This window comes from Falco cherrug, chromosome 12 (assembly GCF_023634085.1).
Source record: "Falco cherrug isolate bFalChe1 chromosome 12, bFalChe1.pri, whole genome shotgun sequence".
Classification (NCBI taxonomy): domain Eukaryota; kingdom Metazoa; phylum Chordata; class Aves; order Falconiformes; family Falconidae; genus Falco; species Falco cherrug.
The window spans coordinates 6,030,159-6,100,489 of NC_073708.1; the positions used below are offsets into that span (position 1 = coordinate 6,030,159).

The 70,331-nt window shown below is 51.7% G+C and overlaps 1 protein-coding gene and 3 long non-coding RNA genes across 7 annotated transcripts in view; 1 reads left to right on the forward strand and 3 right to left on the reverse strand.

Moving 5' to 3' along the window:
- BRINP2 (BMP/retinoic acid inducible neural specific 2) overlaps positions 1–5,737 on the forward strand; it is a 14,891-nt gene extending 9,154 nt beyond the window's left edge. Inside the window, exons 3-8 of one of the 2 annotated variants that reach the window (XM_055725259.1) lie at positions 225–415; positions 563–753; positions 1,139–1,244; positions 1,589–1,825; positions 2,020–2,242; positions 2,575–5,737. In XM_055725259.1, the coding sequence (XP_055581234.1) occupies positions 225–415; positions 563–753; positions 1,139–1,244; positions 1,589–1,825; positions 2,020–2,242; positions 2,575–3,691 (2,065 nt within the window). In that variant the 3' untranslated portion in view covers positions 3,692–5,737. The remainder of the gene's footprint in view (positions 1–224; positions 416–562; positions 754–1,138; positions 1,245–1,588; positions 1,826–2,019; positions 2,243–2,574) is intronic. The other variant, XM_055725258.1, reaches the window with a different exon arrangement.
- Positions 5,738–19,017: 13,280 nt separating this feature from the next.
- On the reverse strand, positions 19,018–21,509 carry LOC114015005 (uncharacterized). The gene is made up of 3 exons (XR_003558727.2): positions 21,409–21,509; positions 21,144–21,264; positions 19,018–19,576 (listed from the first exon to the last, which is right to left on the reverse strand). It is a non-coding gene; the product is annotated as an uncharacterized LOC114015005 (long non-coding RNA).
- A 7,174-nt stretch (positions 21,510–28,683) lies between these two features.
- Positions 28,684–35,264, reverse strand: LOC114015006 (uncharacterized). Of its 2 annotated transcripts, none has more exons than XR_008734828.1 (3): positions 35,088–35,264; positions 32,280–34,232; positions 28,684–29,910 (listed from the first exon to the last, which is right to left on the reverse strand). It is a non-coding gene; the product is annotated as an uncharacterized LOC114015006 (long non-coding RNA). The 2 variants fall into 2 exon arrangements; XR_003558729.2 differs by having other exon boundaries at positions 32,280–34,485.
- A 5,461-nt stretch (positions 35,265–40,725) lies between these two features.
- On the reverse strand, positions 40,726–48,546 carry LOC114015000 (uncharacterized). 2 transcript variants are annotated; one of them, XR_003558722.2, is made up of 4 exons: positions 48,084–48,546; positions 47,781–47,871; positions 47,198–47,361; positions 40,726–42,319 (listed from the first exon to the last, which is right to left on the reverse strand). It is a non-coding gene; the product is annotated as an uncharacterized LOC114015000 (long non-coding RNA). The 2 variants fall into 2 exon arrangements; XR_003558721.2 differs by lacking the exon at positions 40,726–42,319 and adding an exon at positions 45,559–46,370.
- Positions 48,547–70,331: the final 21,785 nt, after the last annotated feature.

The window sequence follows — 70,331 nt, forward strand, 5'->3', positions numbered from 1 at the left end:
GCCGGAGGTGCCTGGTTAATCAATATCAGGCATCTCCGCCGCTTGTAGCTCATTATTGCCATCGATGGCTTAGGGAGGGACGACACTTTCATCCTGGCTGGATCTATAGCTGGCAAGTGCATGCAGTGGGTCCTTCACCTCTGCTGCGGCGATGGGCAGGTCGGGATGGTCCCAACAGGAGTTTTTCCGCCTACCAATCCTGTCCTGCTGCGCTCCTCCTGCAGAGAGTTTGCTCGCTGGAAGGTGAATAATTTGGCTTTGGAGAGGAAAGACTTCTTCAGCCTGCCGCTTCCCCTGGCCCCTGAATTCATCCGCAACATCCGTCTGCTGGGACGCCGACCCAGCCCCCAGCAGATCACCGACAGCCTCATCAAGAAGTATGGGACCCACTTCTTGCTCGCTGCCACGCTGGGAGGTGAGTGCTGGTGGGCGCTCGCTTCCCTTGCACAAGGCAGCGTGCAAAGGAGGGAGGTGGGAAAATAAGCACTACAGGAGAAATATGGCCAAGAAGGGGGAGGGGGGGAGCCCGGCAGCCCCCCCAAAGCATTGCATGTCCCCCCAGGAGAAGAGTCCCTGACCATTTTTGTGGACAAGCGCAAGCTGAGCCGGAGAGCAGAGCCTGCCGGGGGGGCTGGGAACAGCTCGGGGGTCTCGCTGGAGACCCTGCACCAGCTGGCAGCCTCCTACTTCATCGACCGAGAGAGCACGCTGCGCCGGCTCCACCACATCCAGATTGCCACGGCTGCCATCAAGGTAGGTGAGGGTGGGAGGGAGAGGGCAGCACGGGGAGACGGTGGCCCCAGGCCTCGCCAGCAGCCCCCCCCAAACCTGGCCGAGACCCTAAAGCATCCCCCGGGGAGGGGAGACGAAGGGGAACAGCAGGCAAAGGTAACACATCCGCATTATTTATGGGAAATTGGGCACGCTAATGAAGGCACATTTTTCAGCGGGCTGCAGGCTGGGCTGCTGCCTGTCAACAAGCCAATTAGCAGGCAATTAGTTCTCCTCTCCAAGCATCGCCTTGCCACGAGGAGTGGAGCATGGCAAGCCTGGCCAGGAGTTACCTGCAGCACTTCTGGTGGGGTGGCACGCGCCCTGGGTCCCCTCCTATGTGACCACCTGTGGGTCCCCCACTTAGGTGACCGAAACACGGACAGGACCACTCGGCTGCAGCAACTACGACAACCTGGACTCGGTGAGCTCCGTCCTGGTGCAGAGCCCTGAGAACAAAGTGCAGCTCCAAGGTAGGACCAGGCTGGTGGGGACGGCCAGGAGCCACGGTGGGATGCTCGCGGGTGCGCAGTGAGCCGCAGGGGAGGATGCTGGCTTGAGATGCTGCTTTTAATTTAAGGGCTGGGGAGGAGAGGGGATGAAAATAATCAAAGCTGGGCAGGATGAGGTTGTTGCTCGTCTGCCAAGAGGAGCCAAGATCGATGCAGAACCCAGACAAGCGGCTCCACAGCAAATTGATATGATAATCATGTGAGGGTGGGAGCCGGGGGAAGGCTCACTCCCTCCTCACCCAGGCGGTGTTTTCAAGGGGCTCTGCCGGTGCCCTGATGCTCCCAGGTCTGTCTCCCGCTCGCAGGGCTGCAGACGGTGCTTCCCTCCTACCTGCGGGAGAGGTTCGTGGCGGCTGCCCTCAGCTACATCGCCTGCAGCTCGGCCGGGGAGCTGGTGTGCCACCGGAGCGACTGCCACTGCCAGTGCCAGCCCGCCTTCCCTCGCTGCAACTGCCCCGAGGCCGACGTCCAGGCGCTGGAGAGCAGCCTGGTCCAGCTCCAGCGAGCCTGGGAGAGCCACCACGGCCAGTTCGAGGAGTCAGGTGAGGCTGGGAAGACCCCACCAAGCATCTCCTTCCCTGCAAACCCTCCTTGGGGAGCAGCCCAGGCTGGGTGGTGAGGCTCCAGGGTGGTGGTCTCCCTGTGAAGAGAGCTTATGTGGAGGGAGGTTGCTGCCAGCCCTACCTCCGCTGCTTGCTCTCCTGGGTCTGCTGATGCCATCTCTCTCCCCACACAGAGGAGTTTCAGGCCCTGGTGAAAAGGCTCCCTGGGGACCGTTTCCTGAACAGGACAGCCATCTCCCACTTCTGGGCCATGGACCTGGATGTCCAGCACCGCTATCAGCAGCTGGGCACCAGCCTGAAGCTGCTCTCCAGGAAAACCCACCGACTTATCCGGCGGCTCTTCAACCTCAGTAAACGCTGCCACCGGCAACCTCGCTTCAAACTGCCGAAGGAAAGGTATGGTGCCATGGCATCCCCATCCCACGCCGAGGACACTGCTTGGAGCCCCGAGGAGGGCTCAGACCCATGGCTGGGACTGGAGGAGCTCCCACCTGGCTGGAGGGATGCTGGGGGGCGAGCAGGCAGCAGGGGCAGCTCTGCCACCCTGGGATGTGGCCTTGAGAGATTGGGTCCAAGGCTGGAGGTGGAAAATGGGGGTTCACAGGGTCCACCAGCAGTGCAGAAAAATGAACAATGAGGTGGGCAGCTCTTCCATCCCTAGGGAAAGCCCATCACACCCCAAAAGATGCCATGTAAGCATCTCTCCTCCCGTGTCTCTTCTCCACCAGGTCCCTCCCTTACTGGTGGAGCCGTGCACAGTCGCTACTGTACTGCAGTGAGACCACCATGCCTGGGACCTTCCTGGAAGAAAGCCACAGCTGCACATGTCCCTCTGACCAGCCCTCCTGCCAGGGGTCCATACCGTGTGCCTTGGGAGAGGGGCCGGCCTGCGCCAGCTGTGCCGAGGACAACAGCACCCGCTGCGGGACCTGCAACCACGGCTACGTGCTCGCCCAAGGCTTCTGCCGCCCCGAGGTGGCCGACTCGCTGGAGCACTACCTGGGGCTGGAGACGGACCTGCAAGACTTGGAGCTCAAGTACCTCCTGCAGAAACGGGACAGCCGCATCGAGGTGCACTCCATCTTCATCAGCAACGACATGCGCCTGGGGAGCTGGTTCGACCCCTCCTGGAGGAAACGCATGCTCTTGACCCTGAAGAGCAACAAGTACAAGCCCGGGCTTGTTCACGTGATGTTGGCCCTCTCCCTGCAGATCTGCCTCACCAAGAACAGCACGCTGGAGCCCGTCATGGCCATCTACGTCAACCCCTTTGGGGGAAGCCACTCGGAGAGCTGGTTCATGCCCATCAATGAGGGCAGCTTCCCAGACTGGGAAAGGACTAACGTAGATGCCTCTGCCCAGTGCCAAAATTGGACGCTCACCTTGGGCAACAAGTGGAAGACCTTCTTTGAAACAGTCCATGTCTACTTGCGGAGCCGCATCAAGTCTCTGGATGACAGCTCCAACGAGACAATCTACTATGAACCCTTGGAGATGGCAGATCCCTCCAAGAACCTGGGGTACATGAAAATCAACAGTCTGCAAGTCTTCGGCTACAGCCTGCCCTTTGAACCAGACGCTATTCGTGACCTGATCCTTCAGCTGGACTACCCCTACACCCAGGGCTCCCAGGACTCGGCCATGCTCCAGCTGTTGGAGATCAGGGACCGGGTGAACAGGTTGTCACCCCCTGGCAAAACCCGCCTCGACCTCTTCACTTGCTTGCTCCGCCACAGGCTCAAGCTAGCCAACAACGAGGTGACGAGGATCCAGTCCTCCTTGAGGGCCTTCAACGCCAAGCTGCCCAACGCACTAGAGCAGGAGATGGGCAAGCTGTGCAGCTAACGGCCGGGGCTGTTGGCATCTCAGAGCAAGGGGGGCGGGAGAAAGGACTCCCTGGGAGGGGTTGAAAATAACCACCCGAAAAAAATTAAATCAAGGCCTTACCTTAGTGCCAACCACGTGCTTCCATGGTACCCCCAGCGACTGGCCAAAGAGATGCAGGGCTCGAGCGGATGGAGGACACCAGCGGGACTATGGAGGAGGGATGGCTCAGGCACCGCAGACTGGCTCCGAGTGTGGCGACAATGCCAGCACGGCCACCCCGTCAGTGGTTGAAGGGATGTGCTGATGGGCGGGGGTGATGTGGCTCAGCCAGAGGCAACTGGTGGTCCTACAGGAGCAGATGCCCAACCTGCCACAAGGATCCTCCAGTGGCTGCCTGCTCAGCGCCCCAACTTTTGTAGTCTTTTTAAGAGAGGTTTCTACCGGCGCCTTCACTTTCACACCCCCCACGATCCTTCCTGCAGCTGTGCCGTCACACACGGCGCCAGGGGGACCACCCTGCAGGCCCCCGAGATCTGGCAGATTTTCCCTTGGAGCCTCTCCATGAGCATCTCGCACCTGCTGCGGTACCGAGGCATTGTCAACCCTTGTGTGGGAAGGACCTGCCCTGTGGACGCTGCCATCACGGACACCGGCGGAGACCTCTGGGCCGCAATTCCTTGCAAAAAAAACCCCACAAACCTAAAATGAAAGAAAGAAAAAGGAAAAAAAAAGTTTTATTTATGTATTTATTTGTTTTGTTTGGGAGGGGTTTTTTTAAGCCTATTTATTTGGGGAAGTGTCATTTCTTGTCAGTGGCTCCAGCCAAGAGACATCTTAGTAAAATGTATCTGTTTAATATATTTTTTAAAAAAATGCCTTTTTTGAGCAAAAGAGCAACCAAAACCAACTGAGATTAAAAAACAAACAAAAAAACCCAAAAAAAAAGCCCAAAGAGAACAGTTACTGTCATCCCTGGCCCTGGCTTTTCCCTCGCTGTGTGGCTCCCCTCCCTCCTTCCCTGCTGCTGCTGCTGTGCTCGGTGGGTGCCTGACCAGCATATCAAGCAGCGGCACTGCCCAGCTGTCGGATGGGAACACTGGGCATCCAGACAAGCAGAGCTCACTGCTTCGGCAGCTGCCCTCGTTTCTTGGCAGAGAACAGGGTAAAGAGAGGAAGGAGCCGACCCTCCGACCCACAGCATCCCCAAAGCAGGAGGTGCAGGCAGAGGGGATGGGCAGGGAAAAGGGGAGAGCGGAAAAAGCATATCTGTGTGTAGATCTGAGTCCGCCTCCTAATTCTCCCCGGCTGGCAAAACTTGCCTGCTTGGGTGCTGCAAAAGCAGTGGTAACCCAAACTCATCCATCCCGCTTATGCCACCCGCCTGTCCCCCCCTCTCTTCCATTCTCGGGCTGGACAGATAAAGAGATAAGCGGGAGGAAAATAACACCGGGAGAGATAAAGAGATAGGTGAGAGAAAAATAAAACAGGAGTAGATAAACCATGATTGCTATTTATATTCCCTGTCTAATCTATCAATCCATCAGGCTAGCTATTGTGGTTATAGCATGCCTCAACCTGTCACCCGGACTTCTCTTTTTCCATACATCTGTCTTCCTCTGCCCACATCTCCTCCCTTGTCCTAAAGGAAAAAAAATAATCGGGCGATTAAACACACCCGGAGGAAACGAGAAGTCAAAGCCATCTTCTCTGCTCCCTGGGGGACGCCGGCAGACATCTGCCTGGGGTTGAGGAGGATACAGGCGGGATGGCCAGCCGCAGGCTTCACAGCTAGAAAGACCATTTCAGCTTCTGCTATGCATCTCTCTGGGTCACCACATCACTTCTCGTCCTCACTGTCACGTGGGCCATGCATCGGGGTAATGTTCCTCAGCTCCATCCTCTGCCTCCTCTGGACCAAGCATTTCCTACCATGCTTTTCAGCACCCTGAACCAGTCACACATCCTAAAGCCACCTGAACGGGAATGCAAGAGCTGTTGGGACATCTGGCAGCATCTCGAGGAGCCACCAAGATATGGTGGAGCAGCTTCCACTGGCGGGGGACTGACCCCAGGCCCAGGTTTCTGTGCCTCAGTGCTGGCTCCAGGGGCAGGCAGGTGATGCTCTGAGCATAACAGTCCCATATGTGGGGGACATAGGCAGATGGAGGTTGTCCACTTTAAATTTAATGCAAAAAAAAAAAAAAAGGTAAAAAGGGGCAGGTAGGCAGCTGGAGGGATGCATCATCAACTTTGCATCCTCAGTGGTTGCCCCTCAGGCTGGCAGACTCCCTGCCCTGCAACACTCCCCACCCCCACACACAGATCCAGATTTCGTTGTGTATTGCCCAAAAGCACTGAGTTTGGCCCCAGTCGCTGATTCCCGTCAGGAATGAGGCCGTGTGTGACATTCCCAGCCCAGCAGCTGGCACGGCATCTTCCCAGCAAAGCACACTATCCACCGTCGGGCAACACGGGTGCCAGCAGACAAGGAGCAAAAGTGATGCTGAACCCTCCCCGCCCTGGGGGGCTGCATCACCTTTTTAACCGAGTGGAGGAAAAGGTGGGAGCAGTTCCCTGAATTTCGCTGATAAATTGCTTATCTGGGGAGAGAACCATTTCCACCCTTTTTGGGGGTAAGTGGGCGAGTTACAGGACAGGTGGCAGCAGCAGTGTGCTCCCCCCAAGGGAGGGGACTGCCAGGCTGCATGTTAATCCCAGGTAGAAGCAGCCAGGTCCTCCTGTCCCTCTTCAGCAATTAAGGCACTCGATGGAGGTGATTAAGAAGACGAGGTTAATAACGGAGGTCAGCATTTGATTACCTTGCAGCACTTTCCCCTGCAAAGACCAGCACCAGCGGGGCTGGCTGGAGATGCGCTGCCACCCGGCACTGGCAGCATCTGGCCTCTGGATGCCAAAAGCCAGCGTGCCACCCTGACCTGGGAGCTCCCGGTCAAACCCATGAGGTTTTAAAAGTACGTTTGGGGTTATCCTTACCTGGGCGTTGGCTTGCAAGCCCCTGCATTTATACAATATTCTCCGCAGCATGAAAGCCAGAAAGCTGCCTCTTAAATAACGAGCTGAGCTCCTCACTCGCTTCATCGCAGACACTCCGGCTCCCTCCGGACACGTTTGTTTAGCAGCTCTGCCAGGGAAAAGGAGGCTGGGGAAAGGCTGGGCTGTTTTGCCCCAAGCCCTGGCAGCAGGACAGGATTATCCACAGTGCTCTCTGCCTACCAGCATCCTGGCTCATGGCTTCCAGGTGTGGGTTGGTCCCACCTCCCTCTCCCAGCCCCAAGACAGCTGGTGACGGGCTGTGATCGGCTACACCTGAACTGAACAGCTCACAGCTCCAGCTATCTCACCTGCACTCTTCTTCTCCTCCTGTCTTTTCACCCATTTTCCATAGCACCTGCTGACTCGCCAGCCCTGCATGCCATGAGGTGGTGCCTTTGGCCTCATGGCCGAGAGCATCTCCACCTCAGGCTGCGCCAAAATAGCAAGGACAGTTTTGACACAAAAAGCCAAGACGGACAGAGGCCATGGGGCTAAGTCTGCATCCTTGCCTGCAGCCCTGCTCCAGCGTGCCTCAGTTTCCCCCCTTTTACCTGCCAAGAGAATGGGATGCACAGGGGATAAAACATCCCCGGGGGAGGAGGGGGTGCAGGGGAGGCTCCAGGTAACACGCCATGCTGGCAGGTTCTCCTTTTCTTTCCACATGAACGGCACACTGGTGCAGATTTTGCTTGAAATTCATCCCCGTGGTCTCTGCCTTCTTGGTTTGGGCTGCAGGGTGGGCAAGAAGTAGAAAGCAGACATGTTGCTTGGCAGGAGGCTTCACGCTGAGCGTGTTGCTCAGGGCTCCTCCAGCTTCGTTAGCCGCACATAACCACCAGGCAGCTGCCAACAGAGCTGTTTTGCTGTTTGACAGCATTTCTGGGGGAGGCAGGCGATGGCAAGCTGCCTGCGGACCTCTCCGCCCCAGCACGGGGCTGCTCCAGCTTCTCCCTTAGAACGGAGTTTTGCCACAGGTACCGGAGATGCTCCTGCAAACAAGCAGGCTGTGACAGGCGATCCCTGGAAAGCCAGGATCCCCAGGTCAGCTAGTGCCGTGGCCTGGAGCTGCTCTGCTAGCACAAGCCCACAGAGACCCGTCATTGTTCTCTTCCCACCCCAGGCTTGGGAGGGGGGCTCACCACGCGTGTCCCTTGCTTCCCCCACCTCTCCAAAGCCCAGTGACATCTGCACAGCCTAGAGGCGACCAAAACCTCGCTGTCTCTTTTTTAGCTTTGTCTTTTTTTTTTTTTTTTTCCCTCCTTCTCCTGACAAGCTCAGAAGTGCAGTCAAGGTGGCAAATTAGCACCAGAGCCTCGTTAATTGGCAGGCAGGAGCCTTCTCCTGCTGTTTGGGTTGTCATCAGCTGCTTCAGCACATTTTCAGTTTCTCTCTGTTTTGGTCTATTTTCTCCCTTCGCTGACGGTGAGCTGGGTTTTTCCTCTCTGCTCCATCTCTTTGCACTTTCAAAGCTATCGAGGGCTCTCATCCTCCCATGCCGTGCTCCGTGGCATTCCCTCTCCGGAGAGGATTTACAAGGCCTGCAGTAAATGGCCACTTCTTAGGGAGCATGGGGGAACAATTAACAGGCTCTTGAAATGATGATGACCTCAGCTTCTTCCTCCCTCCTCCTTTTCCTCCTCAGCCTCCTGCTGCAGCCTCTGAAGAAGGGGGACAGATTGCTGCCAGCCCAGGCATGCGGGAGAGGTCCCAGCCACCCTCCTGTGGCCCCCCCAGGAGCTTGGTGAGGACCTGGGATGACTCAAGCTGGTGGGGACCTTGGGAGGCTCCAGTCTAAGTTCCTCATCTCCCTTCTTCCCTCCCCACTGACTCCTCCTTAAGCAAAGATGGAGAAGCATAACCTCACCCACCCATTAGCACCCAGCCCCACCACCTGCACCAGCCCTTGACCTCCTCAAGTGCCCTCCAGCTGCTCCCGGCTCTGAAGGAGAACCTGAAGACCTCTTTAGACACCATCAAATAAAATATCTTCACAGCATCCCGTTCTGCAGGTGGAGAAACATGCAGGGGAGCAGGGATGCCGACGGCAAATTGCTTTCTCCGCCCTGAGCTCAGGGCTGGGAGCTGCTGCTGCCAGCAGCGGTACCCCCGTCCATTAAATACACGTGCCCTGCCCCGGGGTGCCACCACAGCCAGCGTAAATCAGCAGTGCTGGGGCCAGGGCCACCGCTGATTAATGGCCAGGAGCCTGGCTGCAGGACTTACCTCATTGAGCTGGACCCTGAAGCCCCCCCAGCCCCGCTGCCCCCGGGACAGGGTTCCCAGGGGACATCGTGGCTCTGCTCCTGGACTGAGGTTGAGATGGTTGGTGAATTTTGGAGGGATCTCCCTGGAGGACAAAGCTCTGTGGGGAAAAAAAAAAAAAAAAAGAAGAAAAAAAAAACAACCCAAAACCCAGACAAAGCTGTGAGACAGATCTTTTGTTCCTACTATGCGTGCCGGGAGCAGAGACCAACTGGATGGAAAGAAAGAAGGAGAGAGATCAGTCAAATTATTCTTAAAAGAGCTCTCCCAGCCTACAGGCAGCCTCTGCTCCGTATGAGGATGCACAAACCCTCCCAGCCGATCTGCCATGAAACCAGCGGTGGTTACTACATCAGTTGCCACCTTCCCGCTTTTCTCTTAATACAATTCCCCACGATGGTTCCTTGCCCTTTCCTTGCCCCTGGCATTATCAATCCACTCAGGGAGACGGGAATTGAAGGAGAAAAGGGTCTCAGGGACCAATTTCTCCACCCGTAGCCCACTTCATCACTGGAAGAGCCCCTGCCACTGAGGATTTATCTCCCAAGTTGTTTTCCCAAACTAGTTTCTAGGGTTGTTTCACTGACACAACAGTAAAAAAAAAATACAGCATATAAACCACCCCAAATAGTGTCCAGGGATGTGAAATCCTATAAATCCCTGGAGGCTGCTGGGAGAAGAGCGATGTTCGGATCGTGCCTGCTCCATCCAAGCCATCTCCTCTTCTGCTGTAAATCAGGGGCTCCCCCGAAGCCCCCGAAGCTCAGTTAAACAGAGATTTCCTTCTCTCCTGAGCCTTGGCAGTGGCATTGGGAGCAATGCTCTCAGAAAGGCTCCTGGGGGAACAGAATCAGTGATTATCCAAATTAGGTTCTAATAGCTTTTATCTCCTAATTTCTACTTTGTCAAGTACTAAAATCCATTAATAATCAAGAGACCATGTGGAAAAACATTTAATATCCCAGCTGCCAAGAGCTCCCACCCTGTCATGCTCCAGCAAAGTTAAGGGAGAGGGGAGGGAATAAAAAAAATATTATTTTTCAATCCTAAACCCAGCTCTCCAGCTGAACGATCACCTGCATTTACTGATTAGCAGGATGATAGAACAAATCCATGCATGAAGCTGTAGATGCTACACCTGCCATCTTGCTCCTCTCCAGCCTTTGCTGGATAAAGGCTCCCCAAGGCAGCCTCATCCCGTGTCGGCTCCTTTCCACAAGGGACCAAAGGCTGGTGGCACCCGCGGTCCTACCCATACTTCATGCGTCCTCCCTAAATGAAAGCAGGATGATGCTTCACCCCCATGAGATGGGCAACGAGCCACAGGTCCTCCACGGACTGAGGTTGGGTCGGACCGTTTCCACATCAGGGCTGATCCCTTCCACTCTCCAATAGCTCTGCCTAAATACTGCAGCCCATCATACCTGCCTCCAGCCTCTCAGCTGTTTTTGTTCCTTGCCTTGGCCTCACAGGGCTGGCCTTGGCCCTCCGGCCGTGCCAGGCCATGTCTCTCCCTGCTCAGGTTGGAAATCCGGCCCCACCTTGCTTCTATTTGCATCTGCTGCCACCCTGTGCCACAACATCACCCTTCTCTTAATCACCTGTTTGAACAGCTTAATAGGGTTCTAATAAAATATTGTATTTCTAAAGCCCCGCCACGATGGAATAAATCCCCCCTGGTGTTCCCAGCAGCAGCTGGAGGGATGCGCGCAGCCACTGTGTGGCATCGCCTGTGGCTTCCCCTCCACATCTGGGCTGCTTCCCCAGCAGCAGCATCCTGGAGGGAGGAGGGAAATAAAAACCTGCATCCAACCCAGAGGTTGTTGCCTGAGCAACAGCAGAGGTGGGTGCAGCGATCCAAGCAGCACAGCCAGAGGTGAGCTTCAGACATGATTGCCAGAGAGTTCAGGGCACCCTCTTGGGAAAAAAAGCAGGAGCAAGGAAGGCATCAGGATGTTGCAGCTTGGCTTGATGGCTGTGGTACCTGCCAGGAGCTGAGGGGAGGGTGGGGGAGGCAGGGGCAGGCTGAGCGGGGTCAGTCAGTGGCTGCAGCATCCTGCATCCCAGCTGGGCTGCTGCGGGGGTGGCATGGGGTGGGCACGTTCCCAGCATCAGGGTGGATGTGGGACAACCTTGTTTAAAGAACACCATTGTCCAACGTGCCCTGCTCTCACCGCACATTTCTCCCTTCTTCTCCTGTCAAGTGGATGGTGGCCTGAAGAAGGGGACAGAGATTTTTTTTCTTTGCAGTTTAACCATTGCCCAGAGGCAGGATCGAGAGCTAGTGAACCAATGTAGCAACCCCTGTCTCCCCAGAGAACCAGTAAGTCCTCATCCCCACATGACTGGGAGTCCCTCCATTGGTCCAAGGCTAGCTGGTCACATGCTGTCCTGAGCTCCTGTGGCTTCAGGCAGCGCTGGGTGAGCTGCTGGCCTCGCAGAGATGAGCAAGCAGCAGTGCAATGGCACCGCTCCGTGGTGACCACCCTGGGGCCACACCATCGCCAGGCAGTGCCCGGTCTTCGTTCGGACATCAGCCCCTTCGTGACCATGCTGGTAACAGCTTGGGCCAGCACCACCACCACCATGCCCTTTTTATTCCACCTCTTCTGCTCTCAGCGAGGCCTGAAGCCTGGTTATGGATTTATTTGGGTTTTGCTGTCGGCTCAAACATCGCTAAAAAGCTGCTGTGACGCTGGCTCAGGAGCCGCGGGCTTCAGGCGCTGGCCAGCCGTGAATTGACAGCAGCACTGAGTGCAAATCCGTAATGGGCTGATGGACACGGCTCCTGCTGGAAGCCGGCACCATGGCACTCCCTGCCCCTGGGTGGGCATGCTCGGCATCATCCAGGAGCAAACCCCCGCACAGGCTTTCTGCAGCTGCTTGCAAAGTGGCCAGTGCCCACCAAGTGCCAGGAGCTGCTACAGCCCCCACGTCATCTCCTAATCGCAGGGAGATGGGATGTTGGGATGGGATCCGGTGCCACGGCTGCTTTCCAGGGGTTTGCTCCTAACCAAGAGAGATTTAGTTGCTGGGGTGGGGCGGGGGGAGCATAAGTAAGGTCACAAACTGAATTATATCCAGACACATACAGTACATAAAACTACAGTCTGTTTCCCCTCTAATTGGTAATAAATGTAAATGTTTAGTTATGCCTGGCTTGGGAGCTATGAAAAACACATCTGGCTGGCTGCTTTTCCTTCCTACCACGTGTAGCCGAAAGGAAAGGCGGAGGTGCATGTGTGTGCACCTGAGGAAAGCAGCAGGAGAAGGGGCAGCGGGAGCAGGAAGGGAGGATTGCCGGAGTGGGGAAGGTCAGTGCTGGAGGGTGATTTCCCCTGTTCACAGGGACCCCCAGGTTCTGCACCTCTCCCCTCCCGGGCAATGCAGCCCGCAGGGGAGGGGTTCCTGCTGGAGCTGCTGATGCAGGATTCCCGCATGCACCCCAGGGGGAACAGGAGCGCCAAGCTCCCGGAGGTCTCCTCCCGGCCATTAATTACCATTAGTCAGAAGCGCTGATCTGATCAAACCTAGAGCGGTGTCTACGCATCCCTTCATCCAATGCAAAGAGCTTTTACGGCTGAGACGGTCAGACAGTGGCTGGCAAGGAGAAACAACAAGATGTCATTGTCCTCTCTGCTCCCATCCCAGAGCTGTCCTCAGGTCTGTAAAACCCGACCTCCCAGCACCGTCCCCACCAGTTAAAGATTGGGAGGAAACCAGTGACCCCAGGAAGCAAACAGAGCCCCTTCTCAGTTCAGAAAACTTTCTCAACACCAGGCCCCCAGGGCTGGGGAAGGTGGGAGAGCCACAAAGCTCAGGCATAAAGAAAACCAGGTTTTCAGCAGAATCAAGCATGGTGGGGGGGGAGGTGTAGGGCCCCCCTCCCCATTGCACCTCCCAAGCTATGGTTTCCTGCCCTCACCCAGCAGCAGCTCCAGCCCCACAGCAATGCCACCATCACCACTGGACCCACACCTGGCCTAGCCCAGCTGGGGCCCTGCCAACCCCAACCCAGTAGCCTTGTCCTCCTCCTCCTTCTCCTCTGCCTGCCTGGTTCACTCTTATTCTGACAGCACCGCCTCTTACTTTGAAGCAGGTTTTTCTTGGAGAATGAGCTTCGTTTTCTAGACTGTCCCCAAAGAGCCTGGGAGTACTCGCTCTCGTCCCTCCCCCTGCCTTGATCAAGGCTGAAGGCTGAAATCCAAGTGCATTGATCAAAGCGGCTTCTTCGGGTGAGATTTACTGGCGAGGAAAAGCAACAGTTGTTGAGGAGCTCGTCCAAGGGGCCAGTGGTTCCTCGCCGGGAAGAAGATGGTAGCTGTGGGTAGGGGGTGCAAAGGGCTTGATGGGGCCCAGGGCAGCAAAGCAAAGGGATTTTCCCCGAGCGGTGAGGTTGGAGGCTGCCATAGGTGAGAGGGATGCTGCCTGCTCCTGCGATGTTGGGGACAGCAGCAGCCAGATGTCCTACTTCTGAGCTCTCCTAGGGAAAGATGCAGCTTTGCATACGACTGGGACAGAGATCAACGATGCTTGGGCACAGTGTGCCATGTCCAAGGTCTTTTGCCTCGAGACAAAAGTCTCCCATTCCTAGAGGGCAGCTTTAAACCGGCCCAGGCTTCACAAAACCCCTTGAAGAGCTGCAGGCTGGCAAGCTCAGACAGCAGCCCCCTGGCTTGGTGCCGAGCGATGGGGCTGGGTGCCAGCTACTCATGCCAAGGTGAAAGCGGAGAGATCAGGCAGCCAGATGGCATCCTCCCACAAAAATAACCACCAGGACTCAAACCAGCTCATCTGCAATTGAGGGCTAAAGCTGGGCCTGATGCAGCCGATGGCTGCCCCGAGGGGGGACGTGCTGCTGCCCAGGCAGGGAGGGGGCAGTAGGAGCAGGGGTAAAGCCATCTGCAGGGACAGGCAGGCAGGGAGCCGGTGCCAGCACTGGTGTTTCTCCAGAGCATCCAGAGTCTGGCTGGTTTCACGTTTAGGTGCGAGCCATGCCCTTATGCCCGGACTGTGATCACACTGCCCAAGAAAGGGAGTGACAAAAAGGGGTGAAAGTGGGGGAAGAGTGGTGGTGGGATGAGAAAGCTCTTGGGTTTGCAAAGGACGGGGTTGTTGCTGTTGGTAAGATGACTGGACAACCTGCCACCAAGAGGCAGCCCCTCTAGACAGGCTGAGACCTGCTCAGCCTCAGGCAGCTCCTGCATCCATTTTGCTGTGACGGAGGTGATGAACCCCCACGCCACGCACTATCTCTTCCCTTGGGCGCAGGCAAAGCCAGCACGCTGCTGCCTGCACTTCAGGCCCAGGTCCCTGCCGCCAACCCTGTGCTACTTGCCTGCTTCTTGCTGTGCCACCAGCACAGCTCCCTGGGCACCTCAGGCGACCTCAGATGCCCTGGCGGGTCCTTTAAGCCAAGCTTAAAGCGTAACTCAGCCCAGCCCAGTCGCAGCCCCCCACAACAGGACATACAACCTTTGCAATACTAGGGCAGACCCCCCCAGCAGTGACACCAGCCCCAGTTACTGGGGACAGGCCCCTTGGTCACCCTTCCCAAGTTGGCAGAGATCAGCCCTGGGGCCACACTACCTCATTCCCCAGTGAGGCTGATCCCCCGCAGCTGCAGCTCTCAGAGTGGTGAGTCCGGGTCTCCAAGGTCAGGCCATCAGCTGGTGCGACTCCCCAGCTACCTCTAGCAGATCTACACCAGCTGCAAGGTCCATCCACCCCTTGCAAAGGGTCAAATGCAGCCAGCGCAGGAGGAAAGGCCAGCAGTGATATTTGCAGGCTGCTCCTGGCAGCCTCCAAGCAGCCGCAGCAGCTGCCTTAGAGCACTTTTCATCTAATTCAATGAAAATGAGATGTTCAAGTGAATGGAGATAATTTAATAATGAATAGCTCCAACTTATCGGAGAAGCTCTCCGTCCCTGCCTGACAGTCACAGCCTCTAAGTGCAGTTTAATAAGGGAATCACCATCACTCAGCCCTGTGGTAGGAAATCAACACTTTGCTACCCAGGGAAAAGGCTCTGCACCTTCCTAAAAGCTGAAGCTATTTCTCAAAGAGCCTAAACTCTGTTGGTCTTTAAAAGGGAAAAGAAAAACAAGAGCGGGGGGTGGGGGGAAAACCAAACCAGCAAAGCAGCCCATCTTCAGAGGCAAAATGTAATTAAAAACAAACGCCAGCTTGAAGAAGGCTGTAAGTCATCACAAGCAGCAGCCAGAGCTGCAAATGAAAGCGATGCTGGCTGTGCCTGCAAGTGGGGGTGCAGGGGGGTCCCAATGGTGCAGTAAGCCAGGACATCTCAGCAAGACATTTCAATGCATCAGGGTGCTGCTTTCTGCTAGCCAGGACTGGGATGGCTCCACTGAGTGCCATGGTCCCTGGCTGGAGGACACACTGGCCAGAGACAGAGCCAGCGCCCTCCTTTTCTGATGACAGAGCATCACCGTTGAGCCACCTGCTGCCCAGACACCCTGGTCACCCCTGTGGTGGCTGCACCCTCCCTGGTGGGGACACACTCCCAGTCTTTGACACTGTAGAGAAGCACTGCCGAGCCGTTTCCACCCAAAGTCACTCCGTCTGTACAGCGAGAATGGAAAACACCTGCAGAACATCCCTGGCAGGGATTGATTGAGCTGGGAAAGCACCACTGCAATGCTGATGGGGACTGTGCACCAGTCCCAATGGCTGGGCAGGCGGTGCTGGGCCCCCGTCCCCCTGCCCAAAGCCCCACCAGCAGGCAGCCATGGTCCACGCTGTGGAAGTACCACCAGCAAGTTATTTCTTCAAGGCATAAATCAGAGTCCTACCCAGTATTGATCCAGGCAGCAAAGGGCTGCATCCTGCCCGGCGCTGCCTGCTCCCATGCAGGCAGAGGGAGGTGTCAGCGCGGGGGATGCCAGGCCCCGCGGATTCCTGCTGACACCTGCCAGCATCGAGTGCTTAATTATTAATTGCATTTCCAGTAGCAATTGTTGCTTGTGCCGATGGAGTTGGACGAGACATCACAAGCAATTAGCAGAACTCTCCGCTGGTGTTCAGTTGGTACCTGCTTAACACTCCGCTCACGTCCTCCTCGGGTCGCTGCAGAGGGAAGGAGGAACCCATTTACATCTGCTCTGCTCGTAGCCTGCCGCTCACGGGGAATCCTGTACGTCTGGCCTGTGCGTGGTGGCCACGGGCGTCGATGCTGCCACCAACCTTGGGCCAGCCCTGCCACAGTGCTGGCACGGTCCCCTCCGACGGCCGTGTGGCAGATGTGGAGCAGGACGCATGGAGCGTCAGCTGCCGTGCATCCGTGTGCCGCCGATGGCCAGCCCTGGCACTGGTGTCTCAGCCAGGTCTCCTGGGCAAGCAAAGCCAAGAGCAGGGGTGGCAGGAGCTGCGGTGGAGGAGGCACCCCAAGCCTGATCCCGGACAAAGCTATCTCAGGGCCAAGCATCTACTCTGCCCCAGCTCAGGTGTCTGACCAAATTAATTTTTATCATAACCGAAGTGACTGGTCAGTGGAATCCAGACAGGCTTTTCCTAGTCATTGAGACCATTTCATAGCAAGAGCAATTTTGGGAGCTTATTTTCCACTTCATTGAGTGCCATGTTACTGCAAATGAATATATTCCTTGGTTGGTGTGATGGAAAATACAGCTGTAAATGCTTTCTGCTTCATTTGGGTAAAGAGCTCCAGATAGGACTAAATATAAAGAGAATTTAAATGCTCTACTTCATTAAAAAAGTTGTTTCCCATTCTCTTTCTTCCTGAAAATACAGGGCTGCTAGCAGAGAGAGCAAAAGAAGGATTTAAATTTACATCAGTGTCATGCTAAGCCAGCTGATCCTCCCGCACCCACGACTGATGGCAGATGCCCGCCAGCAGCTTGCTCCTTGCTCTCCAGAGGTTCAGAGAGGTGGGAAGCTGAACTCAGGGGACGGGATGGCCAACACTGGAGTGCGGGGCCGTGGCACGTCCATCTGTTCACCTCTGTGTAATCGCCTTCAGCCGATGGCTCAGCCTTGGAGGCAGGAGGACACATCGGCAAAGGCAGGAAGATCCCAAACCTAATTCTTTTGGCTGAGCTGGGGCACATCTAGAGGTTTCTAGAGACATGTGCCACCATTTCCACCTGGCCTTGCCAACGGGGTTAGACATCCTTACCTGCTGCGTAGCCACCAGTGCTAGAGAGGCTTGAGGACCTGGAAGGTGGTCTAGCTGCCCTCTAAATGATCTCAGTGGCCACCCAGCCAGCTGCCTTTGGGAATTGATTACTAGCTCATTTTCTTCTGCCATAGACTAGAGAGGCTCCTACCAGCTAACAGGTGTGCAGCATTTCACACTGACCTCTGGAATGAAGTGCTACCTCCTCCCGCAGCCATAAGGAATTCTCCTGGCTTGTCGTCACTCCTGGTTTACCCTCTCAAAAGGGGCATTAAACCCCCTGGTCAGCATCTCATTTCCTGATCCAGTTCCGAGCAAGGAGACTAGGATCTTTATTGACTTTATAGTGGTTGGGATCACGTCCATGCTCTGACATCAGCTCCGAGACAGCACAGAAGCAGGACCCAGCCTTGTTGGAGCGCTGCTCTGAACAAGCTTCTGGGAAAAGACTCCAATCCCATCTTTGAAAGGAGAGGTACAGCCAGGTTGGGTTGCCATGTCCTCCTGGGGCTCCTTCTTAACACTGAAGAGCCCCAACCTCCTCTGCAACGCACCAGGGCTCTGCCACACAGCTTCCTCCACTCCACGTGTGTTCAAGGAGAGGCGGGATCCCTCTCCAAGCTACCCAGCAGCCTGGCAGGCTCCCTGGTATCTCCCTGAGCAAGGAGGATGCCTCCTGCTCCGGCTGGGGCTGGCAACCCAAGTCACTCCGAGAAATCTCATTTCATGCAAAATCGGAACCGATTTCTTTGGTAGAAGGGCCATTGCAGTCCAGGGAGACACCTCAACAAGTCTTTGGATTCTTTAGCCTTACAAATCCCATTGGACCAGGATGTCAGGTTGTGCTCTGCTCTTACTCGATACCACCAAAGTGAGGGGAAGCTTTCATCTCTCCTAAATCCAATTATAACCCAGGAACCAACGCGCTGTAGGCTCACGGGGCTTACAGATAAACAGATCATCTCGGTAGGGCTGCGGCAGAGCGGGGCGGGATGAATGATAGGCAGCGGGCTTACATCTGACTGGAGGATAAATAGAGTTCACTGGACTCACAAAATAATCACCTATGGCAATTTTGCTAAATTTTAAATTGCATCATTCCACCACACACACACACACACACACAACCCCGCCCAAGGATTTACATGGAATTGACACAAATAAGTTCTATACAACATACAAACTTCATAGGAATGACTGAAGTTAATTCAGCCTTCCATCTGAGTGGAGCCAGGAGCAAAGAGGCATCCATGGCTCTGTCTCTTACCTCCAGCACAGGGGTTTGGCCAACCAGCTGCTTTTCATACACTGGGCAAACCAGAGGGACCCAGATCAATATTAAGAATGAGTCACAGCAGTCTCATTTCAAAGACCTCCCTTCCCTTTCTCCTCCTCTGAGCATGAAGTTTCATGAAGTTCATCATAGTCTGGCAGCAGAACTTAAAGTACTTTATGAAGGTATTAAATTGCACCATCATAATCTCCAGGGCATGGGGACAACCCAGAAGTGTGAGGGCAGGACGGGGAACCTGCCATCCATCACCCAACCCCAGCCAGAGGCACTGATTCATATGTGGGCAGGAGTGGTCCTCCACCAGAGCGTGAGAGCCAGAGAGGTGTCCCAGGTCCCACCTCCACACAGCCCTATGCCTTCTCCCCCTGTTCCAGATCATTCTAGTGGAGAAGCTAGAGGAGCTCTGAGGTGGCCTGGGAACAATGCTCCGACCGGGACTAGCGTAACAGCAAAGAGCAGTGACAAAACGTCCCCAAGGAGCCAGCACAGGTCTCCCACCCCCAGCACATTACCCAGCTTGCCACCCAAGGTGCCAGTTGATCACACCACCTGCTATGCCACAACCCTCCCCTTGCACCTACTATTACTCAAATAGCTGGCAGCAGGCGTGAACAATTACCAGCCAAGATCTGGATCAAGGACAACGTGATATAATTATTACCTTAATGGCATTTCAAGACTATCACCACCGGCTGGAAGTAAAACTTCTGCTGAGCGAGTTTAATAAGCATATCATCTAATATAATATTCGCACAGAAGGGCAGGGTGGCTTTAGGAAGGATTACGGTAGCTTTGCAGCTTTGCGTAGCTTTACATGGGATATTTCACATGCAACAGATAAAGCAGGATGAGCCCACGATAGCTGAAAACCCCGGCAGAGGCAGCGGCTTGTAATGCTACCTCCCATCTTTTAAGCAGGAGATTACAAGCTTACCCTGCATACAGAGACTGGGCGGCACCGGATCGGTGCTCCCGGTGCCTCCACCGTGGCCTCCACAATGCTGGCGGCCAAGCAGCGTCCCCACCGTCATGGTCACTGTGGTCTAGTAGCTGGCCATCTCCCTGGTGGCCAGCTGAGACCCGATGAAGGCATCACACCAGTGCATCATCCTCCACCAGCCCACAGCCAGCTCCAGACCTGCGGGTGTAAAGCCCTGCGATGAGCAGATCCAACCTCCTCATGCCCACATTCTGCAGAAGCTGGATGGGAGTGGGTCCCAGAGGGACCTGGGACTGGGTTAACTGGGCTCGGGGGAGCCTGTCTCTACATGCACCAGCTCTGCACAGCACGCTGAGTCCATATTCCCCCTTGGCCTGATGCCTTCCCCAGCCCAGGAGCTGTCACAGGCTCTGACCAAGTGGCTCGCACCTCAGAAGCAACCGGGCACGCAAGGCTTGTGCTTCCCTCCGGCATGAATTACTGCCAGGGGAGCTGTGGGTAGGGAGTCACCAGGGATTTCCAGCTAGCCCTGCTGGTTAATGCACCCACGGGGACGTGAATCAAAGCAAAGGGAAGGCGGGCGATTGCACAGCAGCGCAAAGTATATATCGCCCGTGTCTAACCCCTGAAACTCCCAGCCACAAGGCACCAGGAACATTAAGGGCTGGGTGGGGGGTGGGGGGTGGGGGGGGGGGTCAGGTTTAGAGACCTTCCCAAGCCTAAGAGATATCCAAAATCATTCTTTACGAGGGACTGCAAAACAGACAAGAGCTCTGCAAGAGAAAGAAGTACATCCCAAAATCCAGTGCGGTTGTCCCATGTGGAAGGTGCCTGCCAGCAGCTGAGATCCCAGACAGCCCTCTGCTCCGGCCAGCCAAGCCTTAGGTGACATCCAACATAAAGCACTTGCATCGCGCGGTGCCCCAGGAAGCATCCCAAAAATACTGCCTCGCTGCCTAATATATGCGTTGGGTTTTGCTCAGCTTTTGAACCATTGGGTCGCCTTGTCGTTAATTAATGCATCGCTAAAATTATGTTTGGGGGCTACTAAGGTTTATTGGGTAGAAAATTATTTCAAATACAGAGAGTAGGCAGTAAAGACTGGAAATATGTTTTCAAGTATAAAGCTAATTGCTACAGGGAATCCCTCTGGGATCCATTTGGAGCCCTTGCTTTTTTATTTCCTTCCTCCGTTAATGACCCAGCCAAGGTTTGTAAAACAGCAAATGCAAAATTGCGTGCCGATGATGTGATGCCCTGCATGCCAGCAGCCGGCGTGAGGTAGGATCCACTAGGTCTCCATGGTGGTGGTGGTGGCCGGGGCAGTCCTCAGCCACATGCCCTGTCGCAGCAGACCAGAGCAGCCTGGCAATGGTGGTGACCACAGAATCATAGAATTGTTTAGGTTGCAAAAGACCTTTAAGATCTCTGTGTTGGGTCCAGCTCTGGTCTCAGCCATGGGGGGCTGCTCACCATCCTTCTGCTCTCTGTAGGAATCCACTGAGCCATAGGAGAAGCCCATCCCACCCCACCACCCTCCTGCTGATGTGGGCGTTTCTGGAGGGGAACCCCAAAGGCAGGCTCTGGTGCTCCCAGGAGAGCTTCACACAGGTCCCACAGCCACCCCAGTGCTGGCAACCGGGCTTGAGGTCTCCACTGGTCCAGAAGCAAGACTTCATGGATGCAGTCTTGAAAGTGAGACTGGCTTAAGGTCAGACCCGCCGCCAAAGGGCTTCACTTCTACATCCCAGCGACCCCAAAGTACCTGTTTGTCTGAGAAAAGATGTCCTGCCTCAGGGTGACATCCTGCAGGCCTCCAGTCATCCCAGCAGGAAGGAGCAAGTCCTTGTTTCCAGGAAGGTTTCCATTTCTCACCGGCAAGGTCACTCAATTAAGGAACAAAAGTAAAACCACAGTGACTTCCCAGCCTAGGCTCAGCCGCAATCAGATCAGGAATCGCCAAGAGGGTCTGCCTTGACGAGCATCTCGTGAGGATGCTGCAAAGGCAGGGGTCAAGAGCAAGGTCCTACCTGGCTCCTCGCCGTGATGCCTGGCTCCTGACGGGGACAGCAAAGCCTCCGCCGCACGCTGCCGCCCGGGGGGGTGTTCACGCATGCTTAAGTGCTTTTCTGGACTACAGCCCGAGTGAACTGAGGCGTTTTGAGTGGCACAGATGGGATTTTGCTTCTTTCTTTTTGTTTGTTTGTTTGTTTTTTTTAATTTTGGCCTGACGGTGCCCTCTGAGGTGTAAATAAGTGCACAGTGGTGACCAGGACATGTGACTGACCTGGACAAACACAGAGCAGTTTCATTCATAAAAGCCATCCTTGCTCCCCACTCAGTTTGGTGAACCAGGGGGGCATTAAGCTGTCTTCCTTGCTATGTCCAGCCACCACCTTGCACTATCTTGTTTTGCTTCCTAGAAGCATCTCCCCTTACAACTGCCCCTCCTCCCAGCCCTTTTGAGGCGTGCAAGGTCTCAATGCAAGCCAGGCATCAGGATCCTGCTCCTGGTCTCAGCTCGGAGGGTCTAGATGTCGGCAGGCCTGCCAAGGAATGCAGAGGTGTGCTCATCCACCACCCTGGGACATCGGCAAACTGAACCTGTCACAACCCCTTGCCAGGCAGGGCAGGCTGGAGTCACTCAGAAATGAGGATTTGCTGATGCTCCCTCTTCCTCCAGCAAAACAGTTGCCCTGGGAGCGTAGTGGCAGCCAGTGGCACTGGGGAGATGCTCCATCTCCCACAGATTTGGCCAAGACAGAGAAATCGAAATTGTGCCATGCTGCCCAAAACTACACACCTTCTAGAATTTCTCCTTCCAGAAATTACCAACAGGAGAAAGAAAAAAAAAAAGAAAAAAGAAAACAACCACAGCTGACAGCCAAAGCAACCCCGTGTGTTTTTTTTAAAGAAGCCACATGCAGTGAAGGGGGCCCACCTCATCCGGTGACCGTGCCCAGGCTAGAGCCCTGGCTCTGTCCACTCGCTTCCGACTCAATCCCTGCTACAACTGGAAGACAAAACCAAATCATTTCATCACCACTGGATCTTCTTTCACCTCCTGCTCCCACAGCTGTCTCTCCTGCCTGGGTCGCAGGCTTTTAGAGGTAGGAGCTGGCTCTCCCTAAGGGGATCTCCTAGCACTGGCATGGCCAGCATCAATTCAGCAGCAGAAATGTTTCTGGCATTAGTAGCCAAGTGGTGAGGGACCTTGTACACTTGAAAGCAAAGCCTGGTTTCAAGACATCTCCGTCTGATGCAGCCCGTGTTAGGCAGAGCCGTGCCCAGCAGGCACCACCTCCTAGGCTCAGCACCATGCAATTAGTGCGGGGTTACGAAGCTTTCCTTTAACCGTGCCCTGAACGTGAAGCTGGTGGTTGTGGGCTCCCTGAGACCGTAGTTCAAACAGCTTCATCCCTCTGCCTTGGCGGCAGGCAGGCACATCTGCTCCCCGTGCGGGTGCCGTTACAGAAACAACGCTCTTTGAAATGCAGATCCTGCCCTGCTTTGCTTCCCGCATCTTTGTAGGTGCCGGATTTACAATGCCCTCGCATCTTGATCATTGGCCTTACACCAAGGCCTGCTGTACCGTCTGTGTACGCCACGCTCTCGTTAGTGTTCGGGACAGCACAAACCCCGGGAGCCTTTTACCTCCCTCAGCTTCTCTTGACTGATGCTCAGGCAGGGAGATACGGTGCTGCGAAGCCCAGGGTCAGCGACAGCCGGCCAGATCACAGAATGCTTTTCAAGATCAAGTCCTTGGTTCAGAAAAGGAAAGCTGCTCAGAGGAGCAGTTATTCACATTTCTGTCCTGGTGCCAGCGAGGGCGAGATCACGAACGAAAGCAAATTATTACTCATGCAACAGCAGCTGGAGACATCAGTCCCCCTCTGGGCATGGGCAACCGCTGTGCAACAGGGAGCCGCATCCAGAGAGCTTCAGATGGAGATGGATTTGGGATCCCTGTGATGCTGAGGCTCGCCTCCCCCCCGACGCAGGTGTCTGCCCCAGCCTGTCTCCTCTGTCCTCCACCAACAATCTCAAGCTGCCAAGGGAACGTGGCTCACAGTCTGCTGGCAGGTGCCCCATCCTTTTCAATTACATGCAGTCCAATTCTCATCAGGAGAAGGCAAGCCAGGAGGAAATGCCACTGAAGTCACTGGAGTCGTGCTGCACAGTCTGGAGCGAGCGGGAAGAGACGTTAAGCCTGGCCTACACACATCATCTGGGCTTCTGTCGCCTGCCCCATGCTGGCTCAACCCTCATGTAAATTTATGGCATCCATTCCCAAACTGGCAAGACACGTTGACAATTAATAAGAGGGACATGAGGAGATGTATCCTTTTTTCTTTAAAGCCAAACATCAGACGCCGTACCGGCCTCTGCTCCCTGCAACGGAAAGCCTGCTCTGAAACCTAGTCCCCAGCCACCAGCCTAAAAGCCAAACCACACCAGCAAACACCACCCATTAAAACACACAACTCTAGTTTAAACCTTCCCCAGACTAGAACCTTAATGGTTCATGGGCTTTGAGCTCTGAGCCCGGCTTAGCCCACTCACCGGGGACGCACTGCAGAGGTGGGTACCAGCGCCGATATTTCTAGGGTGCATCCAACGTGCCCCAAAATTTTAGTAGCCACCAGCCAAAGGAGAGGATGCTATGGGGCTGTTCCTGCTGGCCCAGCTCCCAGATAAGAGGAACAAGCCCCCTTTTTGCCGCCTGCCCTCTCCCCAGGCTTAGGACGGCTCAGAAGGACAGCTCAGGACATCCAGGAGCTGCCCAGGATCTCCATCCCAGCGCTTCTGTTAGACCAAAGAGGCTGGAGATACAGCCATGCCCCAAGGCTGCAGGACCGGACCAAGGAAAGTCCAAAAGCCACCACTGTAACACAGCATGGGAAGCAAATGAGGAAGATCAGTGGCTTCATGAATTTCCTACTGCCTTGTAACAGCAGAGGAAATATTTCAGAAAATTCTAAGATCTGAGGAAGCCTGCAGGCACCCAAAGGAAGCCAAATAAAGCCCTGTGCTCCTTGTTGGCTGACCAGGAAAACTGCTCCCTGTCCCCAGATGTGGCCTCTCTCCACGACCTCAGAGAGAGCCAGGACCACCACCAAACCCAGGAGCCAAATTAGACATGGATGGAGGCAAGGATTCTTCCCTGGACCCTGCAGAGGCCAGCAGACACCTTGAGGCGTGGGGTTAACATAAGCTAAAGACAGCACAAACAAAGATCAATCTAGCCTCCCTTCAACACATCAGATACCCAAAAACTCTCCCCTCTGCAAAGGCTCCCAGTGAATAATCCTTCCCGTGAATATTGAGAGCTACCTTGAAACAGTGGCTGTCCCTTCCCACCCACCATTCCTTTTGAAGGCCACTCCAGAATGATCTCTTTCAAGCCTCAGAAATTGCTTCTAAAATCCTGTCTGAATTTATTTATGACCAGCTTACCACACAGGGATGCATCTTTCTCAGCCAGAGTCGTTACAAAAGCCACCGCATTAACAACTGGATGTCTTTTAAACCCTACCAGGGGTTAAACCTAATTCTGCCTACTATAAAAAGTCTGGGATGCAGCCAAAGTATTTGCCCTGTCCTGAGGCAGGGATCCTTAGTAGGACCCCCAGCCTTCTCCTTCCTCTGTCCCCTTGGGAGAAGCAGGAGAGCGACTGAACTTCTTAAAGCCTGGTCCCATGCCCCAAAAGATGTATTTATAGACTCTGCGGCTGGAACGCCAGAACTTTTTATTTCACCTCTGCAAGGACTATTTTGGGCTTGTCTGCCACGCAGGCCAGGCCAGCAGCGAGCAGAACCCGGCCCTTCCCTTGCGCAGCGGTTGATACCAAGCAAGGAGAAACGTCCCCATCCAGACGTCTGCGGTGGGAGGAGGTCCCCATTACCTGCAGGACTATGGGGCAGCCTTTCCAGCCTGTACTGCAGGGGCTCAGGCCATTCTCCAAACCCCTTGCTGCTTTCTAAGTGATTTCTACCCACCATTTCACACCAGGAAGGACCATTATGCTTCTGAGACCTTTTGGAAACTTAAATATTCAGAGACTATCAAGAGATTTGCAGCTGTGAGAGCCAGGAGTGGAGGGAAATGCTATCCATCTCCAGGAGGAGATGCTGAGGGGCTGAAAAGCAGTGTCAAGCCTCCGGGACCTCCTGGAGATACGCTGAGTACTGGGGCTGGCTGGGGACCCGGCCTCCAGGAGCACTACACCTGGACCATCTTTTATAAGGCCACAGGAATTCAGAGGGTCCTTCCCCCCCAGTAAAAGCTTGGGATTTAGATGCTCAGCGATACCGTTGGAACAATTTCCTTGATCTTTTATTACCCTGGTAAATAATTTATTGGGACAGCCATTTTAAAAAATCCCATAAAAGACCTATAAAACATATTTATCACACAACCCCCCACACACACGCTCTTTGGCTCCAACCAACAAGCTGAAAACTTGTTTGTATACTTCACTGCACATAAACTAACCAATGCCTTGTGACAGCTTTAAGCTTTTTAACAGCTCTCTCCCTGCTGCTTTTTATTTCCATCTTTCTCTGAGACTTCAGAAGCTAAAAAAGAACCCACCACAACAGGAGAGGTTTCGGCTTTTGGACAGATATTGACAATCAGGAACTGCCCCCTCGGTTTTCCTGACGCCTGATAACTTTAGCAAATGATGCTTCTTTTGGCCGAGAAACACAACTCGAAGCTGTGCTCATTCGTAGCATGTCGGGACACGGGGCTGGCAGCCGTGCACAGAGGGATGGATGCAGGTGTGACCAAGGTGCTAGTGGTACAGGCATCAAACCACCTCTTGGTGCCTCGGTTTCCCTCCTGAGATCAGGAACATCCATAAGGCACTTCTGTCATCTTCTCCTGGCAGAGGGCATGGTCCTTTCTTTGTCCAAGACTTGAAATAAATGGAGAATCCAAAGAGAGCACTGAGGAATGTGTTTTCCCACCCAAAACATGCACAAGCCACACACACCGAAGCTTTCTGTCGCTCCCTTGGATACCAGAGGATCCAGTCAGATGAAGCCAGGCCAGCAGGACAAGATCCCAGCCTGCTGCCAAAATACGAGCCCAGAACCCAAACCACACGTATTGCTGCGAGCAGGACGCTTGGTGCCAGGCAGCGCACAGCCTCCAAAAGCAGACCAAGATCTGCACTGTGCCCACAGACCCAGACCTCGCCAGGGACAGCTTTGCCCTGCAAAATGCCAGCAAACCCAGATGACCTGGCATGGGACAGCCAACCTTCACAGCTGGGGGTGGGCTGAGGTGTGCTCCTCTCCCCACCAGCAAGGGGAGATGTGGGAGAGCAGAAGCGAGGCTGGATCAAGCCTGGAACCCCTCGACCATGATGCAGAGGTGGCCTTCCAACCATGGAGAGAAGCACTCTGAGGAGGGGGAGCACAGTCTTCTCACACCGGCTCAGCGGAGCTGGCCATCAGAAGGCTGCCAGAACCAGGACAAGCACAGACGCCCAGGCACGCACTAAGCCTGCTCCAGATGGCATCTGTCAGAGGGAGCCAGGAGCTGTCTGGGTCACAGCGCTCCTCACGCACCATTTGGCTCTTCCCCATCCCCAGACATCTCCAAGTACCCTCATCCCAGTCCCGATTCCAACACAGGAGTGAGGTAATCCAGTAAAATGCCTTTTCAGGACACTTTTCAATACTGCCACTGTGCTCCCCTCTTCACTCAGCTTCCCCCCCTGCCTTCCCAAAGCCCACACCAGGCACTTGAGCTACAGCTGCTTTCATACCTGCGTGAGCCAAAACGCTCGTGCCCACACCAGCTGCCTCTCCGTAACGGCCGCTCTCTGCCTCCACCACTTGCTCTCCAGAGAGACCAGTTCAGAGCAAACTCGAGTGGCCAGCACGGCCATATGAAAAAGAACAAGCTATGGAAAGGTCGTCAGTGGTCAAAGCAAGCTGGGGCTGGGGCGTCTGCGTGCTGGACACCACTTCTGCCCACATTCAGTGCTACCGTGGCTATGGGTACGGGGCATGTGAGAGCTCCCCTGGGTCGGTGAAGGTAGTCCAGCTCCACTGTCAGCCAGTCCTTTGAGTAGACTAAAGCCCAGCAGAGCATCAGTTCTTCTGTGCTCACGGAGAGTGTTGATGCAGGGGGCAGAGAGCCCTCTTCTGTCACAAGTGTTGTCACTCTTCTCTCTCACCTCACCCCCTTCTCCTCCAGCAGCTCCCTTGTTACTTCTTCCTAATCCTCCCCCACCAGTCCTGCAGCCACCTCCCCCTGAATGCCAGCAAGACCACCAAGGATCCCAGCTGGTCTGGAGGACCCCCAGGCCCACCGCCCCGCGCAGCTCAGCACAGGTCCCAGCAGCACACGCTGTCCTGGGCGGAGGCCAGCAAGGATGCATCGCCCACAGCAGGACCATCACATTTCCCTCCTTCCTCCACCGGGGACCTTCATCATTACCATCAGCAGAAGGAAGCAAGATGGACACTATGAGCTGCAGTATGGATTAGATCTCCTGAAGTTTTCCTGGGACGGAGATCCAGCCCGGCACTGCAGACCTGAACAGATCCTTTTGGCCAGGGGATGGACTGTGGCCAGCCCCGGAGAGGCCAGGACTCCAGGCTCAACTCGGACCTCTCCCACCTTCACTGAGTCACGAGCTCCTTTGGCTGCTGCTTCCAAACTGATGAGCACGTTAGCAGTTCACTCTGTTTGAGATTTAAAAGTCAAACCCTGCCACAGGAAATTAAAAGATAATGCAAGGAATTATTTAAAAAAATTAATCTTTATTACTCTCCACTCCCAAGCTGCTAATAAAAAAATGTGTTCCTCATACAGTCTCTATAAAAACAGGTTATAAAGCAGAGGAAGAGGGGAAAGCAGACGCTTTAAAAAATCGACTTTCATCCCTCTGCCCTGCCTGCCTGCCATAGCCATTCATCTGCACCTGTGTGTCAGCTCCCAGTAGCTTCCAGCCCAGTCAGCCCCTTTTACCCTGCTAGGTAATTATTCCCCGTTTCAATCCAGTCCCCCTTGTCCCCCCAGTTTTACATCTCCAGAAGATCAGCAACCCTGGCCCAGAGAGCAGCCTAGAAGGTGGTTTAATGGTACACCTTCCCTGCTCCAGGTATCTCCGAGCACCGTATAAACCAGGATGAATTACAGCTCGTTACAGAAAGGGCAGGCAATCAGGAAGCAAACAAAGTAGCTATTACAGAAGACAGCAACAGCTCCACAGCACCAGAGCAGGGTTGAAACATGCAGGAAACCGTGCCTGAAAGAGAGGTTTCCAAGGATCCAAGGAAAGCATCCTTGGCAGCTCTCAGAAGCCAGTTTAAGAGGCTGAGAGGCAGGTGGCAACGCATGGCTTTATTCAGAAGATGCTTCTGTCTAGGGCTCTGCTCAAGAAAGAAGCACCGTTCTTGGTTCTAGCTGGTGCTTGAACCCACGGAGCCAGAAACGGGACTTGCAAACCACTTTTGTGTCATGACAGCTGGCATCAGTTAGCCAGGTTTTGGTAAGTTCAAGAGCCACCACAATTGAACAAGAGCACCCAGTCTAGCACATGAGAGATGAAGAAGCAAGAGCCATTAAATCCATCAGCTATGTCCATGCTCCAGTAGAAGAGCAAGCCACGAGCGCAGATCCACGGCCCACCAGCCTTCTGGCCAGCTGCAGAGCGCATCTGGCCCGGGCCTGCTCAGGAGGACATCCACCACCAGTACTGCTGCCAAAGTGGTGCCCCTGGGCCAGCTGGAAAAATGGCCAGGCCTGGAAGGAGCAGAGGACTTCACAAAAGGAGAAACCAAGAGACCGAGAGCTGCTGCATCGCACCACCGGTCCAACACGAAAGATGGCTCTCTTTGGTGTTCCACGCCCAGAGCTGGGGCTGGGGTGAAGAAGCCAGGCACCAGCAATCCCAGAACATGCCTTGATGGTCACTACTTGCAGGAGCAGCCTCAGGGGAACTGTAAAGCCCAACCGACCCGTCCCCAGATGAGCAGTACAGGCACCAAAACCACCCCCCATCACTCCTCCAGCAGGAGAAGTGCTTCTCCCAGGAGAAGCAGCTCCACACCTTCTCCTCATTGTGGATAAAAGGGGTATTTGGCCTTTTCTGACTCCAGGAAGGGGAGATACAGCCTGGAAGTAAAGCACTGGCTAGGAATACGTGCCAGGGGTGGAGGAAGGAGAACGGCAGAAACGCAAGCAGGGTCAAACACAACAAAAAAGAACCCTCCACCCCGGGAGAGAAGACGCCTGCCAGGCACTGCTGGCCAGGACACCTGTGGTCCCCCAACCAGGGGCAGAAGAGGAGAGGGGACGCTGCAGTACGGTGAGGCAGGAGGTGGCTTTCCGAGGGGAGGTTGACTATGATTGATGGCACCGTGCTGTGTTCTCACTGATGTAGAAAATTAGAGAGAAATCGCTTCAGATATTGGCCCATCCGAGACACCTGTTGTGTCCTTCTGCAACACAGGCGCCTCTCCCGGGAGCTCTCCCTCTGGCTCGCAGGCTCATTATTCAGAGTGTTGAACTGGGAAAAGCAACACAATTTATATTATTCCCCCCCCACACACACACTACTTGGCTGTATTATTCTTGGCAAAACGTAAGGCACTGATTTCCTTGCTGAGCTACTCGCAGGAAAGTTTGTTTGATTCTCCTCAGCTAAGAAAAAGGAGCCCTTTGCTTTCTCCTTTCTCTCCTCACTCAAGGCAGGGGAGAGGCTCTAAGAAAGATAGGAGCCATTTTTTCAGATGGAAATAACTCCTTTAAAAAGTGAGTCATGCTCCACCCCACAATCTGATAGTTGGTAACCACAGCGAGCAATGCTGCTCTGCTAACACAGCCTTGCCTTAGTGTCCTGCTGGCAGGATGGTCCCCTCCTGGCTTCCCATCCCTTCACCATTTAACCAGTTGCTGGTTTTCCTTCCCTTTATCATGGCTGCTTTTGTCGCTCCATTGCCTCTCTACCAGATGCCAAAAGAGTTTTAAAATGGTCTTGAAAGGGTTTTTTAAAAATCCACATATTCCTTTCAGAGGAAATTATGAAGCCAATGGTCTAGATCAGCACAGGCTGGTGGGTCTTCAGGAGATGTGTCACACCACAGACCAGGAGACTACTGGGCCCTTACCTTAAAACAACGCTGTCCCTCAGCAGCAGGCAACCAGTTTCTTCCCAGACGGGCACAGCATCTGAGCTCATGTCCCTTTAGTCCTAAGGTGTCCAAGCAGGTCTAGAAATGGTAGAAGAACCTCCCTGACTCCTGCCAACACAATCCCAAACAAGCCCCACACTCCTACTGCAACCAGTCACCTCTCTTCAAACTCCCCAGAAGCTCCCAGGCAACTACACCAGCCTGGGGAGCAGCACAGGCTCTTCCACTTGGTGAGCATGGCTAGAGGAGACTGAACAGGAGGTTGGATGTGGGAATTCCCACCTCTGGGAAGGGTTGGGAAATGGTTCAGTTTCCTCTCTGACCCCAAACTCAGCCACTGGTTTCTCCTGCCAGCTCTCCAGCTTGGGGCAGCAGACCTTGTTCCCATGGCAAAAAGGTAAGTTGGTTTTTTTTTTGCTCTTGGGTATCTCAAGAATGGCTTCAAAATTACCCTGCTTTGAAGCCCGTTGCCCAGCACATATGTCCAGGCTCCTGAACTGGGGAGCTCCTCACAAAAAGGCAGTAGCTAAACCCACCCCTGCTCGGCTCCTCTGTTAAAAGGGCAACCACGCCACCAGCTGCAGCCCAGCCAGCGCCCGAGTATCCCCTGGGTCACACTGGACTGATGGCTGGCAACAAGCAGCAAAGACCAAATTCAAGCCAAAGACTAAAGCACTAGAGAAATCCCTACAAGAAATTTGGAAAAAAGCATCCCTCTCCCTGCTCCCCTCCCTTATCCACATGACTGACCTCAGCACCTGCCTACCAGTTTTCCCAGTGGTGGTTAATCATCTGACCGCTGGAAGTCCCTTCTGGGGGTGCAGAACAATCCCCACACATGCCCCCGCTTCTCCATCTGCTAACGGTTTCCCTTCGCCCAGGCTGAGCCTCCCCCAGCCTGAGCTAAGGGTAGGAAATTAGCATTAAAATGATAACTTGCTATTAGCGGTGCCTCAGCTCCCCATCACGCTCCAGGAACAGCAAATGACAGGCTGTGATTTCCCCGCCGCGATGCAGGGGAGGGGGCCCAACGGCAGCCAGAAGTGCTGAAGTTACCCAGGCAAAGTTTTACGCTCATCTCTCCCACCCCAGCAGCCCCTTCCCTTTGCCATCCCCGTCGCGCTCATCCACCGTGCAGGCAATCCTACAAGCAGATGGCACCTGGGCAGGAAAGCAGACAAATTGGCTCCCACCTGCAGGAGCACTAAGAGCTTTCAAAGCAGCCGAGCGCTCACTCGCCAAGAGCCCCGCGGTGTGGAGACACCAGAGGAATCTGCTATCACTCGCCTTCCTCACTGCTCACCGGCTCCTGCTGCATCCTTGCCTGGTTGCAGGCTTGCAACAGGCTCCTGCTGGGAGCCGGTGGCTGGAGGGGACAGTCGCCGAGTCCTGAATCAGGTGCCGGAAGAGGTAATTCAGGCTGAGCGTCAACGGAGCGATGCTTTTTTTCGCATCAGCACAATGCTGTGGTTTGGAGGGCGCACAGCTAGCCTGAAGCAAAAGGGTTTTCTTGGGCCCCTGCTGAACATCCATCTGCTTGTCAAAAAACCAGCTCAGCTCAAGCTGCCTGCTACCTCCTTCTGCCAAAGCAGGGGTATGCCCTCCCTGAAACTTCCCCTCCTTGACCAGATAGCTGTGGCACGAGCATGGAGAGACTCATTGCATTTTCTGCTTGCCCGCTCCTCTGAGCCCACCTGGCTGAAAGCTGCTTAGTACATCAAGGCCAGAGAAGCAGCTCACGTACCAGACTGCAGAAATCCAAGAAGCAGGAGGAGCTGAGCAAATCCACAGGGGTCAAGGCAGGTTGTCAGCTCCCTTTGGGTACCTGAGTGAGCCTGCAGAGTGACGGCAACTGCTGATCTCACAGCTGGAGCATTCCTCCTTGCAGAGCCCCACCACGCTGGTCACCTACAGCAGGGAAAGGGGCCACCGTGAAGCCCAGGCATGCAGGAGTGCTTGGGTGCTCTCAGCACATCTTACGTGGAGTCATGCATGACGCTGCTGAACACTCCCATTCAAAATTACATTTTAAGCCACATGGGTAAAGCTGAACAATCCCCTCCCCTCTACCTCATCCTTATCTCTCTTAAAAAGCACCTGGACCAGCAAGCAAAGGCAAGTGTCCTCAAGCCCCAGCCTGCTGATGGCCTTGTAACCGGCCTAGGTGGTGGAATGCAAAAGGGAGAGGGAAGAAGGTGGTAGGAAAAATCAATCAGGGTAAACCAGTTACCCCTTCCCTGGCATTCCCATCAGCAGCTGAGATGTGAGAGCAAGGAGAGGACTCATCTGATGACGGATGGCAGAGAACTGATCCTTGGCAAGGCGGAACAGGAGCAGAAGGAAGCACTGCTCCCAAAGGCGATTCTTACGCCTCCTTGGGATAAGAAAAACAACCATCAGAGGCGGCAGCAGCAGAGGAAGGGAACGCACTCTTCTCCCTGCACGTTTGGTATTCATCTCTGGCCTGTCAGGGAGGGCCGTGATCCAACCACACATTTGTATATTCACTGAGCCGTACACCCAGCTCAGCGGACTCCTGACAGATGCAGATGGCAAAGCCATTTTTCATAAGGTGAGGAAAAAAGGGGGAAAGGAGAAAAAAAAAAAAAACAAACACCAAGCCAAAGACAGGCTCAGGCATCAGCTGGAAAAGATGCAAGACAGGATCAGGTCTAATAGAGAACCAGATTCAGATTAAGCTCTTGGATCTTTAAGTGCACAGAGGCCTGTCTCCCCTGCCTCTGTTTTCTAGCATGGCCTGGCAGCGGCAGCTACCTTCATTCTTTCCTCCGTAACCCGCTGGAAAATGAAAGCTGGACCCAGAACAGCACTAAGGCTTTGCTGAACCAGCCCTTGAGGACAGCAGGCTGGCAGAGGAGCTGCTGGAAGGGTGTGGGCACAGGCGCTCTTCTACAAGATTAGCTCCTGTTCAGAGGAGGTGAGAGACAGCCTGCAGAGAATAGGAGCCATCAGCACGTTTGCCTGCCCCTCGGACCCTGCCTTAGTTCAGGCCTGGCCCCTGAAGAGCACAGATGGCCCCTGGGCCTCTGAAGGGACACCCCTGGCAGACCTCCCGCTGGCACAAGAGCACCAGCATGGCAAAGGGCCGCTCTGTGCAATGCTGCCGTGATGGCAGACACGGCAGCTCCCAATGCTCCCGGTTTATCTCAGACAGTAACGAGGGGTTTCCCTCTGTGCCAGGTCACCGCACAAAGAGGCATCGATGACACAGAACGGCTTGCCGACGCAGCAAGAGAAGTGATGCTCAGGACAGTATACCCTGTCCCTTGAGAAGCACGTGTACATGTCCCGCTTGGCACTGGGAGCCAGCGGCTCTTGGTGTAAGCCATGGGGAAGGGAAAGGAAAAAGTACCTTCATGGAGGGAAAGATTTCACCTCCGCCAGTGACATTCTGCTATTGTCGCCGCCAGCCACAACATCACCCTCTTGATATGGAATCTAAGCTGACAGTGATACAGGAATGGAGCAGGGAGGGCAGCAAACGCTGCCCAGCCCTCTTTGTAACCCAAAATCTCCCCTGGCTTCCAGCCTCTGTATGAAGCAGAGCCAGTACCTCACCACTGAGAAAGTAGATCTTCTTTTTCCAGCGCTGTGGAATAATCTTTCCTTGCAGTTATCCATCCTTCTGGACAATAAGGAGGATTTCATTTTGGTCTCTGCTGTATCCTTGCCATTTCTGAAATGAGAAACACATGCAGAAGCCAACACCTCCTTTGCAAAACAACATATGTATCTGTAAGCTGAAGTCACCAAAGCCTGAAGAGTTTGCGGTGCCAAAGTCCAGGTGCTTTCAGACTCATCAGAGGTACATCGAGCACCATCGAGCCCTGCTGCCTGTGGCATTTCCAGCTGACAATTGCTCCCCTCGTCTCAGGAACAGGCGAACGCAGGGCTGGGCAGTGAGGCTTGGCGAAGGTTACTGCCGAGACCTGGTAGAAATGTCATCCAGCAACACATGCTTCAACAAAGATTCATTCCCAAGCAGCCTGGCTCCATAATAAAAGTGTCAGAGCAGCTGACTTGCCTCCCCCCAATCTCATTGCCTCCAGATTTATCCTGTCTCGGGTCTCTCTCCCTCCATAAGCTAGCACGTGCCTTTCCTTTCAATAGGCTGGCACTGAAACTCAGCCAGCTGAAATTGTAGGAGAACAAGAAAAACAAGCCAGGTGAAGGGACCGGAGGGGAAAAATGCTCAGGAGCCAGGTTTTCCTCTAATTTTGACTGTTCTCAATTCTGAAAGGGAGGAGGGGGGAAATGAGAGGTACCATACTGTGAGAACGCTCCAAAACCAGAAGCCACCCAATTTTGTGTCCCAAACCAACGCCCTACTGCCAGGCTGTGTCACCTCCATCTCAGGAAGCTCAAATTCCTTTCCTGATAAAACCCATCCCAGGACATGTGAACATCTCTAAGCCCGTCACCCTCCCAGCCAGGGAGTCTCTTCTCAGAGGGCTGGGCACCCAGAGAGCAAGGAGAGGAGATGAGTCTCCCTGTGAGTCAGAGTCCTGGGGAGTGCTGAGCACTGGCTTACCTTCACTGCAGAGATGTGATGCTAATGATGCAGTATCGAAGGCAGCCCCAAAGAGCAGACAGTCTTCAGGGAGTTAAACAAAACAAAACAAAACAAAAGGGAGAGAGAAAGAGATGTTAGTGGTCTTTTGCAAAGAGCTAAAAATACCCAGAATGGCCAGTTTCTGTTGGGTTTTTTTCCCCCGCCGCCCCACCCCCTAAAGGAGTGTGCCACACAAATTAAAACGATTTCCCTCCAACCTGGGAGATAGGACCAGGCAAGGCATCCTTCAGCTGTGAGTGAAAGAGACAGAGCCTGCCTCTGTCAGGAGCACTGCCAGCCCCAGGGAGGCGAGGTGGGGGATGGCAGACGCCACTGCAGGGATGCTACTGGTTAATTCCCAGTAACTCGGACAGACAGATCTGTGCCAGGCACCCAGCTGGGGTGCAGGGTGTGTTTCTCCCACGAAAAGGAGGCATCAATAGCAGAAGCGAATCCTGGGCATCGAGACTGCCCTGGAGGGATGCTGACTAAGAGCAGATGCCTGCAACAGTGGGCTGTGGAACAGTTCTCCTCGAAGCAGTTAAAGCCTCCACTACCAGAGAGGCAGCCCTGTTAAATTTGCAAAACTTATTGCAGGAGGCAGAGCCTCTTGGACCTATGGATCTCGTCACCCAAGCACATCTTTTTCTGGCTAGGGTACCCATTCAGGTAAGTGGCTCGAAATCTAGCACACCCACATCCTCCATTCAACTGACAGCATGGAGAGCACCAGCTTGCTTTCAGCAGTGAGTGCTCATGGACAGGCAGGAGAAAAACCAGAGCCACTCCCACCAGGCTATAAAAGCTTTGCTGTCACAGCTGTTTCTCACATCTGGATGCAGACAGCACTTAAAGTGTTGCAGCTGGCACCAGCTCCTCAGTTAGCATCTCCTTATCCTGTTAACGCCAGGCAGGGGAGAGGTCCGGCAGCTGAGGTTGAAGGGGCACTTCAGCTCTGTCAGATTCTCCTCCGCTAATGAAAATGTTTCTCCAGTGTGTCTTTGGGAAGGTTTCCTTCAGCTCCAGCCCCCGTGTGATTGAAGGCTAATCTCTGCTACTCTTGGCTGAATGGCAGCCCATGAAGAAGGTGATGTATTGTGTTTCCCTTCAACTCGACATTTAATGGTGCTGGGAAAAGAAGAAAAAGCACCAGATGTTTCTAGATTGTAAGTGAACTCCTCCCGTAACGCAGAGAGAGGTCACGGCAGGCGCCAGACCTCCCAGCCTGGGACCAGAGCACACCCCTGTAAATTCAACCCCGCTTCGAAGGGCCATTTCACCTGCCATGGTGCGTGCCTCCCAGAAGCAGTCCAGCTGCTCACATGTGGCCACAGGAGGCAACGTGTCCTGCCACCACCCTATGGGACATGACTGGCCTCCAACGAGCTCCCCAGCATCAGTCTGGCCAGCGTATGGGCCTGGGAGAAAGGCCAAGGTCCGCAGCGCAGCCTGTTTGGGACCAGGAGGACAGCATGAGACGGGGGCTCAGCACTCACAGGCGGTGGCCTTGGCTCCTTGGGCTGGCTCTGAGCTAATCTCTGAAGCCCTGAGGTGTGAAGTTTTCCAATCTGCGGTATTAGCTTCCTTTTAAATGCCTAGAGACCTACCAACTAAGAACGGAGAGAAAAAATTAGGATGATAATCCTCTTGCTGCTGTGCTGCTCACACTCAAGGGGACGCCTGGCTCCATGTCACACCAATCTCCCTCCTCTGCTCCAGAGCCACTGCTCTGCAAACACACTCCAAACCAACCCCGCCAGCTGTTTGCTCTCCTGCTGTTTCTGCCCTTGCTGGAACAACCCAATTACCCATCATGGCACTCTCTGCACCCTCCACCTGCAAAGCTTTGCAGCTTTTCTCTTCCTTCTTTGCCTCTACCAAATCACCAGCATTAGTTGAGGACTCCCAAACGCAACACAGGCTCTCCTTGTTTGCTTTCTCTTCTCCTCCTCCCCCTCTCCCTCCCTTCTCCCATGCCCTGCCTGCCACCGGCACTGGATGTGGGATGCTTACCATAAACCACACAAAATGCATCCTCCTACAGCTAAACCTGGAGGAGGAGGAGAAATGAAGAAAACAGGAGGAAAAAGAAAAATCTTCCAATTACTGGCAATCAGCTCTACTTAATGCTCACCCACTGTGCACTGTGCCCCAGACACAAACCGCTCCGGCAGGTGAGCATGCTGGGCAGCACAGCACGTACCTGCACACACAGTGCACCAGTGAGCACACAGGGTGCTTCTGAAGGTATTCCAGCCTATCTGGGCACAAACGGCCACAATCTGGGGGCCTCCTGTAGCCCAGTCAGACCAGGGACAGTGCTACACTCTGCTCCCAGGAGCTTTGCCCTGGGGCGAAGGTACTCGCTCAGAGCTGAATCCTAGCGTGGGTGATTGTCCAAGGGATGTCCATCATCCTCGTTCCCAGCCTCACCTGCCCAGGTTATCTGGCCAGTTTTTCTCCCCAGGAGGGATGCCAGCTACAGATAGCACCATGGGCTGCCTGTTGAGACAGTCGCAGATGGCGCAGCTCTTGCTGACTGAGCCGCCTTCGCCTCCACGGGAGGACATGCTTTGCTCCCAGCCAGGGAAGGCGGAGGCACCCAGCACGCTGCCGCAGTGGAGGAGGCACTCAGCCAGCCGCTAATGCTTCCTACTGTCTCGGAGCAAAGGGATGAATTAGCTTTTATTAGCTCTTGTGAAGAGCACATCACTCCTGCCCTCTCCTCCTCGCATAAGACTCATGCACAGACTCAGCTGTGCTGCAAGTGAAGCAGAACCAACTCACCTCCGTGCCAGCGGCCCCAGACTCCTGTTGGGTCTTGTATAAATCTTATAAATCTTAAACCTTAGACAAGCTGGGAGTCAGGATCTAGCAATCCTGCTAAGGGTGCTGCAGGGCTCTTGCTGCCCAAAAGTAGTTTAAAAAAGATGGATGCTTGGCTTCTATGTCTGTTTCTCTCAGGTGGCACCACACACGGCCCGAAGGAGGGCATGACCTCCACGCCAGCAAAGCCAGAGCCACTGCACAGTCCCTGCCGCTGGCACCCAAACTCGGGGCTGGTATGTGGGGGGTGGGCTGTGGCTCCAGCTAAGCGCTCCTGCCACCCGACATACTCCTGACCCCAGCACCCAGCCATCAGCACAGCTGAGGGATGGTGCTGCTCCGGAGAAGTCTCTCTGAAGCTGCTCTGGGGCTTGTTAGCGGGGTGATAAAGGGGATGAATGGCCTCAGAGAAATGCTCTGTCTCCTGCCGTGGCATTCATTATCCTTTAGCCGGGCAATTCTTCACACCAGCCAGGAGCTCTGGGCTGGCTCGTTTATTGTCCTCAGGGGCTGTTTTCCACAAGAGGCCACGCTCTGCACTGGCGCTTGTCACCCCAGGCAGCTCGAACGTGCCTGAAGCGCCCGCAGCATAGCAGCCCGCACAAGGCAGCTGGGGGCAGAGCACTTGGTCTCCCAGATAGTCCCTGAGCTCATCGCCTTCCTCCCACACAACCAGCTTGCTTTCCCAAACTCACAATTTGGTGATCTGAGCCACAACTGCCCCCCCGAGATCTGCAGGAAACAGAGCAGGGCACGTTTTCAGCCTAATTTCCTAAGTGCAAAGCATATGTAGTCCCGCTGCATCAGTCTGTCCTCTGCCCACTCCCCAGCAACTTCTGACACCGCGAACAGATTTCAACCCGATCTGACAGACAGAGGTCTTGGAGACAGTCAGAGTCTATAAATTTCATGCAAACAGACTGTCAAACAGAGGAGAGACATTATTAGCACCTTCCCAACTGTAGTGTATCATCCCTTATTAGACATCAGACAATCTGCGTGGGGGAAAGAGAGATGCTATAAATATCCCGTTAAAGGGAGATGCTCCATTCAGCACAAGCAGCTTACTAGACACCAGAGAACCCAAACCCAAGCTATGTACCCACTGCACACAGTCCTACTGGGAGAAGGTTTCAAGCCTGCTTGGCTGATAGGAGAGCCAGCCAGCCAAGATGGCACATTAGCCTTTGGGAAAGCCCTTGGAAACAGGCTGTGTGCTCTTCCCTTGCCATTCTTCCCGTGACCAAGCTGAGGTCCCACTGCGTGTCCAGCATGAATTGCCATCTCAGGCTTGCGGATGAGTTCAGACATTCCCTGACATGGAAGAGACATGCCCAGCTCCGAGGGGAAGCACTGATGGGCAGAGCAGCTCCCTCACCCCCACAACCCTCCCATTGCCTTTGCACCACACAGAGATTTCACCTTCCAGCCAGATGTTTCATCCACGGGCTGCTGCCAGCAACCACCAGGAAGGCAGCCCAGAGTCCAGGGAGCTCACAGCAGCATCACTTAGACATCAAGCTACTCATTAGCAGGTTGACTGATTAGTGGTACTTGTTATTGTGAGTGAGAGGGGGCCTCTTCCTCTGCACACAGGTCCTCGCTGCAGACCAGAGCCACTCACCAGCTCAGCACAGACCTGCAAGCTGGTGCCAGCACAGGGCTGGCAAGCAGCAGGATGGGTGCAAAGCTCAGCCTTCCCCCGGCAGGACAGAGGAAGCCCCAGTGATCCTTCCTCTTCCTCCTAAAGGCTGAAGGGGACACAACAGCCTCTTGGTTCTCCTTTAAAGACAATCAAGCAGTGCCCACGTCGTGCAGTGTGATACAGCTTCTGGAGAGCAACACCAAGAAGCCATTTACTAGAGTTGCTGGCTGGTCTTCCTTCCTCACCTCCTTTCAGTGACCCGATTAGGAGACCCTCATTGGGCTGTTCCAGGGTGAAACCTGGAGTTGCCCTCGACAGGAACTCCCGTCACTCATCACCACTCTCTGGTACTGGAACGAATAGCGGCAAGCGTATGGCACAGAATGGTGCACAGCAAGGCAGCGAAGGGGAGCGGCGCTTGCTGAGGCTGAGCCCAGCACTTCAGTGTTTTCTGACGCCGCATTCTGGGGACAGGGCAGGGTATAATCCCTGTGCTCATTTAGGATCTGCACTGACCCAGTCATTATCTGTTTACCGTGTCATTTCCAGCCTCAGGCATTCCAGAGCCCTGGAAGTAACTGAGAAGTGGGAAATAGTCTTTTTCCCTCCAGCTCATAACGTGACACTGGCTCAGCTGGCCAGACGCATTTTAGGACTTCTCTGATTCACCCGGTAAAGGTCAAGTCCCAGGAGGTGCCATCAGCCTGGTGGATCACATATCGCTCGTACCTGCGGGGCTTCAGCTCTACAAAAAGAGAATTTAAACATGCACTACAGCACATCTTTTATTCCAAAAAAAGGATTTACACTTCAGGGGTGCTTGACTCCCTGCTCTGCCCCACAAAAGGAGTAATAGGGATTGAATCCAGGCTTGCGTTCATTAAAAAAAAAAAAAAAAAAAAAAGAAAATCCAGAAATCCAGTCACTCTATCCTAATCGTTCTGATCCAACCTTTCAGTGTTGCATTGAGCTAAAGGGCCGCACATGAAAGTATGCCAAGAGCGGCATGAAATGTTAATGTTGCAATTAAAACAATATGAATATTGCAGCACCGCTCTGCTGCTCCCCATCCACTGAACAATTCTCATTCAATGGAAGTCAAGTTACATTTCAGGAAATAATGAGGTCTGCTAATTAAGTCTGGCCTAAGACGACAGCAGTCTTAAAAGGGAAAAAAAAAAAAAGCCAACTCAGATATCCCCAAAATGTGTACATTTGCTGCTTATTACCTGCAAAGGGAAACCATTAATTCTGCACAATGCCAAGATCACAGGTCAGTGCCATTGTCTTATTGCACACATCTAAAGGAAATTATCTTTTTAATGATAAAACACATAAGTCATGACCTGCTTTGTCCCTAGGAGCTGAGTGGGAAATGCTGGGCTGACACTTTCCATACTCTGAATGCCGAAAGCAGGTACCTGACAGCAAATGCCAAATCCAGGCTGTGCGAGTGAGAGGCAGGCAGGGGCTTCAGAGGGCTGAAGGCAGCAGATTGCCTTCAGCTGACACAAGACGGATCCCAGCCTGTACACAGGGAAGGGGTTTTTCCTCCCCAGCCACCCAGACAACCAAGTGACAGTGACACCGGGTGCTCAAGCTGGTGGAAGCCACGGGGAAAGAGACCACTGGGTCAGTCCTGGGAGGCAAAGACTGTCACTACGTGTTTTAACTCTAACAAAAGGCAACAGAGAAGACCCCCTCCTTGCCCCTTGCATCCATCAGCTGCTGTCCCAAGACAGCATGTGTTGCAGTAACAGGACAAAGTGACAGCCTAGAAAACCAGGAACATCAGGTCCAAGGGGTCCCAAAGGAAATCTGTATCAACGTACCACACCCGCAGCTTCCCCACCTTCTTGTCTTTCATCACCTTCCCAGATTTATTTATCCATGACAGTAGGTGGGGCTGCCAGCATGTCTCCTGTGCTGTCCCCTGCCCAGATAACTGCAGAGGGAGGCTAGGGCAAGGAGGGTCTGGCACCATGCATATTTCAGGGGAACAGCAGAAGGCTGGGAACAGGCCCACCATGTCCTCCTACTGATTTGGCTGCTTTTTCTATTTCAGAATTTCAGGAGCATACAAGACCTACCCACGCTCCAGGCCTGAATTTTGCCATTAGACCCAATGTGACCCACCAGCGTGGAGTTGTCTAGGGGCCACAGAGCAGCTTGTGGTGTAAAGAGCAGGCTATGGCAGCCCAAACCTCTCCTGCCACTGGAGCAACACCCCTCCCTAACCTAAGTCCCAATTCTCCAGAAGAAAATTTATCCAGTGGAGGGGTAAGGGAGGGCACTGGAGCCCTGGTTCATTTCTTGACCCCTGCTGACATGCTGAACTTCAGCCTGTCTTTATTACAGACAACTTTCCTGGTAAGCTCCAAACAGAGACTGAGCCGCACTGACCAGACTTGGAAATGCAAAAATGCAAACGAGGAGGAGCTCAAACCATCAGGAGGGAAGCACTTCATTTGAAAGAGGAGAAAAATCTAGGTGAAAAGATCAGAAAGGACCTTCCAAATCCTAGATTGTCCTAAGGGACTCAGATACCTTTTCTATCCATCTGCGGCCTCCTGGAGATGGACGTAAAATAAACCTAGTTGGTCACCAAGGTCCACCCAGGAAGATGTCCCCACCACCAGCAGCTCCCTGTTCCGTGGATGAGTAGGTGGGCTCCCTCCTCCAGCCCGCTTCTCGCTGTATTTCCAGACGAACCCACACTTGCTGCTACCAAGTGTCTGTTCTGCAATAAAGAGCAATAAACATGCCAGAGTAATTAATGTCTTAACAACTTATTACAATCCTCAGATAATTAATCACAAAAGCTAAACATGCTGTCTCACCCTCCTAATGTGTTAATGCTCTAATTATTATGCCTCAATTAAGGGAAAGTCAGCGCTCCTTGCTTAGAAGTGCATGTTTAATAAGGGTGCTTGAATGCAGGCAAGTTGAAGTGGGAACGGAGGGTGACGGGGGTTAAGGAAGAGGACACCATTTTTAATGAGGTTTCATGGGTGGCTCAAGGCAAGGAATTGACAGCCCCTGTCTGGGATCTCACACCCGACTGCACGTGGAACTGGGGGCCATCTGCGGTGGCTCTGTGCTCTGCTTCCCGCCGGGCTATTTATAGGAGAAGCAGCACGTGGGGCACAGAGGAGGCAGGAACTGGAGATGAGCAGTTACGCTGTGGATCTGGCCGGCGCCAGGCAGCAGAGCCAGCAGCTCACAGAGCAGTCAGCAACAGGAGTAGGTAGGCTCCTCTATCCGGCCCCCTTCTTGCTCTATTTCCAAACCCACAGGCACTTGCCACGGCTCCCGTCCCACGTGAAGCATCCCCGTTGCCCAAGCCTCTCCAGCACAGTCCTGTTTCCATGGGGCATGTTGCCTCCAAAATCAAGCTAGCTCTCTGGGCCATCCATGGAGATAATAGCCCTGAAACCCAGGATTATTCTTGGGATGTGGCAGATCAGCTCATCTGATTTCAGTCATTGCCTGGTGGTTTTCCACAAGTCCTTGTCGTATGAAGGAAAAGAAAGCCATGTTTCCAAGAGCACACCACCATTAAAACATTCTTGTTTTATAGACAGGGAAACCAAAGGTCAAAGGAGAGATTCTGCAGGGGACTTTGTGGTGGTTACTACTGAATCGGCCTTTCTGGTGCCTGGCCCTGAACCTTGCTGGATGTTGGGAAACCTCAGAAAGAGGTTCTTGGTGGTGAGGAGCTTGAGCAGACTACAATGATGAACGTTATAGGGGGACTTGGACCCCTCACTGTGCGATAGCAGGAGGTCCCTGCTGCACTTGAGAGACACAGCTCTGCACCCATATGACCCTCGTTCTTCAGGAAGACTTGGTACAAAGTATAGTCAAGGCAAAGACGGCATCACCTCCATCCCAGTCTGCAGAAGTGATGTCTCTAGAGAGCAAAGGACTCCAGACGTAGGACTCTGTGAGAGAGTGAAGCAATGCAGTGCAACGAGGCAGGCATGGGAAGCTGGAACCAGGATGGCCAGGCTCCAGATCTTGGTATCCTACAAGAAGCTGCAACAGAAGAATGGCTGGAGCCCAAGACTCCCAAACAAAGCCTATAAAAATTTTCTTTTTCAAATAAAAAGCTTTTGAAACAACTCCCCCACTCAAGTGGGTCTTCAAACACAAGAAAGCTCTCCCTGAACCAGCATGGTTTCTGTTCCATCTAAGCTTTTTTAAATTTCTCAGACAAATTAATCACCAGAAGCACTTGCAGCTTAGGTTTGACTGGCAAACGATTGCATTTCCTCAAGAAATAACACACTGTGTAGGTTTGGATGGTTCCCTCTGAGGAGCAAGGCGGAGGGAATAAGAAACAAAACAAAACAAAGCAACCCGGAGGGGACATGAATTTTAAAACCCATGAACAGTTTCAGTTTTCAAATAATCAAAATGAAAAAATATTTCATAGTCACTTCCACAAAAATAATTCTGTCACCTTGATTCTTTGGTGATGCCTCACAAAAAACAAAAGCAATCTCTCCATCTCTGCCCACTTCACCTACAGCACCTCTGAGACAGCAACCTGCCAGCTGAGTGGAGAAAAGGGCTGATGTCTCCCCATAGAGACAGCCTGCGGATTCCCCCAGGGATGAGGGTTCCAAAGGAAGACTTGTGTGTTGGGCCTCTCTCCACGCTGCCTTCCATTCCAGCATTAGTCTTGACCTGCCCAGACTTTTCTTCATCTCTTTGATGAGGAAGACTTCAGACATCCAGCCCTAGTTCCCTGCACTTGGCTGGAGGTACCACAGACCTTTACCTCAGCAGCTTCGTTTTGCAAGTTGCTGCACCGGGAATCCACCAGCACTGAACCCATCCGGCAAAACCTGACCATCCAGGTCAGGGCCATCAAAACCACTGACATCTGAGCAAACACAGCCTCACTAGGGAGATACAAGGTATATGATGCCTCTTGAGGAACCAGAGGATCTTTCTGCTGCTGTTTACACTGACAGGAGTTTTCTATAGCTGTTGGCATTGACATTGCTCCTCTGTGCTGAAGATGGCTGTGCTCAGAGATGAGGCTGTTGCCTTCTTTCTTTTCAATCATACTATCCAGGTCTCTCAGGCACTGCAAGAAAGCAGCTAACTGCTTTTGGACCTCTCCCTTCTTGCCACCACCATCAAATCAGTGGTCACTTGAAAATATGAGCCATTACTTCAATTCCAGGGCTAGAAATTTTGGTTTGGTTATACTAGGTTTGACCTATTCAAAAGCATCAAGTCAGATGACTACCTGGTGCTAGGAGGTTTGGAGAAGTTGACTGGCTTATGTTAGTATGTGTGGGGTTGGAAAAAGCCATTTATTTAGAAAACTGCAGTAACACACAGCTCCTGTGCCAAGGTATTTTCCCTGGGATGCTCCGGGTCCCATTTAGCCCATACCCACCACCAGGACGAGGCAAGGCAACAAACCTGAGCCTTCCTCCCAGTACAGAGGACCGATGTCCCCAGTAACCCTCACTCTGCCCAGCCTGAGCGTGCTCCCATTCACACTGGGGCAGATGAAACGGAGAGGGGAATCCCCGTGCCCCTTTGCACCTTTCCCTGCTGACCTCAGGATCAGCTCCTTGGCGCGAGTCACAGCCCAGGGTATGCTCCCAGAGATCCTCACACAAAACACCGGCAGCCAGCAGCCGCACGCGGGCACGTTCCCAGGGGCCAGGAGCAGGGCTTGAACGTTGAGGGCAGCCTCTGGAGGAGAGCAGGTAACCATTAGGTGAATAGATACAAAACGTAATGACCATCACACAAAACGGCATCACTGCTTCCCAGAAAAAGACTGGACCACAAAGCTGGTGCCACCAGAGCCCAGACGTCCCCAACACTACCTCACAGCCCCCTCCAACAAAAGCTTTCTGAGCTCGGCTTTCCCACTCCCTCCGCCTGCTGCCTTTAAGATGGCGTGCAGCACCGACAGCTGGGAAACCCAATCTGGTCCAAATTTTGTTACAACCCTGCTGGTTTTTATTCTTGTTTACCAGCATTAATTTTAATGGCTTCCCCTACATTAACTTTGTCCTGAACCGGTCAGAGGAAAATTCCTGCTCACTTGCCTTCTGCAGAACAGCCTGGGTAATTTTCCCTTGTCACATAACGGCCCACCTGGGCTCCTCAGGAATGACAGCCACACTGTGTACTTTGTTGAGGGCAATAAACTTCCCAAAGCTGGGGGAGAAGGATTTACATATCCCTGAACACACTGTCCTTTCTTTGTTCAGTTTGGGTCTTGGTTTGCGCTGATCCAGCAGGTGGAAATTTCTTCCTCCTGTTCAGCTCCGAAGGGAACTACCGAGCCTGAGCCAAGGAAACGTAACGATTCCAGGCAAAGCGGCAACCCCGTGTCTGAGCAGCTTTGGGCTGGGTTCATCACTGGACATCTGAGCCTCATTTTCCCCCAGAATCATTCAAAATGCCTGTACAACAGGTCCTGAAAGAAATAACAGTGCCAGAATACACAGGGAGAATGTTTCGGAGAGGTGGGGAGCAGGAAGAGAGAACACCTTGGCCTCCACGCCAGCCCTCTGCTCTGCGATGCACACCGCATCCCTTGCCGGGAGCTGAGCATCGCCCAGCAGGCAGTGGCCCCACTTGTGCTGTCTCACGTGTCCCGCACACCTTCCTTCGCAGCAGGGAGCAGAGGTGAGGACGATGCAATGCCTGAGCTTTCCCTCTCCTGTCCACTCTCCCTCTTCTCACCTCCAGCTCCTTCCAGCCACCAGTCTCTCTTTCAGGAGACATCACAGCTCCATCCAGGCTGGGCTCTGCAGGAGAAATAAAGATTGTCCTTTCCGTTGCTCACCAGATGCTGTGACCTGTGATCCCTCTTCTTTCTCCAGCTCACAGGAAAGTGTGATGGCTCAGGCCAATGGGAAGGAAGAGAAACACTCAGGATTCTTTCAGCGCCTTTCTCTCCCATTAAAAAAACAGGGCAACAGCTCTTCCCACCAAAGAAATTGCAAGGGTTTGATTCAGGCACGTTTCCAAAGTTTTCTGTCCCTGACAGCATAAAAAAGGAATATGGTTACACCAAGGGAAGCTATTTGATGTATCACATGATGCCCATACTTTAAACATACAGATGTTCCTTCCATGCTCCAAGGGGCAATTTGGAAGACAGAGGACTCAAAAAATCCCACTATATCCAACCACAAGCACCTGGGCTGCTGTAGCGAGAGTGTTGCCATGGAAAGATGAGGAAGGCAGCAGTGAGATGGCTGGAGTATTCCTTCTAATTAACATGAAGAATTTTGACTGCTCTGCTGTGTTTTCTGCAAGAGCCTAGCAACCACCACAAAAAGTGTTATTCACACATCTGAGAAGTGTTTAGCAGGGTCACATGTGTAGTAAGCGATGTGAGGAGCGAGGGATACCTCTCCAGACAAGGCCCCTTGAGCTTGGGCACACTGCACGTATGCAGCTTGGACATCTCCACTCCTGCTCCAGGAGGCTCACACGCTGGGTGCAGGCAGCCATCGGACCACACGGGACACCACAGTGATACCGCAGGGCGAGGGAGGGGGTGACATGCAGGTGATGGAGCCACTGCTGCAGGGAGGAGAAGACCTGAAGCAGGAACTAGATTCCCTACCTTCATGGGACAGAACAGGGCAGCTTGTCATCGCACAGTTCAGAGGTCCTGGCTGGAGAATCCCCACCACCCACAGTCTCCTCTATGTAGAAACAAGCTTGTCAGCCTGCTGTGAGGGTTCATTTCAAATGTACTGTTTCCACCAAGACACCTGCTACCCTGCCCTAATAAAACAGAAGAAACAAGACCTTCAAGATACCTTGCAACACCTCTACTAGGCACTAAAGAGTTAGTCAGAGGCCACAGCATCCTAACTTCTTCCACCCGCTGAAGTAAAGAAAAGGCAGATACTCCACATGTGCCAGTCTAGCCTCTTGCACGAAAGGGGCACTACAAACTGACAAAGAACAGCTTCTGCCCATTCATTAAGTTCTTGGCATTAACTGATTTCTCTCCAACCAAGCCATAAAACCCAAAGCTGCATGCAGGCAGCATCCTAAAATATCCTTGTAAATCTCAGCCACCACATTCATTAATTACAACCCAGTGATAGTTCAGGCCATTAGTTCTGGATGGTAACTTCATTTATTCCCACGTTAATGCTTGATGTCAGTGGTTATCTCATTACCACTCTATTACTTACCTACTTAATCCATCATTGCAACCCAAGCCAGAAGGGAGGAGCAGAGTTTGCCCTGCGTCTGTAGGAAGACAATGCATCAAGTGTAGAGCACCTAGGAATCACAAACAAAACACTTCGCTAATCTGCAGCTGAGGTTATATCTATTAAGAGGAGGAAATGACACAGATGAGTGCTGTTAGGAACACAAACACATTCCAACATTGAAAAATTGTCGATATGGAGGATTAAGTTTCCTATTAAATCAGAACCAAAAGCTTTTGCAAGAATGGAAACACATATTATCAGTCACAGAAAAAAAATTACCTGCCCTCCTCCTCATTGGACTCTCCTTCTTCCAAACCCCAGGCCAGATTTGAACAGCTTCTGCCTCTTGCGTGCTAAACAGTTTGAAAAGGAGATGGGTCAGAGTATGGGCACTGGGAGCTGCTCCCGGCTGAATGCTCCAGAAAACGTGCAGGCAGCATTGCAGATACCACTAGCCCTTAGCGCTGGTGAAAATACACCTGAAGCCATGTAAAGGTACAATAGTTATTGGCATTTCAATGCACACCCAGCTGGAGTTCCTCTTCTTTGGTGAGCAGGCGCTTCCAAACACGTGCTGTAGTGCACCTGCCGCCCTCCTGCCTGTCCCAGGACTTAACTGCACGTGCTGATCCAGCCTCATGGGTCTGGTCAGGGTGTTTCAGCACAGCAAGACCAACAGCTTCCCCTGTCTCACTCCCTCCTTCTTCCACCAAACAGTCTGGCTGGAGACAGAGTTTCATTCTTCCCCTGCTTAAATGAGAAAAAGGGAAGCTGTTTTTATGTTGTCAGGCTGTGAAACCAAGATGTGAGCTAGGGAAAGCGTTCCAAGGAACACTTCCCTTGCAGTAAGGCCGGTTCTCGTAAGAGCAAGGAAAGCACCTCTGCTCTGCCCATATACGAGTCCCACACTATAGGGCAGGTGACTGTGTTTTCCTGCTTCTAAGTGACATGATATGGAAGGACTGGAATCCTCTAACGTGGAAGAAGCTGATGCCACAAAAGCAAGGCAGAGAAAGAAGACACAGCCCCAAGGTGATGTCAGGAGTAAAATATCAGTATTTTCCTCTGTGATCAGTAAACCCCCAGCTAACACGACTGTGCTGGCAAAAGTGGACTCTAAATGGTGCCGTGCCGTGCCGGAGCAACCGACAAGGCAAGCCTGCAAGATGCCACAAACAGATGTAATTAAAATACCTTTTCTGCCCTGCTCTCCATCCCCTCAGCAATGAAATCCATTATAAAGCGTGGAAAGAAAATTATTTAAAATGTCCCTGAAGCTAAGTTGTTGACACCAGTGTAGACAGATGGATTTTGATACACCCTTGATTAAACAGCTTTCTGCAGAAGCCAAAGAGGGCAGGAAAGGAGCTGGGTGATGAGCCAGAGAACCACCCTAGAAACGGTAGCTATTGCACAGAAAAAGCAAGTGCTGTTGCAGGGGAAAGCTGCCCCGACAACCAGCCAGAGCCTAAAACAGCCACATCCCCCTGGGAAGCAGGCTGCAACCCTCTGCTTCAGTGCCAGGCTCCTGTTCCTGAGCATTCTGCTCCGAGTCAGGCCAGCAATACCACACACATCGCTGCTTCCAGCCTCCGATGAAAGGCTGCGGTGAAAGCAAGCAACAGAAAGTCTCACACAGTGCTCAGCCTGTAGCAGGGCCAGCAATACTTCCATTTCCCATGGAGTTACACATCACGGAGGGATTCTCCAGGGTGCGGTAGGATACCGGCTCCAAGCAGTTTTCCCCACAGGCATTCACAACATCTCTTTCTTCCTTGCTCTCTCACACACAGATGCTCTTGGACTGATAAGGATTGAACTCCCTTGGCAGAGAGGGGCAAAGATGAAGTCTTCTCCCTGGCCCTCTATTTATATCAAGCTGGTAGGAACTCGTTATCTTTAAAATCTCTGGCACGTACAGCTGCAATCAGCCATCAGGCCGGAAAGTTATTAGGGGTGGGCAAGAAAGGAGCCAAAACCACATTAAAGCTGTTTTCTCAGGGAAGCAAACGAAAGGCAAGAAGGAAGGGTGTTACAGCTGGGTGTGGGCATCTGACCTGTCCACCTCTTAGAGACCTCAGAGAGGAAACCCAGGGAGGACAGAGGGTCAAAGATAGTTGCAGAGCTCAAAGCATGGCCTGGAGATACCTACAGCACCCAGAGCTGAGGTTCAACATCGTGAGTGAGCGCACACAGGCTCTGCAACCCTGGGTGCTGCAGGCATAGGGGGTCATGGAGCAACTCAAACTAGTGACCACTGCTTACCAGTCCTGTGCCAGTGTAACTCTGGCCCGCTCTGGTGGCCAAGAGCTCTGCAGTTGTTGTTAGACAGTAGAAAAGGCTCGCAGGCATGTCCCACAAGAAAAGGGGCTTTCCCGTCAAATATTCCTCAGGCTTTAGGTACAAAGGTATTTGATAGAAGATTCCACACGATGAAAGATTTACAAAGCAGAAAGTATAAGATACTCAGTATCACCAGCTCCTGCAGGTAGTCAAGCCCCTGTTTTTGCACAATATTAATCTCTTATTCCTACCTATTTCAGATGGTTCAAACAGAAGCTTCACATGTTTAATTCCCCCTGCTCTCTCCCATGGCCTGAAAGAAATTGAGGCAAGCAGCAACAATCCCATATCTAGCATCCATTTTATTATTTTTCTAGGACTTGGCTGCGAGTGCCCTGTGCAAACCTGACACTTGGGAACCCTCAGCTGCTTGTTTTTCTACGCACTTTGAGACTGAGGTGGCTTTTGGTCCCTGTTCTGCTCAATGCAATGCTCAGAGCCCTGCTTCGTAACCACAGTATCACTGATCTTCAGATCTGCAAATAACCGAGAGGCAGCTGAGCTCCCTTCTGAGTCATCAGAAATCCAGCCCCATGCTAACAAAGGAACAGCCCAGCCAGCCACAGAGAGCACTGCATCCCCACCTTTCCTGCAGCGGTTTAGTCTGGGCAAGTGTAATCGTGTCTCCAACAAGCAAGCAGGTGTTTTAAAAGTTCACCAATGCATTTCAATTAACCATGTTTTTAAACGCTCTTCACACCCAGCCCAAGAGAAAATACAACTGCATCTCAGACAGAGAATGGGGTGCCCTTCCACAGGGTATCACAGCTGCTTGTAGCCCCCATTTTTGTACCCGGGAAAGGACTGAGGTGGGGGAAGCACCTTTATTTTAAGGCTGTTTAAGCAAAGTCTCACATCTTTTAAAATAGGGCAAGAAGGTCACATTTACTGCTTAGCAACTTTTTTCTCTCCCAAAAAGTCACCACCCCAAACTTGCCATGGCCATGATGTGTATGTGGGCACCCACGCACAGAGAGGAAGGAGCAGCTGGTCCCTGCCTTAGTCTCTGATAGTCCGTTCAGAAGCTGACAGTTGAGCATTTTATTCCCCTGCAGATAAAACACATCAGTTGAGCACACCCAGGGAAGTAGCAGGACCAGAGCAAATTCCCAGAAAAAGCCTTGGCAGCGTTCCCCCCGCTCTGCGGCTGCGAGTGAGATCGAGTAACGGAGCACGACACATGGAGCAACAGAAGCTGAACAATGCACGTGTTACTGCAAGGAAAATTAACAATATTAGGGGGGAGGGGGAAAGGGAAAGCTCTTGCTAGCAAATATTTATTAAAACACAATCTTATCCTCATCTGACCCTAATTCCGAGTAAAGAAAGCTGGACAGGCTGCTGGTGCATTCAGGCGATATCGCTGACCATTCATGTATATAATTGCCCAGGAGGTCCCACAACCAGCCCCTTGCCTTTCCTCTGGCATCTTAAGATGCATCAGTTTAAGCCACCAGTATTTTTAAGTCCGCTCAGTCTCACTCTCCAGGCTTCCAGAGTCCTCTCACATAGTCAAAGCATCTCCCAGTCACCCCAGAGGACTCCCAGACCAGCTAGCTCACCATGCATCTTGTTCAGCGTTGCCTGTCTTGGATACAAAAGGACACACTGCTCACGAGCCCTGCAGTCCCCACAGATCTCCTTCCACATGTCTCCAACGGGGAACAGCAAGGGATGTACTTCCCATCCAAGGCAGCCCACTGAGCAAGCCAGTGTGCTCCACAAAGAGGAGACAGACATCTGCTGCCCTCAGTAGGGTTTGGGGGTCTACCTACCCTACCAGCAGCTACACAGCTACCTCAAAGCAGCACAGGGAAGACCAGATTTCACCCAGTTTAGGGACCGCATGTGTAAGGAATCTTGGGAAAGCTAGACAAGTGCCGAGTGGTTTGACAGACTCCTGGAAAAGGCCACCACTGCTGACCACTCAGCAAGCAAAGGGCTTGCTGCAGTGTCCCTAGCAGTCGTCAGCCATAAAGTCTGATCACATGGCATAATAGTATTCCTTAAATATGCTTTATATTTAAAAAAGAATGAAGAACCAAGGGGAAAACATACTGTGATGGAAGGGGAGAGCTGAAGTTCAACCACTCTAAGAAACCCTAAAGACGAACGCACATTTCACATCTTGAAATCCGTAAGAGTTGATTTTCTGTTCCTCAGCTTCAATCGCCTCTTTGCTAGTGAGATTTGGCACTAGCCCAGGCCTCCTGAGGAAGCAGAGACAAGGATTTTCCAAAGGATTTGTCACCCACATCTCCTCCCGCAATACTTCCTTGGGGATTTTCTAATGAGCAAGGCTCTCCTTTGAAAAAAAAAAAAAAAAAAATTGCTTTTAAAAGACAAGGCCACAGCCACAAGAAACCCGACAGCAATATTTCTGCCTGAGCCGTAGCTCCAAGCCCAGTGCTCACCTGCAAGCCCTGCTGCCCTCCACCTGTTTAAGGAGGATGTTTTCATTATTGTTCAATTTGCAATGAGTTTAGCTTCGTGTCCTTCATTGGATTATTTTTATATTTAATGTCCTCTCCTCTTCTTTTTATAGACTGGTAATCTGAGTCCCTTGGTAAGGCTGAGTAATCTTGATCAGATTTTAATCAAAGCCAGCCAGATCCTCAGCTGCCAGTATTGATGCACCTGCCTTTAAATATTTGAACGATACCAGTTTACCCTGGTGAGGTACGGGCCCCGTCCGTCCAGAAAATTTAAATTCCTTCCTATGCATCAAGCTAAAACAACAAGACAGAAGCAGTAACCTGCTGCGAAGAGGTTTTAGTTTATAAAACCAATACGCAGGATTTCAGAACTAAATGAAAATCTGAGATAATCCCTCCCCAAATCCAGCCTGGGAAAAGCACTCCGGACAGATCAGTATCAAGTAAGTTCTTAAAACACACTTTTTCCTCCTGTGAAAGCTACCATCAAGTCAGAGTCGAAGGGAAATTACCCACAGTGCCTCACTCCTTGACATGACCCAGATAATTCATGTTTTCCACCCATAGAAAATGCCTATTTTACCTGCGCAGGCTTCTTCAGGAGGGACCTGCTTCTGCTTTGTTCAGCAATGACCCTTGTGTCACTGGCAAAGCCCAGCATCCAAAATCAGCATATTAGTTGGAAAATAATGAGATTTCTGAAACACAAAATGTTGGCTCCATTTTCCTTACCTTTAAAGATGCTATCTGCCAGCGTCCCTCTGCAAATCAGAAAGATAAAAAAAGCACTTAGATGAAAGAGAGTCTCATCTAATCGCCTGACTCCAGGAGATGAGCTTGAGGTGGAGATGGGGCTGTCCCACAGAGCTTGTCAGTATTTGGAGTGCAAACAGCATCCACGTGAAGCCAGAAACAGATGATTACCTAAAACACTCTGTTAAAGGTCAGACAAGCCAGTTACACGCATTTATTTTCACATCTGGGGGTAAACTCCTGAGAAACATTAGGGATTTTGCAGGTTCTTCTTTGGTCATTTCCACCGAAGCAGAGGTTACATCAAAGGCAGCACATCTGGTGCTCACACAAGCAGCACCTGAGGAGTTGCGCCAGTGCATCACAACAAATCTGCATTTCCATCCTTGCTGCTAGAGTGCCGTAAGGCCTTCAGGGTTTGTCAGAACCACGCTCTAGTTTGGGCCCAGTCCTGAACAGGAGGAGGAGAACAACTGGAGGATCTCAGTCCCTCCTTCCCTCAGGAGGTTGAGGACTCCTACTCATCTTTTCCAGCTGCTGGCTGGACCTGCCCTCCCTTCTGCCTCCAGCTGGGCTAGCTTTGCAAGCAGGCAGGCTGGGATCAAACCCTCCCCTGCTCACGGCTGTCACTGCCATCCTGTTTCACAACCAGGTATCTCAGCTTTGTTCTCCACACCCCAAAGTCAAGCTGGAGGAAACAGAATCACTTGCAAAAGCCCAAGACATAGCCCAGCCCCTGAACTGCACTTGGATCCATATCACGTCCTTCACGCAAGTCCAGTAAAACCAGTGACCCATTGAACTAAGTAAATACTATAGGATTAGATGCTTCCCTGCTAGGAACAATGCCACGGGACAGTGTCATTAAGATGTTATTACCATTAAGAGGACCAAAACCAAACTAGGCATTAAAAAAAACAACACGAGTCAGCTGATGGTTGTAAGGAGAAATTACAAAAAGGCAGAGCTAGGGATGAGGGAAGAGCAAGGACTTTGTCTCTTTCCCCATGGCTCCTCCACAGCTCTGGGAGTCAAAGACTGCTCCAGTGGACACAACCCTACCGGTTCCTTCCCATACAGAGGGAACACTAAACAGGCTGCAAAGGCCCTGGTGTCATGCCCAGGGACTAATCCCAAACCCTTCAGGGGGTTTAGATCCAAGTCACCGGTGGCTCCTCCAGTCTCTAGACTTGCAGACAAGCAACCCACATGGCATTGATCCAGCTGCAAGCAGACACTTGGGAAAGCTACGGCAAATCAGCTAAGATGGGACTCAACACAGGTTGCATATTAATAGGCACATTAAACCACCCTGTAAATAGTCTCATGAAGGAGCCTATATGGAGGAGCATCTGCAGGGGGGTTAACGAGCTTCAGCTCCTGCAAGCAGACCGCGTCTTTTGTCCTTTCATATTAGCTCACCCAAGCATCCCCGATCCACGACACAGGTTCCTACAACAGATGGTCTTATTAGTGTCTGTGTGTAGTGACAAGGAGACAACAACAGGTGGGCTAGACAGTAACTGAAACACTTCACCCCACTTGCCCCAAACCAGGCTCAAGATCATGCCAAGGGCAACCAGGATCAAAGCACAAAATGGATGTCATGCGTAGGCGATCCAAATCGTGCTCACATGCCTCCTGCACTGTTAAGATCTCAGCTGGAACATGTTGTCCAGTTTGGGATGCTGATCTCCAAGACAGTATGAGCAATTGGAGACAGTCCAAAGGAGGCAGACAACAGTGACTGGAAATCTATAGGAGATGGCTGGCAAGGAGAGATGGAAAGCATTTGCGATGCTTGGTCTAGAGAGGACGGAGACATGGTTACCGTCTTCAGAAAAGCGAAAAAGGAAAGGGGAAAAAAACCAAACCACTCTTCCCTACCTGTGGAAAGGACAGTAAATTCTAAGCTTGATTTAAAACAAGGAACCTTTCAGTCAAACATTACGAAAAAACTTTCCAAGTGTACAGACAGCAAAAGCACTAGACAGCTGTCAGATCTCCACTGCTTTCTTCAAAACATCCACAGTTAAATTAAACCCTTTGGGCTATGCTACAGAAGACCCTATAACTCAGCCACGAGGCAGTCAAGAGAGTTACGAGCTCATTTTGCACTGTGACACGGGGAACAGATAGTCCAATGCCAGTGAAAAAGAAATTAATTTCCAGCTCATCATAAAAAACACCAAAAAAACCCAAAAAGCCACACAGCAGCTGCTGCTTAGAGGGACCTTTAAAAGCCCTTCCAGTGTGAAAAGGCCAACAAGGGAGAGAGCAGGCGCGTGCTTTGAGGGCTGGCAGGAGTGGCGGGGAATGGAGAGGAAAAAGCCACATCAAAGCTGGGCCTGCTAGGGTTGTGGCAAAGAGATCAGGAAGAGCAGAGCAGCAATACCTACCTGTCAAAGCAAAGCCCTGCTGAAGTCAAGAGGATGCTCCAAGAGCGTTCCAAGCTGTACTCTGCTAAGTGACTCACCCACTGCACGCTGCTCGCTGTGCCATCGGCAAGGTTCCTCGTGCCCTCGCAGGACCTCCCACGGAGGCTCAGGTGCTCTCTCTCCTCCGGCACGTGCAAGCCTTGCTTTGAGCTGCTGGCTCCACTGTTCACCCGTGCCGAGCCAGTCCCGTCTCCAGGCCAGGCCACTTCCACGCTGTAACTGAAGACCGAGCCTCCAGGCTGACTCATAGCTTCATGGGTGCTAACACAAGGCATGAGCACACAGCTGGGTGCTCTCAGTAGCCAGAGGAGAAAGCATTTGGGCATGTCCATGGTTTTGTCCATGTCCAACCAAATAAAACAATACGTATATCTATCTGTATCCAACCAAGTTAAATATTGTTATACATCAAACCAAATAAATCACAGGTACAGAAGCTTTTCAAGCCTAAGGCAAACGGGGGTGCCCCCAGGCTCTCCTGAACTTTACCTTCCTCGGAACATGGGCTGGAGCCCAGGATTTGCACGCCATCCTCCTTGGAGTTGCGTCCTGGCTGCCTGTTGACCTCTTGCGCGAGTGAAAAATACAGCCACTTTGTTGCCTGCCTCATCGTGGGCCTGCTCGATTCCAGATACATTGCTTGGAGCCAGTTCCTGCATCTTACCTTCAAATTTATTCAAGGCAAAACGTCTTCTGTGCTCTGTGGCCCAAACCTCCCTGTATTTGAGCTCTTCGTATATTTTTGACTGGATCTGGAGTTCAGGGAGCCAAGAGATACTTGGGAAACCAAATTCTGCCTATTTGCCTGGGTACTCCTCAGAAAACACAGCTCGATACAGATCCATGATAAAGCCTAACCATCCGATGGAGAGTCCCCTAGTGACAAAGACAACGTTTGCAGCAGGTTTCACTCCAGATCTAGCCATTCCTGCATGCCAGACCTAAATTTTAAGCCCATAAATATTCCTCCCCAGTTTCTCCTCCCACACCGACTTGTTTGTGCGAAGCTCGGCTCAGACCATCACCCTCACTGTATTTGCAAGACTAAGTGCAGCCAAAGTCAGCCCACCTGAGAAGAAACTTCTTGACCTCTTCCACCACTCCCTTCCCCACGTGCATCACAGAGAGACTGCGAGACACATCTGCAGTGAACTATTATCCTCTGTGCTCTGCCTCCCGCTTTGTTTATAGAGACTTTGGGGAGATTTGTGGGCCTGGTGATGAATTATAGGGAGGAAGACAAACATATTTTACTGTTCTGGGCAAGGAGTGCTGGAATCCCGTGGACATCTGGAGGAATTATTTGCAGAAAATTAACATTGTTTGTCATTTGCATGATGAACTTCTGGATCTCAAATGACTGATGAGAAGAAACCGGTGGGAGATGTTCATTATCCCTGATGGAGTGAAGCCCCTTGACATGATGCTAAGGTCGCCATGATCTATGGACCTACTGATTGACAACTCCGAGTGCTCTGGAATTGAACACACAATATAACTGGGGGCGTAAGCGATCTGCCACATTAAATGCCGAGGCGTTAGTAATTGTTGCTTGCCTCTGATTGCTGGAGTTTCGGATGCACTTGTTCTGACTGTCTCACAGGGCACACACATTAACTCCTTCCTGACTAATTTCAGGACACAAAATTCAGCCAGGGGCACCTGCAGGTACCCAGGCAGCCTCAGGGATGAAAACTCCCAGGCTTTCTTGTTTATTTCTTGATGTGCCTTTTGGGAACATGCTCTCAGCAGCTCCCTGACACAGATTCCCCAACTCTGCCTCAATAGCAGTTACAAATCCCAGGCAGTGGCAGATAACATGCCTTCACCAGCCCTGCAAGGGAGACACTTGAATTCACAGCACGGTAAAGAAGCCCTCAAAGTTTCCCCAGTACCACAGTGCAGCACACCTTGTTCCTCTTTATGTTAATATTTGCTGCTTGGGGGCTAACTTCAGGGGGTTTTTCCTTGCAACATTAATGTACCGATGCCGGGAAGCAGCTTTTCTTGAGAGCTGGGAGCACCACTAGCTGCAAGGCAGGGTGGCAGGCACCCAGAAGAATAGTGTCTGAGAAACATCATCTTGCTTAGGATATGGCTCTTGGTTCCTCAGCATCTCAATTTCTTCCTTTGAGAAGCTCAAATATTCATTGATCTGCTTCTGGATTGTTGCTCCTAAGTCCCCTGAGCTGGTGTCACCCAAACTGGGGGCGAGGTCCCCTCTGCTTCCCAAGGAAAGAGGCACAGCTGGGGTGCAAAAGGGATGTGAGGTCTCTCCAGAGGAGCAGTGCGGGTGCATCAGCTGTGGCAGGCTTATTAGAGAGGGATGCAAGAAAGGCAGAGGGCACCTGGGCCCAGATCAAATTCACTCACAGAAGCACTGCCTCAAGTACTTTTGTGAGTTCCTCTAAATTAATTTCCCAGTACTTCCACCTCCTTACCTCTAAGCAGAGAGAACAGCACCCCCCTTCCTCACAGGGCTGCTGGGAAGACAAAATCACAAATATTTCTGAGGCAAGAAAGCAGGAGAATATATACTTACTATAGGATCTAATGAAAAATCAAAATGTTTTGGGCACCAGGACTACCCCAGCATCACTACATGATGAGGAAAGCAGGGGAAGTCCTCTGCTGTGGACTGCAGCCTCCCCAGCAGCACAAGATCTGAGGAAAGATAATTACACTGACAGTATTCTCTGTGCAAAGGTACTGCAAAAATATGCTGACACCTTTTCTTATATCAAACGAAAACGATGCACTGATTAACACGGGCAGAAAAATTCAGCCCCTGCCTTTCCGAAACATCTCAAGGCCATGATGCGATGAGCACGTGGATGGGGTGATGCAGTTTGATTTTGCCTCGGAGACGAGAGCACCCTATAGATTTGGGGCAGGCATGGGAGAGCCAGCACCGACGGCGCTCCATGAACAACCACAGCTCAGGGGATGGCTCCACTCCAAGATCTGTCCCCCCTTACTGGGACTGGAGCTGAGACAGGGAAAAAAAATGAGCATCTGGAAGTCCATAGGAATAAGCTAATGCCGCAGCACTGTCAGTCATGTGCTAATACCCTTAGCTGAAGAAACATATTGATCCTGATTGCCTGGAATTGCACTTGAAAAGGGCTGGGTGACATTTCCAAGGAGACACGAGCTACTTTCAAGTCAATTAGCAGCATTGGAGGATTCATGCTGAGGGGACGCACTCACCTCCGAGGAATGCCAGGAGAGAATGAGAATTGAATTAAGCCTTTTCATACACCAAGAAACAAATCCTTTAATGGCCTGTAACAGCTGACGGGACACCCAGGGTCGCCAAAAGCATGCTGGCAGCAGCTAGGTGAAGAAGCTTCCTGGTGATGAAGCTGAGGACTGCAGAGCAGCTGAATCCTTGTTAAGGGCCCAGGAAGGCATGCAGAGCCACACAGGGTAATCCTCTAGATAAGGGAGCAGAGGGAAGAAAAGTTTAAGTTCTATGTAAATAATGCATGCGAAGCTCTTCATTCCTCTCCAGGTACCTGACCTCCCTCGGGGCTCAACAGGAACACCACAGCCAGCAGCATCTCACACACGACTCAGCAGCACGTGACCTTCACAGAACAGGCACTTAGATGAGGTCTTTCGCCTACTGCCTTCCCCAGAAAACTCCTTCCTCATACGGATCCCAGGGACTCCTTCAGAGCCTGGGATCCCAGGCAGGTTTGAAACCAGTACAGCAAACCCAAAGGCAGAGAAATTAGGGTAACTCTGCGATCCCTCCGATTTTTCTATGAGCAGGGGCTCTGACCCATATTTAGTTTCCATGATTCCTTTTATGTTCCTATAAACATGAGGCTTGTACCCAAATTCAAGGCTTTCCGGACGGCTTTCTGGAGATGATTTCCTGCTCTCTCACAGCAACTGCCGTCATTCTGTCTCACACGCCAAGGAGCACAACCCTTTGATCCATGTGCAGGAGGGCGATGAGCTCCAGTGAAAAGCCTTTCAATCCATTCTGCAGGGTGGAAGTGACCCCACCAGCTACAGAGTGACTGAGAAGCCTCAGACCTGAACAGGTCCCAGAGGAGTATTTCAATCTTCATGAGTATGGCACAGGAAAAAAAAAACACTGGAAAGAGAAGCCAGCCCACCTGTTTTTTCCAGCCTCAGATCTGCATCGAGCTCTGCAAACTCTCAAACACTGTGGGTTTCCTTGTGATAGCATCTCTCAGTAACAAGCCCAAAGCAGTCTTCAACATACTGGTGGCATTCAGAGGCCCCAGAAATGCCAGCATGTTCTTCTGAGTGTTGCGCCAGCCCAGGAAAACTGCCCCTTCACCCCCTTCCAAAGCCAAGTAGTTCAGCTTAAGCCCAAGAGACAAATCATGTCCTCAGCCCTTTCCTCATCCACCCACCTACACCAGGGATGCTGCAGCAAGAGCTCTAACGGAGCTAATCCTTCTGGCAGGAAACTGCTGCTGCAGCAGCACAAGTTTTACTGGGCGTGTAATCACAAGATTTGCTACTCATCCTCACCATGATGCAGGTTTTCCTAGTCCAGCACCAACCAAGACCCTCTCGGTGCGCTCCCGGCTTTCCACCCTCCCCTCTTCTCCCCACTGCTACAGTCCTGAACTGAGGAATAGAGACAGCCAGCTCCAGTCCCAAAGGAAATCAGATGGAAGTTGTTCCTTTCAACTCAGCTGAAGAAAAGAACCAGTGCTTATAAACCTGCAGGCTTCAGGCAGAATAAATGAATCTCCTAATAGCCCCTGCAGACAGGAGGAGACTCGGGAAATGGATTCTCCCATGGGCTCGCCATAAAGTGTCCCTTCGAGTTTTTAACCAAGCATTTTCTCATGGGAGATTCTCGCACGGCCAGTGATTTCCCAGAGCAGAAAATGAAAGCAGAACTGACACACACATCTGACAAGTCCTGCAGAGCCGGAGCCCCCATGCTTTTGGTAATGGAGATTATGCACAACTCTGACCACAAATGCCTACCCAAAGCACAGCCAAAAAGCTTAAGAAATACATTTTCACTAGAACAACAGAGTGCAAGGTGTCAGGCTCATTTTGCAAGGACTGGTAGGAGCCTGGATCTCAATTAAAGCTAGCAGGGCTCAGAATAGCCTTTTGCAGTATTTCCAGCCTGGAACATAAAGCATAGGTCATATTACTGAAAGCACCTGAGAAACACAAATGTCTGAGGCTCAGCTTCAAAGTGACCCTTGTTCCAACACCCGCATACTTTCCTCCGTGGATGGAATATGGTTAAAAGCAACACATGACTACCGTTTAATACTAAAGAAGTCAACCAGACCACGTTGATGCAGGCAGAGGCTGCACTTACAGGTAGGGAGCAGATGCACAGAAGTGACTTTTCCAAGGCTATACAGTAAATCCAAAGCACAACAGAGACTTAACCCCAGGTCTTCCAAACTGCTTTTCTCCCAGACCATTGCACTTTTCTTCCTGCTTGCTATTAAAAGCCAACTGAAGGGATACAGTATGGCTGCATGGACATGCTCAACAACCAGTTCTCTAGGGAGGAGCACAACTGAGAGACAGAATCCACTCCGTTCGTGAGACGGGAAGAAAGCAGAGGGGAACAGCAGGGTGCTCCTGACAAGAGGGGAAGGAAAGCAAAGGGGTTTTATCTTTTCCTTTACTGTGAAGAGATGTCTGCATTTCTCTTATTAACAGCAAGGCTCAGCCTTAGCTACAGAACAGCAGGAGAGACTAAGAAATGGGGCCTTTTCAAAGCACCATTTCTCCATAAATCTCAAAGATGAGCTGTTGCCCACAAGAGCGGCCCATTACCTTTCTGGGGCCCTCTCACTTAAGCATGCAGGAAGCCAAACTGGTTGATTTAATGACCCTTTCTGGGTTTCAAATGAAGCAACAGCATCCCCCCCAACCACCAGCAGCCCAGAAGGACCCACTAAGGTACTACACCATGTAAGAAAGTCAACCCTGATTGCCCCAAGGTCTGTGGGGGCAGAGGGGATGGTTCAGCTCACTTCCAGGCCTGAAGAACCATCAACTCATCTGTATGGAGATGCCACCATGTGTGCTGGTGTATTTTATCACTTTTTTATTAAAAAGAGAAGTAGTTCCCTCTTCTACAGAGTATCACACGCATGAGGGGCTGACCCAATTGCGTTTAGCTCCAGAAAGAAGTCTGCCATGATACCTATTGGGTCACAGATGCTGTAGGAAGGGCAGGGGGACAGATGGAGGCATCAGAGGTGGATGTGCTTAACTGGCTAGGTGACGAGCCACTGGGTTAATGGTGGGCTCTGTGCTGGGTGGGTGGAAGGGGGAATGAGCAGGTGTCTGCAGAAGCTGGAGGGATGGGAGAGGGGAGGACCTCTATCACGTGTTAAAGCTGTTTGCTCTGGCTGTAGCTGCCATTATGAATTTCTTCTACCCTTGGCAAAAAAAGATGCAAACCCCAACCTAGTATGAAGTTGGAGGATGACTCGGGTATTTATTTATTTATTCCCGCCACCCCCCACCCCCCCCGGCCAACTTCAGCTCTCTTCCAACCCCAGTTCACCCCAGCAACTCCCACTGCAGCAGTCTCAGCAAATCCAACGAGCCCAGGAGTTCACATCTCTGCACTGGGAAAGCACTTAAATACATACACATACACACCCCGGGGGGAGATCTTCCCTCTACCTTCTCATAGCTAGACCTGAGGGCTCAGCTGTGTCTTCTTACATAGATATTTTTATGAAGACAGGGGAATTAAGTTTTATTAAAATAAGGGCTATGATTCTCTCTGTCACATGCTCCCACGACACAAGAGTTCAACATGACATGTATCACCAGGAGGGCTACCAGTAAAATTGCAAGAACTAGCAACCAAAAGACCTAGGTTCAGGCCAGAGGCAAAGAAAAGACACAGCATTACAAGGGGCTGAACATCTCGTATTGTTCTCACGTGTGTCCTCAGGTCAGGTGTGGAGCAGAGACAGTGAGGCAAGGCAGCAATGAAACAATACTGATCGTGTTTTCCTTGCCCTGTGCCATTCATACTCTAAGGCTGTTACAGCTGCAGCCACGTGTTCCCCAAACAGCTACAGACAGAGAGGATTTTATTCTCTCTAAAGCTAAATCTCTAATCCAAAACCCTACAGATAAAAAACAGGGTCGGGAAAGGAAGCAATGCCCAGCTTTCACCAAGCAAGAACCAGCTGTGCAACTGCCTGGGTGCCAATAGGACAGAGATAACGATGCTGAAGTGGATAAAATCAATTGTTCTGTAAGAGCTTTCTGGGACCATTAGTTAATTAAGCTGCCAACAGATAAAGGTCTGTATAAAAAGCTCTGATCACCTTCAGCACCCAAGATTAAAGAAAAGCAGTGGGTCTTGGTGCCCATCCCCTGCCTACCTGCAAAATGCAAACCTATTTTTTCTCTGCATGCTCTCTACTTTCATAGAGCAGCAAGAGTTAAAACCAAATCCACACTCCTTCAGCAAAAGCAAAGATGCTGCCAAGCACATCAACACCAGGGAGAAGGCAAGCACAAGCCCGCGGCTTGCAAGCTGCCCAGCTTTATTATTTCTTGAAACAAAGACATCAATTAGTGAAAATATTTTTCAAGAGCTACAAGGGATGCAGCACCCGTGATGAGCCTCTCCCAGACCCATCCGCCTCTTGGAAGCATCACTGGGAGATGACAAGCAACTTTTTTGCTTTGCTCATCCTCAGCCCACCAGCAGCCACACCGCAGCTCTCCCCATAGATGTTGAAGTTGCCTCATTCTCACCCAAGGGACGGTGGACCTACCCCATCGGTGCTGCGCTCCAGTAGCCTCGGCAGGGTTAAACCCAGGCAGGATCTTTCTAGATAGTGCTCCGCAAGATGAGCTGGAAAAAAAAAGGGGGGGGGGGATTTGGAAGCCCAAGAACAAGACAGGAGCAAAGAGGGACTGTTCTCTAAAGACCTTCAGTAACAGGGCACTCTCATGAAAATCACAGAGCATCATGAGGTCTCAGCAAACAGGAAAGACAAAGACTGCAATTGCCGTTTTTGAACGCCCTTGAAGATGCTACAAGACTAAGCGGTGCTCTCCTCAAACCTTGTCTTTCCAAAAGGGATGGCTTCTCAGTGTACCTTTACCTTGCTGGTGACCCACAGATTCTTTGTAACCACATTCTCATCCTTACCTTTAAATCTCACTCAGGAGCTGAAGCCAGAAGTTAAGTGGTTTACACACTTCTGCTGAGATGAGTAGCATCATTTTCTCCTGGCTCCCCACGTGAATTACAGCCCCCTCTGGGCAGTGCAGAATTGCTTTTGAAGAGCGGCTAGAAACACTTCAGCACTTTCTGAACAGATAAAAGGAGAGCTGTTGAATCCAGTACATTCTGGGGAACACAGAGATTTTGCTTCCCGACGGCTGTTTACAGCACTAGCACAGCCTGCCTGGGATAGCATTAACCACCGTGGTGCTCCAGCAAAGTTACCACCACCACCCCACACAGGGCGGTGGATTTGCCACAGGAAAGTGCAGAACACTACGCCAACAGCCTCTGGTTAACACGTAAATCCCAGCAAACTCATACATCCCCTGCTGCCATCCAGGTTTTCTGAGGCTCTGACTGGGGAGTCAGAGCCAGACTCCATTTTTACAGCTACTTGGAGGGCACAAGCTGGCAAGGCTGGAAAGAGGAGCTCCGGGAGGAAGACACAAGCATGTCCCAGCACTTCTCCAAAACAGAGCAGTGGGATGGGCTCCCAATATGTCACAACTGCATGGGACGAATGCAGAGCAGTGCACCGGAGGCAGCATGACCCCCATGGGACTAGTGGCACCCCAAAACCAGCAATGAAGCTATAGGACTGAGCGGTAGCATTTTACACCTCCTCCCTCTGTCTTGCTTATTCCAGCCTCACACGACCTTCTAGCAACACACAGCTCAGGAACATCTTTCATTATTTTGTTTAAAACGCTTTCCAAACCCATTTAATATTTAGCATCCACAGTATCCCGTAGCAATGAGTTCCACAGTTTGCCTACATGTCACAGCAAGCGATTTCTCCTTTTGAAGCATCCACAAAGTCATTTCACTGCAGATGCAGAATGAGATGAAAAAGCAGGAGGCGGTCCAGAGGAGAAGAAATAAAACCATCACAGCTTTAGGAAGAAGAACTGGTAAGGAAAGGTTAAATGAACTAGGTTCATTCAGCCTAGGGAGGGGAGGAAAAAAAACAAAAACAAAAAAAAAACCCCCAGACTAAGGCACAAAGGCATAACAATCTTCCAGTAGCTAGCAGGTTATTAAGACAGCAGTCAATTGTTCTCTGTGTTCAGCGGCAGGAGAAGAAGAAATAATTTAACTTTGAGTTAAGAAAGCTTAAGTTTAGACATTAAAAAAAAAAAAACAAAAACCGCCAACAAACCTCTCTCACTAGAACAGATACCGGGGAAGTTGCAGAATTTTTCACCGGAGAAATCTACAGAAAGATTAAATAAACACCTGTGCGGAGGGGAAAGGTGTAATTGATCTTGCCTCAATGCCAACATACAGAGTAGATTATCTGCAGAGGTTCATTCCAGCCCTCTGCTCCGTGATACCAACAACAAACTTTCAAAATGCTTTCTTCATGCATTTTTAATTGCATTTTAATTTTTGTCCTCATATAGCTTGAGACAAGTGTAAAAAAAAAAAAAAAAAAAAGAAGCTGTATCTAATAAATCAAAAATTACATGTTTTCCTTTTCTCCAATGTAATAAAAAGATGTAAAACTTCCAGATCTGAATAGATATATAAGTTAAACTATACAGTCGCACCAATAAATATGTATGGGTGTCGCGTCCCCTTTTGCTTTGCCAAAAATAGTACCAAATTATGCCAACCAATGAGAAACTATGTTTCATTAGGAAATGAACTTTAAAATACAGATTAAAATGTGTTTTTTAAATCAAGATTTCCTGCTTGTTGATTTAAATCATGATTAAAATGGGTGATTTAAATCAACCATCCTGAACAAAACATGCACCTTTCTCAAGTCTTTACGGTGGAGAAGACAGCGGTACCCTGAAGATCCCTCAGATAAATCTAGTTTCTACCGCTCTGCTCTTTCTTCAGCTAAGCAGTCCTACCACATCCATCTTCTCTGAAGAAAAAGCAATTTCCATACCCAAACCTGACAGTCCCAGTCCTTTTCATTACCCTTCTTTGGACCTTGTGCCTGCACAGTTCTCCTGCCCAGGGAGCATCATCAAGAAATTTCAAGCTGACACAGAATCTGTCTCAAACAAACTTCCCTGCGACAATTATAATCAGATCCTCCCTGGATGCAAATAGTGTTTCTGAGCGTGGGCTCCAATCACAGCTCGTGAATAATTATGACAGGATTTCAAAAGCCGCCCTCAAGAACAAGTGGAATGTGGAATCAACACGCCTTCTCCCCAGGCTGGAAGTACATAGACAAGAAGGGAACTGCCTGCCAACAAGACAGAGCAGAGAGCCCCAAAAACCTTGTTACAAATGGATACTGGGTATTTCATCCCAGAGTTGGACCTGTGGATCCTGTCAGGAATGCACTGCACCTTGGCCAGACCGCAGCCACTTCTAACGTGATCTCAAACACTTCAGCCAAGGGTGGCTGAGCATCTTCTCTAAGCCTCTTGCTTCCGCCTTCTCCTCCCAGCAGTGTCCTCTCTGCTGCTCACTGGACAGGGCAGCTCGACACTTATTAGAGTGGAGTTGGTTTAAGTGATCTTCAACCTGAGCCTAAAGGAGCCATAAGGCTGCCTCAGCCATGGGCTGAGGTAGCTTTGGAAGCTCCTCCAGGAGCTACAGCCATACCTCACCCTTTTGGGTGGGATGCTGCCAAAGGTGGTCTGTGGCTCCAGGAAAGGATACAGCCAGGTACTTTCCACCTGTGGCTCAGCCCCACATGCAAAAGGAAAGTCATAGCAAAAGAGCACCTCCAGGCATCACGTTCCTCAGTCACAGTCTAAAGCATCGAGGTGCCACAAAGCTGGTGGCTCCACATTTCTGTTAGATCATTCTGGGCCAGGGATGGGCAGGTCACATCTCCAAGTCAGGTCACAGGCTTCACGTAAAAGCTCCCCCGGAGCTCTGAAGAAATCTCCAGACCCCAGAGGTATTTTGATTTTCAGACTACTCTGCCAAGACTACTAGCAGAGATGCAAAATTCTGGTGTTTCAGCAAGCGCTTGTCTATCAGAACTAGGCTGAACACCAGTTCATTTCCCTGGGCCCATGGACACAGAAGGGACTGGGACAGCAAAGCCCCAAGTGTATACCCCTGGACAAGACACCTCCCAGTTTTCCCTTTCCTCCAAATCCAAGATCAGCTTGTGGTTCTGAAGATTCCCCAAGTGGCTTCCACCATTTTAATCTATTTACTTATTTAAGTGGATCTGAGCTAGAGAGGAACAGAAAGCTAGCAGGGAAGCTGAACTTCAGTTATTGCAAAGCCAGAATGGCTCTCCAGTCAACACAGGCAGAGATCCAGCCTCCCTGACTGACTTCCATGGGCCACATGGAATATCCTAGTGCCAGAATCTTCCTTTCTGTATACAAGAAGTGGAGGGAGGTACGCAGAGCAATGAACAATGAAACCTTTCCAGCGACAACGTGTGAAACAGAGGCAACTCTGCCAGCCCGAGCCAGTAGCTCTGGGAATCACAAAGATCTCAACCCCAACTAGTCCATCCATGAAGGAAATGCCTCGTGGCCAGTTTAACTGTCTTGGTGGTGGCAATTTTAGCGGAACAGGAGTAGGAGTGGGAAAAAGGCATCAGCAAAGATGGAGCTGGAAAGGAGAAACAAGGACAAATTGAAAGAAATAACCACAGCTCTAGGAGGGAGTGGGCAGCCCAGAATCGACTTGAAATTTTCTCAGTCTGTACTGAGATTTCATCAGAAACAAAACAATTCCACCAAATGACATTTCAGCAGGAATCCACCAAAATGAAAAGTCAGAATTTCACCACCGCCACCACCAAAACTGTCATTTTCTCTGGGTTGGCTTTTAAGACTCAAAAATTAAAGAACTGTCAAGACTTTGAATGGTTTTTTTCTTCTTTCTTTCTTTCTTACTCCTGCCATTAAATAAAACAAAGAATGCCACCCAGGGAGGATTCACCTGCCCTTCCCTTCCCGCCTATTCTAACTTGCCAAGACTTCCTTCTGTTTTTCAATAAATATAAAGAGTCTGTGAAAAGAAATGCTGACACACGAAAAAAAAAGCATTTGCCAAAAGTCAAGGAATCTTTGAATACAAGTACAGAATAGAAATGAAAGACAACAAAAACATTACTAAAAATAACTTTTAAGCCTCTCATTAAGAGAAGTCCTTCTCCTGTTCGGTACAGTGGAACCCTTGGCATTTTCTTCTTTAAGTTGATCGCTGTGCTGTTTTGTTTGGGGTTTTTTACCAGTTTAATATTTTCCCTGTACATTAAAGCTGGACAGCACAACAGGGCACTGGACAAGTCAGGCTCGGGATTTCCAGTTTTGGCTCAAAAGCCAAAATCTGCAGCGGGAGGCCAGAGCGAGCTTTAAAAACAAATTCAACACCTTCCACAGCCTGAGAGGCATCTCTTTTCATCTGTCATCCCAAGCGATTCTCCTTGCAGCACAAGAAGCAGGCCAACACCTGAGCGTATTTTTGCAGATGGTCCTGTGATTTCGCAAACTCACCCCATGATGAGAAAAAGCGGCACAGAGCTACGGTCTAGTCTGCCTCTCTGGCTCTCAGCAAGCAAATTGACTGCCTGGCCCCGGTTTCTGTCATTAGAGACAGGAGTCGTTAAGAATTCATGCCCACTGCCAATGCTGCATTTTTTGGAGAGGTCCTGCACTCAGGCAGAACTAATGAGCAGGCAAAGCAAGAGAACGGCAGTTAAAGCAGAAAACACGCACACAAATATAGCCAAAATGAGAATGCAGGCTTATCTGTAGGTCTTCTCCCCTCCGAGGTACTTCAGCAGCATCGCATAATGAAATGTTTACCCGGGGGAAAGGATGATTGTCATACCTGTTATACGGATGGGGAGGCTGAGGTAGGAAGGATCTAACTGTACCCAGATGTACTGCAGGGCTGTGTTCGAACTGGGGCTGGATTTGCAAGGACCAATCCTGACATATTCATTCAGCCGAGGAGATCACAAGGTGAAGACAGTGCCATCGCCTAGATGGCTCTGAAGGCTGCAAATTCTCAGCTGTAAAAATAGGCCAGATAATACCTGTCTGAAGGGGATTTACCCTGCCATAGTCGCAAAATATTTTGCAGTCATTGGACAAAGGATTTTATCAAAATACAGCCAGAGGCTGGACAAGATACTAACATCCCCCTCTTCCAGCTATTGCAAAAACGTCCTGTTGGTTTCTGGGAGCAGAAGGCAGCACTTCTACCTGCATTTCTGTGCGTAACAGGCACCCCATGGAGCATATGCTTACCACTAATAAGAACCCTAAATGCAATGGATGAGCAGAGAACTTAATCACATACAGAAATAGGACATGCAGAAAAAGGATTCACAGAGGGATGGGCTCCCTTTGCGCCCATAGAGCAGTTTACATAACGAAGCATGCTCTTCAATGTACACATTTCCATGTACGGCTTTACTGAATAGTGGCTGCTGGAGAATCGTAACTAAAGCATTTCTCGCTCCCATCTGTTTACGTTGTAAGCCATAATGTTACAGCTGCATTTATTCCTTCTTCCCTTTCTCTTCCTCTGCCTGCTTTTTCCCCAAGCATCCAATTTTTTAGGCCTATAACCCTGAAATGATAAAAGTCTCCCATTGATTTCAATTGGCTTTTGTTTAAGGGCTTGGTAGCGGAGAAAAAAATTGAATGATCATTCACTGAATGAGACAGATTTGGCCCAGTTCCCCAGCTGGTGTAAATCAGCACGAGCCCACGGAGCTCAGAGGCTCCCTGCCCTCTGCCGATGACTTAGCCCACTTTTGTGCACACAAAGAATTTTAATGATGCTACCCTGCATTGATGGCACCTGGACCCAGCATGCAGCTTTTAATGTTGCTCAACAGCTGCAGCTCCGAACTGTGCGTGCTGTGCCTCACTCTCCTTTGGGACACCCCGTGCCATGGGCTAGAAGACATTGAAGCCACCATCCTTCCCTGAGGCACAAGCCTTTCCACTGCCACGAGCCATTCCAGTCTACTGGATCTTCACTTCTAGCAAAAGGCAGAGCACCCTGCTAATCCCAGTACTCAAACCAAGATGCTCTCGATATGGTACACCAGTGTTCTGGACTGTGGCATAGGAAGGGTGAGGAACAGGCACCTATTCATGTATGTATTTTGCCTCCCTGCCTCTCCTTACTCACCAGAAGGAATTAGCCTACCTGGGCTGAGCGGAGGCAGCCTGCGCTGGCAGCAAGGTAAGAGGCACAGGGAGGCGTCGCAGCAGCATATGCCTGAGGCAAGACAAGAGGCATACCAAGCACAACTCCTAAACCACGCTGCTGCTGGAAATTCCCCGGAATTAGATTCCCCTCATGATGTAGGTACTCCTTCGCTCCATAGCTCAACCTGTAGGCCTGTCCAACCTGAGCAAGG